Below are 72,089 nucleotides of genomic sequence, written 5' to 3' on the forward strand. Positions count from 1 at the left end.
CCAGGCAGATGGCATAGCCGCGGTGCCTTGTGTTGTCATGCACATAATCTGATTTTCTGAAATGACCTCGAGACACCAATTTGCTCTGCTCAATATCAGGTGTGCTGTGAGGAGCCCCGTCTCTAGGGAACGTTCGCACCAGTTTTCAGCGCTTCTCATCTGTGGGCTAATGGACAGCACTCTCATTGGAAATGGCACTGTTTGCTCTTCCAACGGGAAGAGATTGTTAAAATGCTGGTAGCTTGAGCAGGCAGCAGGTGTGGCAGTACATCCTGAATAGATAATTGAAAAGAAATCTTTTAGTTGTTAACTTTGGTATCCAATGACAAATAAATAATACCCTCCAGAGTTCCTACAATGCACAAGGATGAGTTTATTTATTTATTTATTTTTTAAGATTTTATTGAGGAAGGGGAACAGGACTTTATTGGGGAACAGTGTGTACTTCCAGGACTTTTTTCCAAGTCAAGTTGTTGTCTTTTCAGTCTTAGTTGTGGAGGGTGCCGTTCAGCTTCAAGACGTCCTTTCAGTCTTAGTTGTGGAGGGGGCAGCTCAGCTCCAGGTCTACTTGCCGTTGCTAGTTGCAGGGGGCACAGCTCACCATTCCTTGTGGGAGTCGAGGAATTGAACTGGCAACCTTGTAGTTGAGAGTTACTCTTCTCAGTTCCAGAGCCCGGTATCTGGTGGATGTTCCATTAACACTTGTTTGTTAAACTGAACCAAAGTTGCTTCTTGACAACATATACCTTTGCTCTCTAAATAATTTTGCAAATGTTTGTCATAAAACATAACTGAAATCTGACTGAGACATTCAGGAGGCAGCTCAGCTCAAGGTGCCATGTTCAATTTTAGTTGCAGGGGGCACTGTCCACCATCCCTTGCGGGACTCGAGAAGTTGAACCGGCAACCTTGTGGTTGAGAGCCCACTGGCCCATGTGGGAATCGAACCAGCAGCCTTTGGAGTTAGGAGCACCGAGCTACAACTGCCTGAGCCACCAGGCCGGCCCGAGTTTAATTTTTGTTTGAATGGTTGATACCCATTTTCCTTCCTTTCTCCCTCCCTTCCTTCCTCCTTTCTTTCCCTCTTTTCCAAAAAAGGCATTTGTTATTTTTCTATGTTAAAATTTGAAAAAATTACAGTAAATTTTGCAGTGGTGTACCACGACATCATTTTCTACTCAGTGAATCAGAGTACTAGTAATGACCTTGGCATTTATTTCTAGTAAACTTTCTGTGCTTCTACTGGGATAGATTGTGTGAGAAATGTGTCAATGTTTTTGTTGTTGTTGTTGTTGTTTACTCACAAAATTGAGGGAACGAGAGTCTTAAGGTTAGTGACTCAAAGACAAAGAATTTTGCAAAGTACCAGGCATTCAATTCGGAAATGCTACCAACTTTTCCAATTTGATTTTAGTACATTTCTAAATTTTGCTTTAAAAAAGTCAGATATCATGAAACTATCAGCCAAAATTACACTCTTACACCCTAAACCAAACAAATGAAGAACCTCATTTCTCTGTTTGGTTTTATATGATACTAAAATTACATATTTTATTAAACAATCAAACAATCATTTAACAGGTCAAACAATTATTTGCAGTCTTGGGAACAGGATTATTGTTGGAGTCATAATTTTTTTTTTTAATTTTTAACCCCTTGTGTTGATAATATGAAGGCAAGTTTTTTAACATCAGCAGAAACTTTCCATAGTGGGAGATGTTAAAATGCAGGAACTGAAAGACAAATATATTATGTCAGCAGTGACCTATCAGCAATAATTTTAAATTACTGGCTATATCAATGGAGGACAATATTTCTCCTGAGAACTTTGAGGTCTAGACATGCCATCATGTTTAAGGATTTTTGGGTATAGAACACTGTTTTGACTTATCACAAAATCATTCTTATTTTCTAGAAAAGAAAATTCTATGGTAACTATTGGACATTTTTAGTTGATGACGTACATGGGGAAGCACTGTTCTTTCCACATGTGGAATATAATGTTCATTTCAGGCTCTTAATTTCTGTATCCTAATGGAAAAGTGACGGCCTAGAGTATATTCAGAGGAAAAGGTTAGGATCTTGACAAATGTGCGAGGGAAAAATGTTCTCTGAGGACTGCCTGAAGAAGGACTTAGGTATTTAGCTTGGGGAAGGCAAGGCAGGGGCAACACAGGTATGTTTTCAGGGAGTGAAGGACCTGTCCTTAGCAAAATGTGCTAATCTTAGATCGCAGTTCTGAAAGACGGAATTGCCACCAAAGACTAGAATTTAGACAGAGACAGTCTTTAATTTCGTAAAAGAACGAAGTTAGTAGTTCTTAGAACTATTACAAGTAGTATGTGCTCCAACATTATGTAGTCATGGTCACGGTTACATGAATTTCTAAAATAGTAATAGGAGCCACATGACAGGGTCAGTGTCCAGAGGGTGAGAGCTTGAAGTTCCATTCTAAAGGGCTAAATTCTGTTCCTCTAGGTGAATCTCTGCACATCCTTTACTTTTGTGTACAAATATATGTTGGTATCCGTCGCTGATCCTGTGGCTTCTGGTCCAGCCTTACACTTTTCCAGGATACACTTTTTGTCAATTCCTCCGCCTCCAAAGTTGATTCTATAACCTGATTCCTCTACATACCAGAGAAGTATTTACTTTCACATTCGTAAAGTTGGGGAGAGACAAAGTTAAAGTCAACAGTTCTCCAAAAGTGTTTGAGAGGAGCATTTTCCTATTGAAAAACTAAAGCTGTCTTAAATGGTAAGTTGCACATGTGTCATCTAAAATTACATCACACCAGCCAATGGCACACTATTAAATGCATCTAAACTCCCGGCCTTTCTTTTCAGAATTTGTTTACAAAATGATTCCTAAACACAGATGGAGCCTTTTCTGCCTGCATCTATTAATTTGTGTTTTTATTTATGCACTTCTCATCTTTGTGATGTTTTGTCCTTTAGCCTGACACCAAGTCATTTTTCATGCATGTCCTGTGGAAAGGTGGCCCTTGCCCTGCAGTCAATCTCGCAAATCCCTGACACACACGCATTCATTTTTTATTGTTCTCACATGTTGCTTAACAGCCTGCGTGATTACTGCTTTACAGCACAGCAGATGGGGTTCTTGCATAGCGGTGAAACAGATGAGATGCTAAAATCGATTGTTTTATCAACAATCAGTTGCAGATAAAAATCATTTTAATGAGAGAAATTAATGGTGTTTGCAAACATGATGTTAATTAAAGAACATTGCTTAGGCATTTTTTTTTTTGCCTCTCTCTTTTTTCTGCACACAATTTTTTGTTACCCGTGACATCTTTCATTATTGACTCATGCCCCAAAGAAAAGGCGATTAAAATCTGCTTTTGTTTGATGTAGCTTTTATTGGAGAAAGAAATAGATCTTTCTGAAGCTTCCTGGTGAGATGAAAGTCTAATTATCTCCACAAATGAAAGGAAAAGCTTTAATTAGGCCTGTGCTGAATCCGCGCACTGTGAATTTGTGCATTGTGATGGATGGAGCCTGTATCTCCTTCGTGACTGCCTCTGAAATAATGAAGAAGAGGAGAGGTACCCTGCTCCCATGATTCAGCTGGCGGAGTGGAGTTGGAGGCACACCTGGGTTGTGAGCGAGTGCCCAGAGCAGCTGCCACAGGCCGTGTTTCAGTGCAGGGCACTGGGCTGTTTTACAGCCTCCCTCTGAGCTTTGATCTCTTTTCAGACAGCAGGGGTCCTAACAAATCAAGCTTTTCATGTTTCACTCAGTTTTACTCTCTTTTGCTTCACCATTCACACTCGAACTCCAAAGAGGATGGATAAAATATTGTCTTTTTCTGAAGCAATTAATAATCAGCTGCTGACATGATTGAAGTGGGTATTATGCCTTACAAGCAGTATTTTAAGACTGACTGTAGGGAGGATGCAAGGGGAAGAGATGAATTATTTATTTAACTTTTTAGTCGTTTACTGCACTGTTTATGATTTTTCTGATCATTTGTGCATGAGGCTTGCTAGGTAGGTACACTTCGGGGAAATGCGCTGAAATGTTCACCTGGGGACGAAGGGTGACAATTGCAAATTATTTTACACAGCTAATTGTCACCTGGGAGAAACTTAAAACTACCAAATATGGATGGATCCCTTATTTTAACCCACTTTTGCCCATGATGAATGTCCTTTGATCTATTTTCATATCGTCAGTCCCGTTGATGCCACAAAGGTCAGACTTCAACTTGCTCTCTCATTGCATGCTGTTAATCTATTCTTTTCAGTGAATCCAAAAGCCCTCCCGACATCAAGAATGATGATTGGGATTATTTCAAACACTTTTTGGCGAGGGTTCAAAAAGAAGTTAAGAAGGGAGAAACAACAAAATTGAGCAACAGTGTGTACAGGGAATTTGACCTCCCCCTGCCACCTGCCCTTCTTTGGTTAGGAATCCCCTCTTATGAAAGAATAATGAATTTGTTTCAAAAGAAAAAAAATTAACTCAAAAATCATAGGAGAAAACAAACTGTACAGAACATGGCACTTTCACATTCTCTAAGTGAGGGAGCAATCTCAAAGGTAACTTTTATGATCTAAAGAAAATACACTTTCGGTGAACTTCTTTACTTTATCGAGCTCAAGATGGGCGGTAAACTTGTGCGGTGAATAGAATAAGGTCAGAATAACAGAACAGTTATTGAGGTGGGGTCTGACATAGAAGTTCTGTGGGATGGAAAATTTGAGATAGATTCTTTCTTGAACAGAGTTTATCATTCTCCTCAAATGATGAAATTTATCCATAAGGCGGATGTGCAATTCCTTTCCTTTTTTTTAACACTTTTTGTAATTGTTAGATCTCTTTGTAACTCTTTGGTCCTCCTTTCTAACTAGCTTCCTCCTTATCCTCCACTAGCTGTTTTCCTCATTTAGAGAAAGCTTTACAGCCTGTGTTTCGTCACAGGGTATGATCACAGAACTGACATTCTTGCAGGTGCTGGCACCCAACAGGAGGGCCTTACTAAGGTCAGAATAAGGAATCAAAAGGTCCAAACAGAACTTGACAGCTGCCTTGCTCTCATTCCATACTGAAATGATGTCAGTTATGGTCAAAACAGTGCCTAGGGAGCAAGGAATTTACAGAAGTGCCAAGGGTGAAGGAGATCTAGAGAATGTTGTCGTGAATTAGGGAAGAACAGATGAAATCAAAGAGTTAATTCAACTGCATATGTAAGTGCCCAGACTGAGTCCTTCTCCTAAAACCAGAAGTGTATAGAAAAGGGTGGGGAGCTTTGTAAGCCTGTAATTTGTTTCAGTGGAATAAAGCATCAGAATTAGATAGTGAAATAAAAGTAAGACCAAATGTCAGAGAACAGATGCAAGCAAGCCCCCTAATTAAATGCTCACTTTCCTCCTTTCAAGCTTTATCTGCGTCAACATTCAATTTCACTCTTTAGAGCTCAGCACCATCTCCTCCATATGTGAGTTCAATAGTGATATAAATATCTTACATGGGAGCGTGTACAATGTTTATCACTCTTGAAGTGCAAATAGTGACACAGTGGTATCACAGAGCTCAGGGGACTGATGTTAGATCATGTTTACTGGTAGTTAACTTTCACAGCAGAAAATATTTTAAATTGACTTTTTTTCCACTTTTTAAAAATCAGTATAACATTTAAGGTCACTTAAAGCCAAAGTCAGGACACTGAATATTTGAAGAGGTAAGACAAATTAATGCAAGGCCCAAAAAGAAATAAAAACAGCGTTAGCCTTTTGGAGATTCCCCTACTCCCTGAGAACTATCTATAACTTTTTGCTCAGTTCACCACTAATTCTCCAGAAGAGTCAAAGTGTTTAGTAATAGTGGACTTAAAATAAACATTTTCACTAAACAAATAAATAAAATCAATTACAGATAGGTAAATTATAATTACTCAATACATGATTAATTTATTGTAAATAACCACAGGTAAACCCACAATTAAAAAAAGAAAAAGGCAAGTATTTGCAAAAACATAGATGAGCCTTGAGGGCATTATGGTAAATGAAATAAGTTAGAGGAACACAAATACTTTGTGATCTCACTTATATATGGAATCTACTAAACAAACAAACAAACAAAAAAACAATAATCAAACTCACAGAAAAAGAAATCTGATTTGTGGTTACCAGAAGCAGAGCTTGGGGGAGGGGAAACTGGAGAAAGGGGAGTCGAAATGTTCACAGGTCAAGTTATAAGTACTTGGGATGTAATGCAAACATTGTGATCGTAATTAACACTGCTGTACGGTATACTTGCAAGTTATCAAGAGAGTAGATCCTAAGAGTTCGCATCACAAGAAAAACATATTTTCTTTTTTCGGTATCCATATAAGATGATGGATGTTAACTAAAATGATTGCAGTAATCATTTTACAGTATACTCACATGAAAGTCAAATGATACACCTTAAACTTACATAGTAGTGATGCATGTCAATTATACCTTAATGAAACTGGAGTAAAATAAAAACATAAAACAAAAGATCCAGTGAATATGTAAACATTAAGAAATGAATATTAAAATTTTAAAAAGCAACTAGATAAGTAAATAAATAAGTAAATGTATGTATGTATGTATGTATATATGAACAGTTTCCAAATTCAAAAGTTTAAGTAAAATAACCCAAACGTACATATAATATACTGGAAGAAAGGACAAAAAATTTCTCTTTTTAAAGAGCTTGTTAACCCTCTCAAAAAAATGTATTTTATGAGAAGGTGAAAGGGAGAGGTGGGGGAATGCATTCGTCGCAGCCCCCACTCAGCATGCACCCTTCTGCACCACCAAAGCCTTCCCAGGCTCAGCGAGAGCAGGCAGAGATCAAGGCCTCAGAGACTCCAGGTCCCACTTTCCCCCTTTGGTCAAGTTCTCTGTGCCTTTATTTCTTTATCTAGGGAAAGGAGATTCCAAAATGCAAAATATTAACCACTATTTCAGTGTAAATTTCTTTATTGTATTGATCAAAATAGTCGTTGCTTTTATGACTTCAGCTGAGTAGGTGCTGTGACACTGTCCTGTCTATGAAGATTGTTTCCTAAACAGAGGTGCTGCTTTCTCTTTGATTCTAAGATGAGAGGTAACCAGTGAATGCAAGGCATTGTCAGAAGAACCAAGCTGGGGGAAGTGGGGAGTCAGGAGCTCTGATGAGGAGGACTTTGGGCAGCCTGTAGGTCAAAAATACCAGGGGATGTTCTCCAGTAGTGGGAGAGAAATACCAAACGAAAAACTAGAATGTGACAGAGACAAAATTGGCCTACACTCCACTACTGCCCAGACCTATGCTAAGTAGTAACTCGTGTGCCTCTAAGAGTCTGCTTTGGAGTACCAAATATCACACCCGGTTCAAAACCCTGCAATGAACCCTCCATTCACTTTCAGATGAAGTTCAAAGTCTTCAGCACAATTCTATAGTGTCACCTGTGCACAGTCTGTCTCTTGTTCATCCATTGTCTGTATTGCTTACTGCTCGCCGTGTTGAAGCCAATGTCCCAGCCATCCCAAACTTCTTGACGTACATGGCTGCCCCTGCCTGGCTTCCTCCTCCAGGTTGCCAGCCTGAGCCTACTCTCCCCTACCACTTGTACTGTAGCCCTTATTCTGTACTGCTGACTTTTATTTGCCTAACTTTCCGTTTGAGAAGAATCTACCCCATTCCCTTAAGGCCAAGGACGATATCATTTTTCTCTACATTCCCAAGTCACAGTGCATTGGCTTACAGATACCAGCAGTAGAAACAGAAACTTTCTTTTTTTTTCTTAATAAGAAAATGCCACGCAAGAGTAAAGAAAGGTAGGGGATTGATATATCTTTATAACATAAAGCATGCATTTATGAATTATTATAACTCAGACCTTCATACGGTCTAGTGGTTCAGCCATAGTTTCCTCCCTTACGTTTTAAATACGAAAGTTCATTTTTTATAGGAAAAGCTCAATGCTTATAAATATCTAAATTTGACTTCTTGGCTAACCCGTGTATCACTTTCCTGTACTTCCACCTGCGTTTGAAACCAGGACATATTTCTGCTGCAGAGTCTATGAACCAGCTTATCTATTGCACTTAAAAGTGTTTTTATAGGAAACAACCAAACATTAATAATAAATAGTGAAGTACATTTTATTCTTCCATCAGGGTATTAATTTGACCTCCAGTTCCTATGTAATGCATCAGGTGCACAAGTCTAGACTCATTTAGATTAGAAATAGCCCAGAATGTGGATTAGACATATATTTATCATCTTGATTTATTAAGGAGCATCTGTAGAATGATACTAATTAAGTGTCTATGCTTTCTTTTTGAGACTATCATTGTTTTTGGAACAAGCATAAATGTAAGGAAAGGAAAAGGCAGGGTATTTGAATACATTAAATCTCTATCATAAAGGCAATGTTCTATTACATTTTCCTGCAACTTACACATCTAAAGACGACATTTCCATTGTTCACCAAATGTTGCATGCAGTAGACATTCCTCTAAAACATTTCTGTGGCATTATTTATACTGTTTTGAATCACTTAGCCAATCCAGTGGTTCCTGAGTTTCTTCAGCCTGCTAAGCTCTGTGTTTGGTTTGCAGGACTCCCATTGCCAAGTTCTCAATCATTCATATTTTTTTCCTTCATTGAAGTGATATAAGTACTCAATATGCAAGGGAAATGTAAGCATCCTATATGCTTTTAGAAATATCATTGCTCTTCAGACTTCCTGTAGAAATCATATATTCTACCTGTATCTGCTAAAAGCAGAGCAACCATAACTAAATCTTTAAAAAAATATATATTACCCAGAAGCCCTCAGAGTTTAAGGTAAATTTCTCCATTAACACTACCTAGAAAACTCAAATAAAATTAAATGCAATTTCTTTGGATTACTTTTCACAATAAAACATATCAATAAAATGAAGGAAATAGTTTCAATAAGTTTACAATACATACTTCTAGTAAAAGGCAGCAAATAGATCTTTTCATTGCAAACTTCTCACCTAGTTAAAAAAGAAATACAACAAATAACCTCAAATATTTACTTCCATACTATCCACCCAATGTAAAACACAACAACAAATGATTGAGCTGAAATAAAAATAAAAACTTCACATAATTATAAAATAGCCCAGGTTTTAGTAGGATATCCTCCCTACATTTTATCCCATTGCTTGCTTTCTTGTCCCTGTAATTTTTTTCCTACTTAAAGTTCATACTTTTTAAACATATCTTACATCTAACCTAAAAGTAGCGACATGAAGCAGGCTAGCTTTTGGTAAGTAGGTAGTTCAAGTCACAGCATTAAACAAGTTTTCTTTCCTTTTTATTTTTTTTCTTTTCCTTTTAGAGAATGCTGCCTGCTGACCTATAAAAAATAGAAAATAGTTCTTTAGCATCAACTAGGAATTTATATAAATAATTTTTAAATGGAATAAAGAAATACCACAAATACACCAGAAGTAATTCTGTCAACCCATAATAAATAATATGTCCTTCAGTTGCAATAGGAAATAAGAAATCAGTTTGGAAAACAGTAAACATTCTTACTGTTTTAAAAACTTGGCCCAGATAAGGTTCTTGAAAATAAGGGTTTCACTCTCATTTTCAAGTTAGACCATTTCCCCAGCAGAGGTGTATATTTCTGTGAAGATATACGATTTGTAATTCCGTTTTTTGAAATTGTAGTGGCAGTAAAAATATTATTATTATATATTTTTTATTAATTTAAAGCTTTGGATTCACTGACTTCCTATTACTTATTAACATCATATTAAAAATTACAGGTTTGGAGGAAATGTTGTCATATAGTTAGAGCATTTCACTGCTTTCTTCAGCTCAATCTCATCTGTACTTCAGCTATACATTGTGAAAATGTGAAATAAAATTAGTAGCAGATGGTTATATTGCTCCCCTGAATTAAAAAAGAAAAAATCTTAGACAGATTTTCTGTGTGGAATAGTTTTACATTAGAGTACGTGGCTATGCAGAAATTTGTGAAAAGGCAATGTTTTTGACATTGCATAATATGTAACCTGTCTAGACAGCAATGAGCCTGTTGAAGCAGCATGTGAAGGTGTGTTGGAGAGGAGGTGGGGGTTTCTGGCCAGATCTGATCATTCAGATTGTCCGGCATGACCACTATCGGTGGTTAGGGTGTCCTCAGCCCCATCATTATCTGTAAGAAAATCGAAAAAAGCAACAAAACAGTCTGCTTAGAAAGACTAAAGCCACACTTCAGAGTATGAATTCAAGGTAATTTACAATATTCTGGCATTTACTAGTGCAAAGCTGGCACTTGGTAGACAGTAAGGAGAGTTGAGGAATGAATGTTGAAAGGAAGTTCCAGGCAACATACTAGGCATTTTGTATATGTTATGGCACCACTTTGGAATAGACCTGTGAGACAGTTCTCGGTTATTCCCATTTTATAGATCAGGTAACTGAGGCCAAGAAGAAGGAGACAAGTGAATTATCCAAGGATGAACACCATTGATAATAAGTAATAGAACCAGGGCTGAAGTCCAACTCAGATTTTTGTGAAAACCAGCACTTGTTTCATTGTGTGACACTTTCATAAGCATAACTATATACAAACCACTGTGTATCATGTGCAGTAGGGCTCAGATATAAATGTTCAGTTCTTTTTAAAGAAAGAGTGTGTAAGAATAGAATTTTTAGCTCAAAGTGATTAGGGAGTTGCCTCTGTTCTCTCCTGGGCTGCATTTTTCTACTCACAGGGCCCACAGTCTGCCATATGTTTCTCTTTGCCCTCTCATTGCAACTGGGTTGGACCAGGCTAGAATTTCCTTTCTTGTGTTAGATTCTGTAGCACGAACAGCACGTCATTGTCCTTATGTGGTCAGTGCCCACACTTTAATCAGGAAGTTCCTGTCAGGTGTGTTTCTAGGGCCCTTCTCCAATATGATTTGAAAAGATCTGTCAGTAATAAACCAGAAACAGCCTCTCTTTAGCCCTTGTCTCTTTCCCATGTTTTCTGTTTGCTGCCTCTGTGTTCTGCCCCATCATCATAGTAAGGTCTCCACAGAAATAATGAAAAGGAGCTTCCCCACACCCAGTTTTATTGCAGTATAATAGACATATAGCAATGTTTTAGGTGTATGTGATGATTTGATATATGTATTATTGCAAAATGATCACCATAGTAAGGCTAGTTAACATCCATCACCTTTATAGTTACAAAATTTTGTTTTCTTGTGATGAGAACTCTTAACATCTACTCTCCTAACAACTTCCAAATATATATATATATTTACACACACAGTATTGTTATATACAGTATTGTTAACTATCATCACCCCACTGTGCATTACATCCTCAGAGCTTACTTATCTAATAACCAGAAGTTTGTGCCTTTTGACCACCTTCACCCATTATGCTGACCTTTCTACATCTCCCCACCCACCCCAGCAACCACCAATCTGTTCTCTGTATCTTTGAGTTGGGTTTTTTAAGATTCCACATGTGACTGAGACATACAGTTTTTGTCTTTCTCTGTCTGACTTATGTCAAGTAGTGTAATGCTCTCAAGGTCTATTAATGCTGTTGCAAATGGCAGGATTTCCTTCTTTTCTGTTGCTGAATAATATTCTATTGTGTATATATATCACAACTTCTTTATCCATTCTGTTGATGGATACTTAGGTTGTTTCCATGTCTTGGCTATTATAAATAAAGCTGTAGTGAACATAGGGATGCAGATATCTCTTTGAGATAGTGATTTAATTTCCTTTGAATAAATACCCAGAAGTAGAATTGCTGGACCATTTGGTAGTTTCTGTTTTTAATTTTTTTTTTAGTAACCTCCATACCATTTTCCATAGTGGCTGCACCAATTTACCATCCCACCAACAGGACAAGGGGTCCCTTTTATCCACATCCTCACCAGCAGTTGTTATTGCTTCTCTTATTGATAACAGCCATTCTAACAGATGTGAGGTGAGATCTCATTGTGGTTTTGATTTATATTTTCCTGATAATTAGTGATGATGAGCTATTTTTTCATGTACGTGTTGGCCATTTATATGTCTTTTGAGGGAAAAATAGTGTCTATTTATTCCCTCCATCCAGAAAAAAAAGGGGGGGGGAACTTTTAAATACACTCCCAAATTGTTCTTGGGATTGAAAACAGTTGTCTTTAGTCCCTTTTTAAAATATGAAGGCATGATACTTCTCCTGTAAAGACTGTGACATACCCCTTTTCTTGCATCTTTTTGCCCATCTCCATTTCCTTCTCACTATTTGTTTGCATATACCTTACTGAAAATGTGTTCTCATTCTTATAAAGAAAGAGTTAAAATTGAGGGAATCATTTCATAGTTAACCCTCCTGGGTTTTTTTCTACACGACTGGAGCTCCCTATTCTCCACAACCAGTGCGAATCTTGAGCTTACCAATCATCTTAAGGAGACTAATTCTGAAAATGGATGTATGCTAGAGCATATTGAGGAAACTTAATCAGGTCCCAGGCCAAAGACAAGGCCGGTTGGACACCAGGCAATGTGAACTTGAGGGTCTGTGCTATTAGACTAGAGAAAGCCTGTGTGCTCCTGGTGCTAAGGTCATAACCAACCCTCCTTAAACTGAACATGTCATCTCCCCAACTGTCTCTGAGTGTGTCCAGGTGTATTTCCAGGTGCCTTCATGCTCATAATCCTCTCTTACAAGCACGTGCTTGGCGCACCCATGTCAGGACTAGGACTAGGATGATGTGAGTGAGACACTCATCTCAGACACAGAGTTTAAGGGGTACCCAAAGAAGTCAGTAATCAACATAAATCATATCTTCATGCAATGTTTTTAAAAAAATCAAAAAAAAATACACAAAATTCATGACGAACAAAATATAAACATTTCAAATAAACAGGATCAGTGGTACTGATTTCCCCCCAAAGGCCCCCTTATGCTTTTACCATTATACTGTTGCAGATCAGGGCACACCTAACATTCCATGTCACATGGGAACAAAGACAGAGTCTGAACCGTTAGTTGTTTGGCCTCAGTCTCCAAAATAGTAATACTTATAAATATTTATGGGCTTCTTACTATATACCAGTTTATATGTATTATTTCATTTAACACCTTGAAGGAGATATCACTATGATCGTTTTTTTACAGATAAGGAAACTGAGGCCTAAACCCACTTAATATGTGACAGAGTAGGGACTGAAATATCCACAGTCTGACTCCCGAAGTCCTGCAATCAACCATTATTTTATTTTGTATTGACTCCCCATTCAACATTTTAAGCCTCCTTCTAATTCTGGGCCTATCCGCTGCTTTGTACACTCTAATGCATTCCATAACCAACATGCTACAGTTAGTTATATTCTTAAAAAATGAAACTGGATGGAAACGAGGAGACTGGAGAGAATCAAACAAATTTCTTAGTGTCAGTAAGAGATAGAGGGGAAGATAAAGTTGTCCTTGAACAAGATGATTAGGCCATTTCAACTCATGACCCATTTTTTTTTTTAAATTTCATATGGATTCATATTATCTTATTCAGTTTTTAGCATCTGGAATCATATAAATAGTTCAGTATTTCTGAATCATTCATCTTTTCTAAAGTCAGATAAAACTCCTATCAGGAAAGGAGATGCCCCCAGAGTATGGAGAATAGATACCTCCACATATACATGGAAGAGATTGTGCTAAGTATGAAAAGAGTGCCCAACAGTTAGCATTGGCCCCACAGATCAAAGCTGTACCTCTGCACAATGCTTTTGTTGCCCGTTATTACAGAAATGCTACAAGGCTCAGGATAAAAACAAAAAAGCTCTCTTTGCACACACATGTCTATTTCAGGGTTTATGCCCCTCGTACATTCCAATTGTCTTACAATTGGTTTGTTCATTTATTTTCCAATAACCGCAGTGCTGCTTCCTCTTCACAACTATTTCATAATGGTGCTGATGTCTGAACCATAGAGAAAAACCTGAATGGTTCTTACACACTATCCTGTGTACTAAATGTTCCACCACATGGGGCCTCACAAGCAATAATAGAACAATTCTCTACTTTTGTCAAACATGCCTTTTCATTTCTTTTTTTTTTTTTCAGTTTGAAGTTATACTTTGGTGTATATTTCAGATTTCACCTAAGCCACAAGCATTGAATATTTTGCCCGCTGTAATTAAGCCCTTTCCAGTACGCTCAGGTGCACTCATTCAAAGCTATCCATCACATCCAAGCGAATCAGGAGGAGGGTTTAACATGTGTTGAGTAGTAATCTCATATTTGTGTTCATCTGTTCATTAAGGGGAAAAAAATATCATCAGTTTAAAGCAACCTGGGAGTGGCAATCCTTGTCTTTAAGGCAAGTGTTGTATAATTGACCTCTTTTAGCATTTAAATTCTCAAGCCTCTAGGAAGCTTAATTTTGAACATCAAAGAGGTACCTGTGGAAGAAACTGTTCCAGACTGGTGAGTAAACAAATTAGAGTTAATAGGGTCATTAGCTTTTGTAGTAAAAATTTAGACTGGGTATCCCTCACTAACGGATGTGTAAACTGCCAGCGTGTGTGTGTGTGTGTGTGTGTGTGTGTGTGTGTGTTTTAAACCTTTTAAATATAATTAGACTTAGAATTTGACAAAATGTTATATATTCTTTCCTTAATGGCATTTCCTAGGCTTAGATAGAGCTCGGTTTTTATAATGTGAGAGTGTTTCCTAGCCACTTATAACCTGTGCTGATAAATGTATTCCTCTGTATGCCCATGAATTACAGAGTTCTATGGTTCCAGTCACACAGTGAGAACCATACTCTGCCATCGAGGGTGCCAGCTATGTAACAAAGTGCCTGGCTTCTAATTGCTCATAGCACAATATCGACAGTGATCTGTTTAAACATATTGAGTAATTCATGAAGATACAATGTGTGTGGGGGGAGAGGGGGGAGAATTAGTGAAAGAATTTGTTTTGCATTGAACCTCAAGACTGGTAAGGAAAAAAATGTGTTTAACATAGAGGGAAAACAAATATTTGCTAGCTTTAACAAAGGAGAGATGTGGCAGTTATTTAGACTGGAAATCTGCAGCTGGGCAAGCACATCCAGTGGTAAACCACCTCCTTACTGTGAAAACTTATCATACCAGCAGGATACAAGAAGAGAGAACAGCAATGGAAGTGAAAGCTAAAAGTCAAAGGAAAACGGAGTGAGACAGAGAGGACGTGGTGCTGTGTTCTAAAATGTGTGTTTGGGAGCTGCGTGATGTAACTTAATTATAAATGAAGATTTTTAAATACGTGTTTTTACTCTTTCCCTTCTGAAAATATAACTTGTTAGAGCACTGTTGTAGCTTTTCTTAGAATTGATATAGCTCAGTTTAACACTAAAATTAGTCTTCTTTAATCCCTTTTGTCTTCTGTTATTTCTGTCAAACAAAAATGCTTTGTTTCCCATTACTGCCAACCCCAAAATACACATATAAATTTAAAAATAAAAATGCTCTTGATTTTTAATATTTTTTATTTATTAAATTATTATTTAAAATTTTTTAGAGAAATCTAGCTGTTGTGTTGTGTTGGGTTCACTGTTTCTTTTCAGTGTTCACATATATCTGAAGAGGAAGAAAGAGATGTGAGTGGGAGACAGATGATTTTGTGATAGAATTAAACAGATAACTATACAAAGCAAAACAAAACAAAGATGTGTATTTTTTGGTAAGAAAACAAAAAAAGGAAATTGCTTAAGTAGCTTTGTCCAAGAAAGCAGCAAACACTTTTAGGAAACAAAAGAGTGGTAGAGATTAATAATATTATGCTTATAAGTGATTATGTTACATCATTTTATTCAGTGTTGAATTGTTCTTGCACTTAGGGATTTAAGATAGTCATTACTTTTAAAGCAATATAATGCTTTTTTGAATTTATTTTATTTTATTTTTTTTTTCCTGCATGTGGAAAGAGTGTTAGCCATTAAATTTCCTGCGTTGGTACCTCTAAGCCACAAAAGTCTACAAAATAGAAATACTATAATAAGCAGAGGCCGTTGGAGAATAAACCTCAGGGAGAGAAGTTTTAGCAAAGCTTCCGGGATTCAAACACAGAGAGTGCTGACCTGAGTCAGTTGCACATGGAGGACAGAGAACGGCTCACGTCAGAATTTCTGTGTTAGTTTCCAATATATGAGGCGATAAATACCCACATGGATCTCAGGCCCAGAGGCTGCCTAGTTACTAAAGTTCATTCTACATCTGGGTCAGAAAATGAAGCATTAAGCTTTTCGACCATATGGTGGTAACCCCCAAATCCTCTACTCTTTTCAAGCTTTGACATCCTTAGGGAGAAAAACTCTGAGGAATCATACAGGCCTTAAATTTACCACTTGTAGACAGCCTTATCATTTGACGGGGAACTGACACACCACGTTTGCACCATGCAGCACCAGCCTCCTCCCGGCAAAGCCTGGAAAAGGGAGAAAATGCTGATGTGCTTCCTTCTGCTGGATTGATGGCCTGAATTTTGGAATATTTCTAGCCACATGATACCTCTGTCACTCCTTCACCTTTGCAATTGCCAGGGGGGTACCCATGTGAGTGTGTGTGTGTGCGTGCATGGATCTATACATACATGTATCTGAAGAAGAAAGAGACGTGCGCGAAAGAGACTATTTTGTGATAGGATTGTATCTATACACAAGTAACTATATATAAAGCAAAACAAAAACAAAACAAAAACCCAAATTTTTTTGTTAAGAAAATGACAAGTGAAATTGCTTAAGTATCTATGTCCAAGAAAGCAGCACACGTTTTTAGGAAACAAAAGAGCGGTACAGATTAAAATGATCAACCATTAAAGAGAAAGAAAACTGTTTTTTAAACAGATGGAGCATTCTCTGTCAATATTCACCTAATGAAAATTATCATATTGATAACATGGGCCACTCCAAATGCAGGTGCAGACTTGTCAGACAATGTTGAATAGTAACCAGTTTCATGACCCCAGAAGTTTCAAGCATCTGTGTGTTTTACCTGAATTAATCTGTGGAGCATACATGAAAAGTCAATCATCAGTCATCATTAATTATCTGTGCAAGTGATGTCTGCACGGTCTCACTCTTTAGTCTTCATTAACATGTAGGAGAGGCAAAATCCCAGAGGGCATGCCACATGTGTATCTGTCTTGCACATTTGTCTCTCCAGAACACTCAACCGCTCAGAGAAAAATAGCTCTCCTCAATGGGAATCCAATACTACCAGGGTTTTTGTCTCTGAATGCTTCAGATTAAATCAAAAGGCTCAATCGGAGCAGTCATAGATGGGCCAAGGCAAGATTCAGCTCTTTACAGCTGAGACTCTGGGGCTGTGTCACTTAAGTACCTTTTTGGCAGCACTTGATCTTGTCCTGTACGACTCACTGCGGCTTGCCTCCATGCATCCTGAAGGAGCACAACACCTCATCTGCTCCAGATGTGTTTCTCTTACTCTTTGTTCTGAGCTGCTATAAGCAAAAATAAGAATGCCGTTAGCTTTAGGAGTACAGTTCAGTGATCAGGCATCTACACCATCCCTGAAAACATAACATATGTAGTCGCAAGAAGTGGAGTACAGCATTAGGAATAGAGACGTTGACGATGTAATGGCTGTGTGCGATGTCAGAGGGGTAGCAGATTGGGGGCGGGGGGTTATCACTTTGTGAGGGGTATAAATGATAAATGTCTATTACATTGTTTTGTACACCTGAAACTAAGAAGAAAAAAGAATGCCGTTAGCTTCTTTTAGTACTTATTAAACATATAAGCTTTGTAAGTGCTGTCTGGTTCATCAAATGTGCTTGCAGTGGGGCTACTTGAGAGAGTTTACTTGTATAGGGGCAGGTAACACGTGAAGCTATTTTGATGAGCCGTGCAATGAATGACAGATTTTATGCAGAAGTTTCCCATTTTGCTTTGTGTCATTTCCTCTACTGAAGGATATTCATGCCAATGGCCTGTGTAATAGTAACTCAGTGACAAAAGATTTTATAGGGTACAGCACCATCCTTAAACATTGGAACCCTTTGGACTATCTCTGTGGCTAAACTAGTCTCTAACTAAATTAGAGGCTGCACAGTCCCTTCCTCAACGTTTGACAGCTTTACTTGCAGCTTGCCCCCATCATTCCGTGTCAGTCATTAGTAAGCAAGTATGAAATGGCCCATTTGATGCCACAACTGCTGGAGAAACTTGAGGAGTTAATGTGGGGAGAGTGTATTGCTCAGGCTAGGTGCTATTTCCAAGGAAAATATATTGTTATACCTAAAATATCAGCATTTCATAATTGATACAAATTCACATCAAGGAGAGGGCCTTGCAAAATCCTAACAGTGTTCTTTAAAAACCTTGAAGATATTTTGTGCTTATACACATAGCCCAAGAATGAGATTACATTTATTATCTGCTCTCAAGCTTTTAAAATATTCTGACATGATTAGAGTAATCTTGGGAAAATTATTCTGTTGCACCCTGATTAGTCGAGCTAATCTTCCAGAAAGAGCCTCCAACCTTTTCTCTAAACATCTTTTTTTTTAAAAGATGGTAATTATTAGAAAAACTATTGCAGTATATCTTTCATTAGTGACAGAAACATGAAGACTCAATATTTCTTGTAGCACTGAACTGATATCAGAAAGCCAGTAAATTTGGAGAAATAGATAAGTAAATTTAGAATCTGTTCTTCTGTCTGGATTGTTGTGGTCTCAGATGACAGTACAGAAGTGGTTTTCAGAACTCTTTTCCAAGGGGTAAGATGCAGACTGAAGTGAGATGGGAGAGAGGGCCAGGGAGAGTAAAAGGCCCAGAAATAAGAACTCAGTTCTGATTCAGTTGCAAATGCTTTCTTATTGACAAATCCGTCCACTCCCTTAGAAAATGGGATTTTACATTCTCTGTGCATTATTCTTCTTCAGCTAATTCTGGAACTTAGTTTGCCTATTCCCAAATGTCCTTGGCCCACCATTGCTATGATAATTTGGTAAACTGGCATCCAAATATGTTCCTGAAAGCAAGCTGTCACTCAGAGGAAGGTATGATGTTCTTCCATGGATCAGATGTCTTCACAGATGTGCCCTGTGCATCACAAAGTAGTTTTAACCTTCAAAAGTATCAGCGGCCTTTGGTGTACTTAGAGTAAGGCTACATACAATATCATCCTGCAGGATTCAAAGAGTAACATACAAGAGCTCAATCATCTCTGAAGAGCTTTCATTTGACAAAAAGGGAAAAGGAAACAGGTCTTTGTTGGTTTCCCCCCCTTTTTTTTTTTTAAGAAACAAAAGGCCATTCTATTCCCTCTTCCTCTTTCTTCTCCATAATTGCACTCCCAGAATTCTACAAGGTTTTTGCTGTAGAAGACAAAGGTCACTAGCTTCTTTGTCATCCACAAAACACTAACCTTCTTAAAATCATGCAATTTTTTCTTTATAAAGATTCACCTGTGAAAATGGGGGGAGGGGCAGAGAACAGTATTTACAGTCATTCCCATGGTTTTATTGGTTTTATGGATTTTTTTTTAAATATATCTACACATATGAGCCTAAATGGGACCGTGACTCACCAAATATGTCAAATAAATTGGTGGCTCATTTCTTATTGGATTTATTAATGGAAAAATTTCCATACAAGACAAACATCTTTAACAAATATGAAGGGTGCCAAAAAATGTATACACTTTTTAAGAAAGAAAAAACTGTATTAAAATGGTAATACTCAATATATACCGATAGCAAAAGTGGCATGAAAGTCATGTGTATACATTTTGTTGGCACCCCTGGTACATATGCTGTTAGAATTGAAAGAGAGAGTTAAAAAGAAGCAGATATAAACTCAGCATTCCTGTTCTCTTTGGGACAAAGGCATAGGTCTGCAGTCAGCTGTAGTATATGCCCTGATTGAACTATGAGTAAAGAGGCTATTTGCTTAATCAGTTCCTAGCAGGGTTTATGCATTAAATTTACTTTTACAAAATCCAAAAGTCATTCTTATCCATATCTCTCAGTTTGACTGATTAATTATCTATGGTTTCCCAGCACATAGCATGATCACAGCAATGTTCTTGGAGATATAATCATCAAAGAGCATCCCTTGGTTAGGGTAGTACATGAGAAGAGCATAAATAATGAAACAGTACAGGGGCCATTAATTCGTTCTGTTTTGTTTTCAATGCTTGGAGGATGGTTTACTAGGTAGGGGGTATATAGAGTAGATAGGAAGTGTGTGGGGGTGGGGGAGGAAGAAAAGGAGGGGCTGTGTAGCAGAATTTCATACTGTTCCTTTCAGCCAGTCCTTCTCTTTGGACCACGAGCCCTAAAGCTCTGGCAAGCCTTGAGGGTTTAAAAGTTCTCCTATTGGCTTACCAAGCTTTGGGCATTCCTCAGGCACATAACTCTCATTTGGAGCCAAATTTGTATTTCTCTAATATCAGATGATTAGAAGAAATCGTTTGCCTATAACTTATATGCTTTACAATTTAGCTCATTGTTTAATCCAGATTTTTAAGCAGTTTTTCTAATGCAAAAGTGTAACATGTTATTGCTCATTGAGAATGCAGAAGGATAAAGGGCAAAAATCAAAGCTTGCAAAACATACATGCCCCTGACCGTTGATGGGGTTGTAGAGCTTCCAGCTGAGTTCGCTTGGTGGACCGCTGTTGTCCATGGTTCTTCTTACGCACTCACTCATATTACATAAAATTTATGTCAAGAAATTGTGACGGTTTGATTCTTTGTAGTATCTTTTTGCCTATTTACCTTTCCCCCTGCTTTCAGTTTTTCTGTGACTTGAATGTGTTCATTGTACAAACATTTTTGTGTGGTTAACCGGCATATTGAATACTGAGCTCCTTTTCTCAAATGCAGTAGTCCAGGGCTGTGGCCTGGCAGGTATTTTTACCACATACTAATGGGGGCAGCTGGGTTAGTGCCCTCAGGCAGAGCTGAACCATGCACAAGGCCACTTTTCACATATCCCTCTGGGTAATTAAGCGGTACAGTGCTCCAGCCTGCTAAAGAAATGTCAGCCCTACTCCTGAGTTGATTTTCTTTTTTTTCCTAGTGGAGGATAGCACAATAGGTCTTGTCCAAATAATGTAAGTACAGGACTTTGGGAAAAGACATATTTTCTAGGATCTCTGCATTCCTGCTTTCCCAAACAGTCCTAAACCAACATGCTTAATAAGCAACATAACTCGAACAAGTGCAAGGAAACAAAGGATGGAGAATGGAATCTTTCATTGCAATTTTCCATTGGTATAATTTTGAATTTAAATGATCTCTCCATTTCTCTGGTTTAAATAATTGGTCCCTTCCTTCTGGTTGAAGGAAATCCTTCTTCTGACCTTCTGAGAAAATTTAATCATGTTTGCTTTATAATTTTAAAACAATCTAAAAGCACAAGGAAAAAAAAAAGGAAACCAATTTAAAAATCTCAGAAAATTGGTGAGTCAGTAATAAATACCCAAAAGGGTACAAAATGTAATATCAGCTATATATTTTTGACCCTGGCGAATCCATGTTTGACAGGTACAGCAGTGTAGTTTTGTTTTGTGTGTGTATGTGTGTGTGTGTGTGTGTTTTTTTTCCCCTCTAGGGGAAAATTCCATTTCCCTGGATGTGCAGGACTTATAGCCTGAAGAGATTGGGAAATTTTACAATGTAATTAAAAAGTAAAGCTCAGCCAAATGGAAGTAGGCGTTGTCCAACTACATTTATTAAAACCCTCTTCCTGTCTATCCATCTGGGGTACCACAACAGTGAGTGACACCTTGCTTTTTTGTACCCTGTGTGGGTACTTCTGAACAATGTTTTGAGATTTGTTTTGTTATAGTGTTGGTGGTGTTTGTCATTTGTAATCGAGACTTTATCACTAAGGGATTAGTTGAGAGAAATTAAACAAGGAAGATAGAGAGAACTGTTTATAGTTGAACTACATTTAATTTCCTTCTTTCTTCTTTAGAGACACGCTCTTTACATTTTCTCTCCTGTGTGTCTCTGTGTCTCTGAGTCTCTCTCCATCAGGCTCATAGTCAGTTTGTCTATCTGCCTCTTTTTCTAAGAGTAGTAAAGACATATTCATATAACTATAGTCTGGTTCTGAAATAAGCACTGAAATGAAGTCCATGGCCAAGCGCTACTTTCTTTGTGATTCCAAGGCCCCCCCTCCTGGTCCGTTAGTGACCCTTAGCTGATGCCCTTCTGCACCGAGCACTGCTGTGTGTTCACGGGCAGCTCAGCTTCTAGGTCCATGATTTCTAAAAGTTCCAAACTGCAAAATGTTTCTCTGTTTGCATAAATGTCTGTTATGTTTGGGGGGAAACTTTGAATGTGATTATCCAAGGGAAAATTTTAGAAGTGTCTGATCATGCTGTTTTTCCCGTTAATATACTTGGTTTTATCTTATCTTGGTTTTTTCTGTCATATGGGGCTAAAACGTTGAAATATTTTGTAGTTGTTTTTTTTTAATTTTTATAAAAGTATAAGAGATTGAACATTTGGAACACAGAAATATAACTATGTTATTCAGAAGTAAAGAATTAATATAAGTGATAATAGAAAATAAAATAAAATAAAAATATTAAATAATAACAAAAGCATTCAAAATTATCTTACCAAGAAAATTGCATTATGTATCATGGCACATTTGATGGCAGTCTTTTTTTTTAACGTAACATATGTACACACTCTTGGTATTTTAACCTATAAAGCAGTTTGTAGATTACCTTTCTTATCATTTAACCGTATATCATAAATACTTCAAGTTATGTTCTTCAAAAATATAATTTTAATGGCTGACCCATATTCTATTGTGACTGTACCACAATGTACTGAAAAATTATTTATTTTTGTATAGACAGGGTTATTGAGAACCTAGTATGTAAATTCTCATGCACATCTCTGATACTTTTTTTGAAAAAAAAAGTTGAATTAATTTGTCACATGAAAACAACTTGTGATTTTGAAGCTATTATTTTCACAAAACAGATAAATATTTAATATACACTATTTTTTTATATTGAACTTGTACATTTTTGGCATCTATCCTGCCTAATATGGTATTTAAAAATAAAGCCATCTAATTTCTACAAAGTACTCATTATAATAAATGATTTCCGGGCCAAGTACTGGTATACAATCATTCATCTTAATCCTGAAGAAATAACATTCTTGCCTTTATAAAAATAAACATTATAAGCTCTACCTTGAAAACTAAAACAGCATAGTGCTAGGCTTTAAGCAAAAAAAATATTACAAAAGATTTTGTGATAAGACTTCCGATCTCCTCATGTACATGTGGCTCACAAAGCCTAGGAAAATCTAAATTCCTGACTTTTGACTATGTAACAACACTGATAATAGCTAATACTTACTGAATTCTTACTAGTGTCGGGCACTGTTTGAAGTGCTTTATATGTATTAAAGCATTTGATCCTCCTAGCAATACTATGAAGTAGTTTGAATTGAATGAGAGATGAACCCCCTTTTACAAAGAAGGCAAGTGAGGCTTGGGGAGATTAAATGACTTTCCTGAAGATACCCAACAATATATAAAGGAGGTGGTATTCCAGCCCAGGAAGTCTAGCTCACAGCACTTGCACTCTTCACCACTCTGCAGTGCTACTGCCCAGTGTAAGTGTGTGTTCACATTGCAGGGCTTCTGTGCTGAGGGGCTGCTCTCTTAGAGAGAAATGACTCGGAAAGGCCTTATATTTTATAATGTAATGAAGGGCTTCTAACCACACGCACGTTTATATACGTGTGTGTGTATAAGTTTGTATATATATTTTTATTTTTTGATATAAATATATGTATATATTTGACTATATACAAGTAATGTAAATATATATTTTATATTTAGCGCTTTTATTTACATGTTCCTAAGTATGAGGAAGGCAAAGCCGGGCTTATTGAACCCATTTTACAAGTGAGAAAACAGCCCTACACCTGGGAGAGGCAGAGTGGGAATTAGAAATCAGATCTTCTGACTGTTCCTCCATTGCTCCTCTCCTTACCGTATATACATCACCAATAGAGCCTCTCTTAAAGTCTCTGAAGGCAAAAGCAGAAATTAATGAGAAATAGTAAGGACAAGGAAAAAAGATCCGCCTTTATAAATGTTTAGATCTAGAAAACAGAAGGGAATGACAGGCTGCTCTCTGAAGATGGTAGTGCAACGTTAACTGATAACAGAGAAGGGAGACCTACTCAATTCATTTTTTGCTTCCATTCTCCTAAGTAAGAAGGATTAACTTCAAACAGAAAACTGAAGGGAAATAGAAGTGGGTATTGTAAATACTAAAGGCATAAATCCTTTCGAGAAACAAGAGACTTACAACTGACAGCCAGAGATAAATATAATCACATTTGGTGGGGGAGTTATTAATCTCAGTATAGTATAAACTATTTCTAATGACACCAGATAGAAAAGCAGATGCTATTATAATTTTTCACTTGGAAATGAAAATACTGCTTACTGACCAGATAACATGAGGCTACAGCATAAAATTTACACTAAATCCATTCGCTGGCCCATTTAATCTCCCTTGTGGCCAGGGACAAACATTGGTAAGACAGCTACTTGGGGTCAGAGTTCAGTTGGCACAGTGCTAGATACATAGTAGGTACTTGAAAAATATTTGCTGAATTAAGTAGAATTGGACTGAACTCTTTGATGAGGTGTCCATGCATAGAAGTTTTCTTTCTCTGAATGACAACCTTCCTACAGGGCCTTAAGAAAAGACCAGAATTACTCAGAATTTTTCATGAAACAAAGAAAAAAATAATAATTAGAATGAGGACGTATCCAAAAACATTTTGATACCATAAAGACTTGCTCTTCTTTTAATACTCTGATCTTGGTAAATTAGAATAATAACTGTGTACAATTACATTTGAATTTATGCTCCAAATGAAAAAGTAATTTTTAAAAGTAGCATTTTAAGTGTATCGAGAAAAAAGCATATTAAACTATTATTTCTTTCTCAGTCATCATAAAAACACGCATTCTGAAATCAGGACAGCTAGATTCTTCAAAGCCCTACATATAGGGTAATAAATAAGATAAATGAATAATTGAAATTTTGCATTATATGGTACCAATAGATTAATTTTTACAGGGGAACTTATTTCCAGTAATGATCTCAGGAAGTGATCTCTCATTAGTAGCTGTCAGTGAATGGAGGAGGTGGCTAGCCTTTACTACATAAAATGAAGTGGCAGAGCTGAATTCTCACTGATTTCTCTTAAGAATCTTTCACAAGTAACTCATATCCATCCATTCTACCACCATGCTGATCCTAAAGTAGATGTTGTTGACAGAACGTTAAAAGCTTTTTTTTTCCCTCCCATTGCTATTACATAGAATTTGTGGATTCATGCAACTGTTAACGAGTTTTAAGGGTACGTTTCATGCACAACATGGAAAATAATGCATCTTTTTTTCAAATTCTGCAAAAATGTAATCCTCAAAACAGACATAAGCATAAAGATGCAGCTGATCTTTTATGGATGTTGATTCAACCACAAAAATATCGCCTATTCAAATGTTATATTCTTTGAGGAGTAAATGTGTGTGTGTGTGCACACATGTTCATGTATATGAGTGTGTTACATATTTCTAAAAACTGAACTGGTCTAAAAAGTAAGTTCATCACAAGACATATAGACGCCATCCCAGTGCTGTGTTTCACAAATTACAAGGTGGTTTCTACTACTTTCTCTCTCTCTCTCTCTCTCTCTCTCTCTCTCTCTCTCTCTCTCTCTCTCTCTCTCTCTCTTTTAATGTCAAGCCTAATTGTTTAGGTCTTCCTCTGATACCATTCCCATGACTTTCAGAGTATATCATGTGTTTTTATATAATGAATGACTATTAACATCAATTTTGATTACATTCAAAATAGCCATCAATTTCTCCCTCAATTACATGTTTAAATTTCATATGGTTATTTTCTGCCTTGAGGATTAGATAGTAATTAGAACCAGAGTGACTTTAACTTGAACTGACCCACAGAATAAAAGTGGTCTGAATTATAGAGAATAGAAATGAGGAAACAGAGATTTACAGTAGTTATCTGAGAAGAGAAAGAAGGTGGGTGCACAAGGGACTTCTAAAGACAGAAGTGCCAGAGAAAATCTCTGTCTTCCTCAATTCTTGGCTTAGTCTTGGCATTGATACACGTCACGAGACTTCTGCATACCTGTCCCACAGTCTATTTCTGCTGGTTCTGCTGGCCTCATGCTCTTTCTATTCTAAGCTTTATCTCTTTGAGAAGGGAGCACGTTAGAAGCCCCATGACATCATATTTTAAATCATAAGTTTACGTAGGGTGTGAACTGTAGCAAATAATTTATTGAGCACCCATCAGCTCCAGATGCTGTCAAAGGCTCTGGGAATACAGCAAACAAGACAACTGGGATTCTTACTTTATGGAGCTTTCAGTATAATGGGGAAGAAAGACATTAAACAAACAATTACCAACGCTAAGTGCTATAGAGGAGAAGCCCAGGCTGCTGTGGGAATATAAAATGGAAGATCTCACCAGGTGTGTGTAAATGTATAGGCATGGGATGGGGGAGGGGTGCAAGAAAGCTGCCCCCGAGGCACTGTCACTTTGGCAGAAACCTGAAGGATGAAGCAGAGTCATCAATACTGCCCCATCGGTGTTCAGTTTTCAACTCCAAAAAGTGCCATTAAGTTAGACCATGATGTACGTATGTGGCTTGTCCCTGCAGTTGAACCTCGCATGCTTTTCACGACTGTCCGCTGGTGCCTCTGACAATGAGTATGGGTTAGCTAGCTGATTGGCAGAATTAGGTGGGCAAGTGTTGGGTGGAGTGGGTATTACAGAGTGAAGAACATTATGATCTTGAGCTAAGAAAGAAAAATGATATTATTGTAGAAGTAGAGAGTGGCTGGAAAAGAAAGCAAGGGACTCAATGGCTAAGTTTCGTACACAATCTTAAGGATTTATCATTTTTCCCTGAAAGAAATGGAAAGCACTTTATATTAATGAAATGCATTTAGACTGTTACTCAGAATTAAAATCTAATTTCAGAGGGGCAAAATTGGATGTGGTAACTAGGATTTAGACTTTTCCAGCAGTTAAGATGAGAGCTGATTTTGGATAAGATTATGACGGTGGAAAGTTGCAGTCATATTTAGAAAGTAAAACGTATAGCTCTGGCGGGAGGCAAGAAATAGGGACAAATCAAGAATGACAGTGAGATTCCTGGCTTGAAGTTGATTAATTGTACCGTAGCCTGAAATAAAGCATAATGGTGGTTAATTTTTAACATGTTGAGTTTTTGGTGCTAATGGGACATGCAAATGAAAATGTTAAATAGGAAATTATATTTGGTTGTGGAGGGAAGAAGAGAGACCTTGGTTGGAGATATAAATTTTGAAATAGAATACCCTGAGTATATTCAAGTATCAAGACTTTTTGAGTGTAGCTCTATTAACAAAAGTAAAGGGGTTAGAAATGGATGCTATTAAATACTTCCAAACTTTATGAAGCCACCTAAGTGGAGAGGAAACTTCGATTTTATATTCTGGTAGCTTTTTTATTTTATTTTATTTTATTTTTTTATTACAAGAATGATTATGAATGACAGTGTTCTGAGTGGTCTGATTTTTAAACCTATCTCTTATGCTATAATTTATTTAATTTATAGAATACAATTTGTTTCCAGTATTTTATGATACATTTGGAGAGCAGTCTGTAAAAATACCTCTACATCTTTGATTATTTCCTTAAAATTATTTTTAGGAGTTATAAGTGTTTGTTAAAGGCTTTGCTGTATTTCCAAAGTCATCTCCATAACATTTTACTAATTAAAACTACTAGCAACATTTCACAAACATGTGAAGAAAAGACTTTTCAGCCCACAGTTTTATAGGAGAGGATTTGTGACATGTGTTTAGACGAGAGGTAATCTCTCCTGATAAAGTTCCTTTACTCATGGAGAACTCAAGAGTTATCAGAGCAGAGCTCTGAGGGGAAAAGATATGACATCATAAAACTTGCTCTGGATTCTAAAGGGATGGAATAAATCTGGCCCTTAGATTCAGTCCAGCACATTGGGTCAAAAACGAGAAGTATTTCAGGCTAGTGGACTTGCTCAGGATTAAAGAATTTGCATGCCCCTGGCTTATTTTATAACAGTATCCCTGCCTCCAGCTCCCAACTGTATTGGGGACACAGGATTCTGATTTTGAAAAAAAATGAATATCACAAATTATAAAACAAAAAGTTCACCTATGCATTCATGCATGGATACTTTTCCATCGGTGTGATGGGATGATTGGTCTCCCTCTGGGGAATGAAGGCCTTTGGAAACAGAAGGCCAATATTCTCCTTTATATTCTCAATATCAACTGGTGTTCCTATACCTTCCCTTGGTCCCTTAGACTGTCTTGTTTTCTAGTTAAGAGGCCCCCTAGAGGAGAGGGAGCAGCCTCAAAACATGTTTCCTGACATAGAAAATTCCTTTGGGGTCTCCCTCCTTCCCCATATTTGTCTTCTCCAACTAGCTCCTCAACACTAGGCACTAGACAGCCTTAAACTACTGCCAAATCCACAGTGCATTTCTGAAATATTGTCAAAACATTTTGTTTGCATGTTTATCCCGCTGCCTTTAATCTTTTTAAAAGTCTTCCATTAATTTTCCAGGTATAGACAAACCTTCCCTCAGACTTACTCTTTCTCATTTTTCACCTCCATTGCAAACTCTTTCTTGGGTCTGGCGTAAACTCCCATTTTGAGTTCTCGGTTATCACTTACAACTGTAACCACTGTTTTCATCTTTGATAGAAATAAAAACCTGTGTTAAAATTCAGTTGGGTCACAGAGGATCTAGTGAACACTCCAGATCATTCTGGGAGTCTCACAAACACTATAAAAAACTAAATGGTTAATTATAACTTAGAAACAATATTGCATACATGACACAGATGTTTAAAAAGGGTTACACTCAGGGTGTTTGGAGTTATAAGGAACGTATTCTCTGAATTGTTGTACACCTTAAACAAGGAGATTTGAACTGCTTGTTTGAAGAGGTCAAACATATTTACCAGCCAATTGTTAAGCCTGATGATGAAGATAACATTTTTAAACTAAGATTTTGTTTTGTTTTGTTGTGTTGTGTTTTGTTTTACTTCCTTCACCGGTCATATGGTCTTTATAGCAGATGGTGACTTCCCCTAAAGTCTTCTTTCCCCAAAAACATTTCCTTCCTGTCTCCATATTTTTTAACTTGGTTGTTCGTGAAATGTGCTGCCTTCCCCTTCCCTTGAGTAATGGCAAAGTGTCAATTAGCTTGAGTGTTTAGCCTAAGTGTCAATTTCTCAGGAAAGTTTTCCAAAATGTCTAGAGTGGAAAGTATTTCTTGAGCTACATCCCAAAGTACCTGGGAATTCATTCATTTTATTTCCATGCAGATTATTTTAGACCAGAACCTCTGTGTGTAAATAATTGTCCTCCACTATTGTTTTCCCACCTTGCTCTGTTGAGTCCCTCTTCAGTATATGAATGATAGCCTAGGCAGGCCCCATAAGTGTCTAGACATTCAAGGCACTAAAACTTAGACGAGTCTTCCCTGAAACTTCCCATCTTTGATCTCATACAAAATTCCCCTCATCTCTTTTATGGGCTCCGGCTCTTCCTGGAGATGAGGGTAGAAGGGAGAGTGACCCTTCCTTTATGCAGCAGCCACAGCTTTAACACTCTCTTCGTGGTGGTCCATTCGGCCTCTCTGGCTTACCCTAAGTGGCTACCCATGTCTTTTGTGTGACATGACTTCAAATGCTAGCTCTCTCATGCGATACATATTTGGAGGTCTTAATTGGCCAGGGACAAACTCCTGGCTGCACAGCCCCAGATGTCTTGGCTCTGTTTCCACCTCTTCTCTCAGCTTAGCTGTCAGTAGTGGACAGTGTTTCACCTACTGCCTCTTGTTTCTTAGGCTTCCTGACCCACCAGTTGACCTTCTTGGGAGCTGGGGACAGTTATGTTCAATATCAACTAAGCTTTGCTGTGTGCATACCAGGGATTCACATAGCCATGCTACCCCACCAACTATTGGGCAAGCAGCCCTCTTCCCGCCCACCACCCTCTGATTCTCCTGTCCTCTGTTCAGATATGCTCAAAGGCCAGTTAACGTCACAGCCAAGCTGTTCTCTGTCTCCTAGACTCTTGCATTAGCCTTCTAACTCACCTCTGACTGCCACCCTTACCCCCTACACTCTATTATCACAAAATAAGCAGAGCAATCTTGTGATAATGGGACATAGACCACATCACTACTGTGCTCAATCACCTGAAATGGCTGCTTCCCATCTCATTCCAAGTAAGACAGATTCTTTGCAAAGCCTCACAGGACCAGAGGATTCAACTTTACCAATTCTGAAACCGAATCTACCCCACTTTGCGCCAGCCACGTTGATTTCAGTGCGTCCCAAGCACAGGAAGCATGCCCGGCCCAGACCCACGCACTTTCTGATATCTCCATCTACCCCATGCTGTCCTAGCACCTGCATAGCTCAGACCTCCTGCCTTAGACTCTGCTGAATGTCGTCTTATCAGAGAAGCCTTCCGCAGTCACCACATTCAGTGTCAATCCCCTCTTCCCTTCACCTTGCTTTGTTTTTCTTTTTAACAGTTATCACCATTTGACTATAAGTGTTTCTTTTCCAACTCTATACACCACACACACATCGACGTATAACCATACAAGCATATAAAAAATAAGCTTCATGCGTGAGTCAGGGACTTTGTTCATCTTAATATCTTTAGTGCTTAGGGCATTACCCGGCAGGTACATAATAGTTCTTCAATAAATATTTAGTTTTAATAAATCAATAAAGAAGTCAACTAGTTACTAATTAATCAGTAAAGCTAATGCCTAAATATATACCAAACCAGAAAATGGAAGGCCTGTACTTCATGTACAAGTCACGTGAACGTCCACCTGACTTATCCCTCACCTTCCTCCACTGGGGAGGGAAAGAAAAACCTTTTCCTTGAGCCCTGCATTCCCCACAGGCAAAGGACTCTCCCCCGCCCCACCTTCTTTCCTCCCAACCTCTCCTTATAAACAGTCAGATGAGTTGGTAACACAGGTTTGTCAGCCTCTTATTAAACCCCAGGGAAGGGAGAAGTCTGACTCTAATTGTTGGCTCCTCCTAGACCTATTTTTAAAATGAGGGGTATTTACCCCTATAGTTCTCAACTTTGGATGCTAGCCATATTTACAGAATAAAAGAAAAAATTCCATTCAACATCTTATCACAAACTTATAACCACTTGTAGTATGCCACACTGCCCCCCCCTACTAGATAATATGAAATGTAGGATTAAAAAAAAAGTCTTACTTGTTTGCTACTGAATCCCATGTGCCTAGCTTAGATGCCAGTTATTATTATTTTTTTTTTCCATTTTAAAGTCACTGCTGCCTTTCGATGGTCTCTTCACTTTTTGTTCCTGTATGAGGGGTAATTGCAATGCTCAGCAATTATGAAGGTCAGAAATGATTTATATATCCTGAGCAAGCTACTCCCTTCCTCCTCATCTTAAGTGACAAATTCTGCCCAAACTCTCTGAGGTGACATTACTGCAGTGCCTCCCAGGAAAGAACATTCAAAAATTTTATCACTATAGATTTCCTATTCAAAAAATATATACATGAGAGTCAGAAATATTGTTACAGCAAATAAAAAAAAAAAGCATTTTATCTATGGCACTCTCAACTGCTATTTGGGTGACAGGCAGTTCTAATAAAAAACTGCTAAATTAGAAATAAATTTTTATCATTCCAATGAGGAAGTGGTCAATTTCTTTATTTCTGCCATGTCATTAGTTCCATAGACACTTGGACCATTCAATAATTTGATTCTTCTAGGACACTTCATAGCATTAGTAGTTAATACATCTTTGAAATAGCTTTCTGTTATTCTGTTCTACTGATAGGTTCTAGTGCATAGAATTATTCAATAAAAGATGTCTTTACAAAGTAGGCACATGGATTTTTTTTTCCATTGGATTAAAAAAGGGTAGTGTTTCCTGAAAGTATTGAGTTCATTTGCAATAAGAAATATGGAATGAGGAAATAGGAAGGGACCCTGGTGAACCCTGCTCTGTGTTACATATTGCCTCATAAAACCTTAATTGGAGCTTCATCAACTTATTAACTCCAGATAGGTCAACGGGTACTGATAAAGACTTCCCTTTAACAAGTAAAGAGAATTGTTTTTAAAGGTAGTAAAACTTTATATGTTTATATCTGTCTTTCTAAAGTTAGTTCAAAGTCTTTTATAAACCTCACTTTCCTCCAAAAAAGGTAGAGAAAGGTGACCTTTTCCAAAATACTGTGACATAGCAAGATTAGGCTTTGATTAAGAAATGGAGTCTACAACAAAATTAGAAATCACTTTCAAGTTTCCTGACTTCTCGTTCAATGACCAAGTCAGAATTTTATCTTGTCATTGTGACTACAGTTTACAGAATTTGGCCAAGTATTTTCTGAGAAACTTCTACATGAGACATTCTGTCACTACATATGCATGATAATTTACAAGTGTCAAACTGGAAGAGAAGAAATTGCTGAGCATCCGGTCCTTGTAAAAATATGAACAAGTCAGTAAATTTCACTAATTAAGCTCATTGAAGAAAGGGCCAGTCTGAATTAATAAAAAGACTGAATTATAAGATCTTATAAGTAAACTGTATTTTAAATTCAGAGTACACCAAGAGAAAATGGGATAAAAGAGGGCTAAGAGTCACGAAGCATATTTTATATTCCAAGCACTGTGTTAGCAGCTTTGCCTACAATATTTAGTAATGTGCAACCTCTGTATTATGTAGATGTCATTATCTTCATTTTAGAGTTTAAAAAACAAAGGACCAGAAAAGCTAATTGATCCCCCGAAAGTCACACAGCTAATAAGAGATGGTGCTTATAAAATCGGTCTTATACCACCTTATACAACCTTCCTACTTACAGTAAAACAAAACTAAAGTTGATTAATGCAGCCAAGATAAAACCCTATCTTTGTCTTCATTAATTTACCAATAGTGACACATTTATAATTAGATTTTTGTACATAAATGCTTAATGTAAAATTACTTAAAATATGCCTTACCTTAGGAATAGGAAATATACTCTGTATGTTTAAGGGGTTGAGGGAGGAGGCTTTGGCATTGGCAGACCTGGTAAATTTCTTGTGTCAGCCCAGGCTGTGTCATAAATAGAAGAATCAAAATGGGGGGCATAATATTTTCAACTTTATAATTGCTGGATCTTCTAAGAAATGGGCACAGATCCAGAAGAGAAAAAGTACAGAAAAGAAAGAATATTGTTAAAGATCATATTTCAAATGTTCAAATGCACTTCAATTTTATTGTCCACCATGTTTATTTTAATTACTGGATTACATTGGCCTACTTCATGTGATTAGTTTCTCGCTTATAGGAAGCATGGGGCAAATAAGCTTAAATGCTTACCCTTTTATCCAACCATTCATGTATTTAATCAAAAATCCATCTAATCAGTGCACTAGTAGGCACTGGAATATAAAGATGAACATGATAAATATTTGAATTCACAGTAAACAAGATGGGGTAGGGGAGGAGAGATGGTGGTAAATAGAGTAAAAGGCAATCACAATGTAGTGAAAGAAGAGTATGGATGGGGTGGAAGAAAGCATCAGGGGACTCTGGGGCACGTGTGTGGAGTACCTATCAGACTTAAGTTCCATAAAGGACTCCAGGAAGCAGTAACATCTAAGCTGAGTCAGAAAACTGAATATGCGTATATAGTGTATGTTGAAACCAAAGTATAATTTGAAACAGAAAGAACTTAATACATGAACTACGGCTGTTTCACCACTCAGTGTTCACCAAGGCAGAAGCTTGTATTTTCTATGTGTCTCCCTCAATCCAAATGTTCATTATATTCCTTCCTTTTCAGGGAAGAATTTGAAGTGGCTTTTCTTACCATTTGCCTTTCTTGAATCTTGACCCCCAAATAATTGTCCTAGGTCTAAATAAATCCTGAATGAACACAATAGCAGGTGAAATCTAATTGGTCTAGCTGTTTAATTATTTAGATTTAGATTATAAGAAACCAACTTCCTTCTTCTTTAAATTCAATTATTGGAGGAAAAATGAGTGGTAATTAAAATGTTTTATGTTTGACCTAATTTAGGGGATGTAGCTCTTTCATAAGGTCCCATAAATAGACTAAAATCCAACACATCCCTCCCTTTGTACTTTCTAGACCCACCAAGTAATTGTGATAGGTTGTGTTCTATGTGGGTGACTTTCTCACCACTGAATCTTCAGCAGTATGCTGTCAAATTATTTTTTAATAATTCCCTTCACCATTGGAAGAACCACCCAACTGGGGAAAATGAAAAGGAGGGAAACTGTTGATGGAATTGAACTTTCCTATATATTTTAAATAAAATTGAAATTACCCAAATATAAAATACTAAAGAATATATATATATATATATATATATATATATATATATATATATATATATATATATATATATAATATTTAAAATTAAAATTTCTTGATATGGTTATTTTTAAATTACCAATAATTAAAGCAAGATGGTTAATTGTAGGAGATGTTTCTATTCTTAAAATTAATTTTGAAAACGAAGATCTTGTTTTATAAACAACAAAGAACCCAAACAAGGACATAAGATTGTCTCTTCTTAATGAGTATTTTCATTTAGTAAAACTTAATATGCATATTCCATTGAAAAACCCATGTTAGTGACTGTAAACCTTTTTGTTGCTGTTTTTCTTTTTCATTTGAGGTGGGGGAGAAATCCTAGATCTTAGAAGAAGGAACATAATTATTGTTTGTTTGATACAGACCAAAAAAGAAAAATTTACTCTTATCTTATGTAACAATCATTCTTTTCACATCCTAGATTTCTATATCAAAAATGAAATTAGGGTAGTTGCTATATAGTATATAATGAAATTATCCTTATTTCCATAGCTGACCTAAAATATGTTGATAACATTTAAATGATAGTTGAGAGGAGAGTTTTATTTTTTTATTTACAAATACAGATTTTGAGGCATATTGTAAAATATTTATCAAATTTCATGTTTTAAATAGCAAGCACCCAGATAATACCACTTTTTAATAAAAAGCAGCCAGGGCTCCTTGAAGAAATGGCAGATTCTAGGACTGGAACTGGGAATATACAAGATGAGCCTGGACCAGAAGAGATGCTAAAAAAACAAAACTAAACTCTATGATTGGGATCTATCAAAGGGCTACAGGAACCAACTAAAAAGTCTCCAGTGGCCAAAGCTGGAACAATTTGACCAATAAAATAAAGCGGTAAAATAAAGTATTATTGGATTATAACCCAAAGTATAAAATAAGTATCCATGAGTCATACTGACCGAAGTACATGATTAAGTACACAAATAAATGAAGAGAAGAGACAAATCTGTGTATGGAGAAAAAAAAATCTAAATAATGTATGTAGTTAACCCTTTTAAGGAGATAGGACCCAATGTCCCACTCCTTAAGTGTGGGCCGTGCATAGAGTCTTTCTTCCAAAGAAAAAGAGGAATTTCACAGTGGAGATATCTAACAAACCTACCTCCAACCAGGCAATCTAGGTTAACATCAATGATCAGTGATAAGTCCTGTTAATAGCATGTACTCTTGATGTATGATGAAAATGTCCTTTCTCTCCAAAACGCATGGTTCCAATCTAGTCATGAGAAAGCCAACAGAAAAATCCCCATTGGGGGACATTCTGCAAAATACCTGACTACTATCCCACAAAGTTGTCAGTCATCAAAAATAAAGAAATCTGAAAAACTGTCACAGCCTAAGGAGACGTGATGACCGAATGTAATATGGTACCCTATATGGATGGGATCCTGGAACAACAGCAACAAAAAGGACATGAGGGGAAACTTAAGGCATCTAAATAAATTATGAACTTAAGTTAATAGGAATATATCGATCTTGGTGCATTAATTGTGACAAGTACACCAGTTACTGTGGGAAACTGAACATAAGGTGTATAGGGACTCTCTGTACTACCTTGTCACTAATTCTGTAAATCTAAAACTGTTCCAAAAACACGTTTATTTACAAATTCCTATTTGATAATACTTATAAGAGAAAAATCCATTTAAAATGTCTAAGTTGAAAACTTAAAATCTAGAACAATTGAGCAGCTATTCAAAACTCTAATTACATACAAATAGATTAAGAAACCTACTCTTCAGTTTGTTTATTACTGAATGATTTAGTCCATGATGAGTCATTGAGCTCTGTTTTAGTGTACTATTTGGCACCTCCAACTCTTAACATTATTACTGTTAAGAATATTTAACAATAATAATCAACCCCAATGCATCCTTCAGTAAAGAACTTGCTACAGCACCTGAAAGAAAGAACATAATGTCAGATATCAAAATGACCCTCCTACACCTGGCCTATTCCTCTTATTCTTAGCTACTTTCTTTCCAGGACTCCCAATTCCTGGATTGAAAATCACAGAGGTACATCATTAGAACATAGTTGCTCCAAAACAGTCAGAACCCCTGCTTCCTCCACCATGCAACATAGTTGCTTTAAAGGATTACTTTGGCTGAAGATAATTTTACCATAAGAAAGAATTTTAGGCCTCTAGTTCTAGGACAAAGTCTAGATCTCCTATCCTTATTTACCTCAATTCCAGATGAACTGTTTGCCTAGATTCACAAAATAGGAGTATGATACTTAGTGTTAAAAGGTAAGTCCTCCTGCAAAGATGCCACCTTTCATTCATTTATTAAACAACCATTTGCTGAGTATCAATGATATGACAGGCATTCTTATACAGAAGACTTAAAACCCCTCCCTTAAATTTTGGTGCAGTAAGACAAATAATAATAATGTAAAACAATAAGACATTTCATGTTATGATGGATGTCATGAAGGAAATAAAATAGAAAGTAACTTTGAGTGGAGGCTTGCTTGTAGGATGAGAACGAGATATCCAAACAACTGGGTAAATAGCATTCTAGACAGAGGGAAACAAGTGCAAAAACACAAAGATGGGGCCTCCCTTGATCTGGAGAGCAGTGAGTCAGGGAAATAATTGTCTGAGGTAAGCTTGCAGAAGCATCTAAATCCTACACAGAAAGTCTCTTAGGCCATGGTAGAGCATTTGGTTTTTATCCTGGGAGCAGTGGGAAGCCGGTAAAGGTTTTGAGTAGTAGACTTGATTTATATTTGTGAAGGAACACTGGCAGCTCTGTGAAGAATGAGTTGTAGGAGAAGTTAAGATAGCAGTGAAGAAGTTATTGCAGTTTCTCTGAAAAGAGATGGTAACTTAGATTAGGACAACAGAAGTGGGGCTGGAGAGAGGCGGATATATTTACAACGAACAGGATAGCAGACGGATTAGACGTGGTAAATGATGGAATAAAGAATAATGCCTAGGTTGTAATTTCACCTGGAAAAATTTAAATTAATTGGTTTTGCCTAGATGTTGATGACTGAATCCAATAAGAGCAGAAGAGTAGACTCATTTAAGAACACGTCTAAGATCTCCAGCCCTTGATCTCTTGCTAAAAGTCTATTCTCTTTTTATAGCAAATTTCAAACATCTCTGCAGGTTAGAATTAGGAGGAAACTCTGTTATTTTGTATAATTCATGATTCAAAAATACTAAAAGCCTCATTGACATTGAAGTATTTCAAGGGCACCACCACCCCTGCATCTCCCTATCTGTCAAACTGGATCATCCAAAGACTATCTATGCAGTATACACGCAAATCTGTTATCTACTATCAAATTTGAACAAGGCAACTGCAATATTTGATATACCTGAAGGGCTAGAACCTCAAACATTTGTTCTAGCTTATGTCTCATAAATGTATGTCCATTCTCTTTTTTTCCATTCCGCTCTACCTTTTGTCCTGAATTCCGTTCATTGGAATCTGTTCAAAGACTGGCCGTCCTCTTGCTTGAGATTTGGGCATATTGAAACATCAAGGGTGCAGAGCTTTCTGGATAAGTCTGGGGTTCTTAGCAAACACAGGAAAGAAGTGAGAGGAGCATCGTGGAAGAGGAGGAGGAGTAGAAGAACAAGAAGATACAGAAATAAGAGATAGAGATCAAGAAGGCTTTAAGACATGGATTCGGGAATTATCTGAGCAGCTTTTCGTTCAAGGTACTACTATCAAAGATTTGATTTCTCAGCCTAAAGCCCTTTCTAATTCATGTTTGAAGGATTTCTTTCTGTGTGATGACCACCTCTCTCAGTTTGACTGGGACTGTGCTTCTCTGACTTCAAAAATGCTAATCCACAACCTGCCTTTTCCCAACTAAACTCTGCCACCAGCCACCTGCTGTAGGTCAGGCCTGACAGAAAGTCGCCTACTGCCAGACCTAATAAATCCAACACACAGGTCGGCATCAATTATAAAACAGGCATTGGTATCCCAATTTTTCAGTCTGATTCTCAGGAGAAATAGAGAAATAATTTCTTGAGATAGTTTTTAGTGTTTTGGTTTTATGCTGATAAAGCACAAGTGCCAGGTTTAGCCATATTTTCATGACTATAACTATGTGTATGGTCTCTCTTAGCCAAAGGCATATCAACAAAGAAGTGCACATTATATTTTCAAATACTTATACACGTAATTACATATTCTGTTTAAATAGTAAAGAACAAATAGGATCTCATCTGCTTGAAATTTAAGTTCCAGTATGGCAAGAAAAATTATCATTCCATTCAGTCAACTGAATATTTACACGTTTTTTAAAAGTATGGTGAGACCAGAAATGAGGAACAGGTGTAGTCCATGAGGTGACTTAGTTTGTGTGTTTTTTTCAAAATAAATTGAGAGAATTAGTTCATTATTGCTTTTAGTTCTACTTCTGATACACTGGGATACCAAATAATACTTAAGAAATTGGTCAATAACCAAACGTGGTGAAATCATTTCTTACCATCATATCAAGGTAAAGGTGATATAGAGATATCTCTGCTATAATAATGAATTTGTAACTATAAATAACCACTTGCAAGAGTGTTTCATAGTTTTTCTTTTAGAAATAAATGAATTTCTCATTCATAATTGAATAGTTAAGCTAAAATGAAAATCTGAGTTTTACTTAGTAATTTAAAATATGATCTTTTGCATTAAAATACTTCAAAGTAATATCTTTTTTCTTTCAGGATTAAAAAAAAACAAACAAACTACTGTCTTATGTAACCAACTCTCAATTACCCACATTTAGAAGACACATATTGACAATTCTTCATAGACACATTTAATCCCAGTCCAATATACGCCTGCCACCCATTTCTAGGTTGTTCCCTGCTGCTGCCAATTGGCATGAGCTCAAGGAATGCAAACATATTTTAATATTAGTTCTAGCAAAGTATTAGCAGGAAGGTAAACCTCCCAGGGAACATTCACATAATGTATTTGAAAGTCAAATATAAAATTATTCTGGATTATCAGTACCGCCATAGGTTTCATTCAAACAGATAATTGAGAAGTGACTATACTACCGTGTTCTTAAACTATGTACCACACGGAGCTCATGAAAGAAAGACAGAAAAGAAAGATTTCTGAAACAAATTAAAATAAGGAAGCCAGAAGGTGCTGTGAATGCAGTGGATCTTCATAGAGAGGGAACTGGAGCTGACGAATGTTTTTACTTTTTCTTTCTCCATGAGAATATGAAGTTTTAAATGATATGCAGCTAGAAGCAGATGAAATTATAGCTCTCAGACACTTTGTAATTCTGAAACAGATATGTGATTGATTGCAAGGTGGCATCGCTGCTGGCAGTTTTTGTCGGCACATTTTGATGATACAGTTTCTTAGGTGAACTTCAAGTACATCAGTGACACACACTATGTTTTAGACATATTGAATGATTTTGAAGCTAATAATTTATGAGAGCTTTTGGAACTAGTTATTAGGTTTTAGTCAAGAGAGATTTATTTTGTTTAATCCTGGATTCCTCGCTATGTGTTCTGTTTATCTCATCTTATTTTGCTAGTAAACACATATGTAAAACTTGAATGTAGATGTATCTTCTTTATAGCAGTGCGTCATCCACCTAACGAGGTTTCTCATTTGACACATTTTCACTAGCTTGTGGTTATGTAGCCATCCTGTTTCTTTAAAAAGAGGACAGACAAAATGAGGCATCTCAAGTTGGGACTCCATCAAGGAGAAACTGAAAGATAAAATTGAATTATTTGTCCTTAATTAAGAGATTAAAGGATCATCTACCTCAGAATTTATTAAATTCCTGATATTCCTATTTCAAGTTGAGGATAATAGTAGATTTTAGAAAATGCATTGTTCTTATGAGCTTTTTAGATTTTGGAAAATGCAGTGTTCTTATTAGCCAAATCAGGAGGAAATGCTAAAGTGTTACGAGGTAAGGGCTAAATCCAAATTTCTTTTGAGTTCTTTGTGCTATGTTTTATTTTCAGAACCTGCTGAATGCTGCATATACCAAATTTTATTTAAATTAAAGAATTTTATATTAGTTTTACTTTACAACTGACTTACATTGAAATGAATTTCAGGGTGTATAAATCGATTTCATGCAATATTCTGAAATAATTTTCTACCTATATTAATTCTGCTATATTTTTATCACATTGATTTGAAGGATGAAATGTAAATATGTGTTTCTATGTTATTTTTCATGTGTCTTTAGACATTCTTTTGCATAAAGAACACCCATTGAGGAACTATATTATTCTTCAGAAAAATACACATATGCACAATGCATAAATATGGTGATGGGACATTTCTCTTCACCTTGTCCTCAGAGTACACACAGGAAACCTTCACGCATGGCCTGTTATTGCTGTGGTTTCCCTATCTGACATTTTCTCTCTAGTGGCCACTGCAAAGTTTTTATGTTCTAATGCACTGAGTCCAGGTCTCCTTCTCAGACCATGAGAGTACACGTCGGAATGGACTCTCCACTCAGATCGCCCTTTCAGGTAACTCCTGTCTTCTCTCTTCATAAAACTCGCAGGTTCCTTTTCCATCCTCATGTCTTTCGATTCTTCCAAAATGTATTACATTTTCTAAGAAATGTGTGCACATAGTACAGTTACATGGCCATCATTAAAAATTAGCAACTTTGTGATTCATTTATTAGTAAAGGCATTTCATATTTTAAGATTATTTAAATAAAAAGCTATTCTTCTGAAATGACACCTTAGACATTTTTAGATTTTTATAGATGAAGATTAGATGCACTCTTTCTTTTTCCCCCTCAAATATCCCCATCCTGCCTTCTAGCAGGATTTTTTGGGGGAGTCAGTGTGGGAGTGGGTTCTGCTGTTCTTACCACCTCTCATTGCATTTTTCCTAAACATTCTTTGTGACAGCAATATTCTTTGAGCCATCTGGACTCAAACCCTTAATCATCTGTCAGTCTTCCTTCCCCTTTGCCACCCTTATTGATGCACCCAATGTTGTCAATTTGTTCCTTCAAATCCTGTTCCAAACCATGGTTACCTTTCCATTACCAAACAGAACACCATGTTAGTACAAGACATTCTGCCCGATATGTTAAACCTCCATTCTTCATTTGAGTGTTACAATAACAAATGTATGAGTATTTTCAATCTGTTCTCTTCCTTTGTTTATCTTAAGCACACTAACAAGGCAAGTTTTATTTGTTTTGTTTGTTTTGTTTTGATTTTTTGTTGTTTGCTTGTTTGTTTTTTGATGGTTGGTTGGTTGATGGGTTTCGCTTTATTTCAAAGACAGCAAGTTAGAAGAATGGGAGAGAACAGTGATTGAGGGTGAAACAATATGGGATTTCATTCTGATTCTACATTTATTGTCTATGTGCTTCAATTCAAATCGCCTACTTCCAGAAACCTGGTCATTTTTATCTGTAAGGACATTGAATGAGTTGTTCAAAGGGCTGTCCTTTGAATTGTTGTGATCATTAAATAAGATCATATTTATATTAAGCATTAATAGAGTGCCCAACACATAGAAATTGCTTAATAAATGGTAACTCTTATCATTTAAAAATTATTGGTAGAGATACATGGTCTGATATAGCCTTCCCGAGTCACAAGTGACTGAATTATATTTGATTCATTGCACTCATTTTCTTGGAAAAAGTCTCTCTTTCTATAGATTCCTCTTGCCATTCATTTTGTGAGTCTGAAAGAACATCTAAAGATGATGCATTGTAGAATTGTTTTGAAATACCTGCCCTCAGAAAAAAGATCAGGAATAATTTTGCAACATGAATCTTTAAACACCTAAGCCATTACCCCTATATATTCCAAAAGAGGTATAAATTTACATGAGTAAGGGTAGACCTACTGACCAATGAGGGATAGCTTGAAGATGAAAAGCAAATGGAGAAGTAGTAGCTTTCTTATCATAACAGAGGAAATTAGAACTAAGATGCTAAAGAGGAAAACACAATGAGATGCAGGCCAGTTAAGTCCCAGGACCTCTACAAAAGCCTATCAATCTGAAACATCAAGTACTGTGGTTTGAAAATCTATGCAAAGCACAGTTAGGCCCCAGATTTCTCTGCACCCTTTATATCTAAGTGCCTATTCTTCCTCCACCCACAAGTGAAAGAGAATGCAGATTAGAGATCCTCTGCCTAGGAGACACCAAGTGAAGGGGACAGCAAAGTTGAATTCTTCGATGGAAAACTGAGGAGAGGATGTTGTGTTCAAAACTGCGTTCCATAAAATAAGGAATTGAATTAGATGTTCTATAAATACATTTTAAGCACTGAACTTCTCTGATTCTGGTACACCTAATACCCAAATGTAGTTTTTTTTAAAAAAAATCACACGCTTTTTTTTTTTTCTTTTAACAACTTAAAGATATAATGCGTATAATGTGTCTCGTCAGCATTTCCCATGATGACAAGAGTGCTCGGGGTTCATTTTGCACTTCTGGCTTTCCAATAAAGTGTTAGGTAACACTTCCAATTGACTAAGAAATGTGGTAACCTAAACAAAAGAAGTGCAGTGTGTGGGAGACAGTGTGTTTTAACTGAAGTCACAAAATAACAAAGTCCATAGAAGAACTACAGTGATGTTCGTAAAAATTGATTTTTTTCCCTTGACATGATATTTGAATTATAACAACATTAATATCCTGAATTTAAATAATTTTCTTTTGAAGAATTTAAATCTTTGTTTATGAAGATTTTCTAATTTGATTACAACAAACAACTAGTAGTACTTATCTGCAACATAATGATAATAATAATAATAATAATAATAATAATAATAATAACACATCATCCTGACCAAAGGTGGCATTACGTTGGCAATCAATTTCCAACATCTCAAAATTGAAGTCCTCTGTAAGGGGATTATTGAAAATCCTCTACTAAAAGAACTAAATGAGAAAACATTCTGCAACTATATTTTGGTTATTGATGACTGTAAGTGGATGATGATGAATTCTTGAGTCCATCCAAACTCATTGCTGATGTCCAGTGCATGCTCACTCTGATACATTCATATCAACTGTATATGTGCAAGGCAGGGAAACTGAAAAACTTATATTAAAATCTCACCTTAATGCTACCTTAAGGTTGCAGAATGAAGAGGATGGGTATTTAAGGAGAGACTGCTGTAAATCCCAGCCTTTGATATGTTATTAGATGGACTCCTTGGTATTTTCCTAAGCAATACTTAGTATTATCTCAATTTCAGAGACAAACACATGTAGGTTTGGGGAGACTAAATAATAGACTCCACATCGTGCAAGAAACATGACAAGTAGCGGTAGGATTTGAGTTCATATCTATCTGACACAGAAGTCCATGCTCTACCTTAACATATATATAATTTAATAATCACTGTGGTTTGCACACAATGTTCCTTCTTATGGACTCATCCCTGTGATCTTTCCCATGCTTAGAGTTGTTAAGAATCTCAGAGTCACAAGGTAATAAGTAGAGTAACTCTCTATGTGTTGATAACATAGAGTCCTGATTGATTTTATAAGATTATTGAATAGGAATGAGAAATTTTACTTTTTTTCCTGGGAAGTGGGTAATGGTGGCATGTTTCTATTCCCTCTTGACAGAAGCAGAAACACATTTTTAAGAGTAGGTATTGAGTTACCAAGACTCAATTATCACTGGATTGAGTCAGCTTGTATTTTGTTTCTGCTCTTTATTTAAAACCTAACACAAACTCCCAAGAAGATAAAAACACATCTTGAGAATGAGCATTTGTTTTTGTAGCTATAATTAATAAAATTTTGACTTGAAATATATGTTATACAATTTACAGTGGGTACACACTCAAAAACTGAAAATTCCACGCTGCACATTCACCATGATAATACTGAATGTGGGCTGGTACTTAGGGCTTCCTGGAAAATGTTTTGATCCTTTTTGATCACACTAATAATACACTATGAGGCGTTGCTCTGTGGGATGTAGTTAAATCTTATTTGAGCTTTGGAAACCACTGGCACTTTCCTGGGGGGAAATATCAGAACATTTTTATTTTTATCTCAATCACTCCAGAAAACTTCATGGAGAATAGCTTCTGTCAGTGATATAGGGCAATTGCTGTCACAAATAGTATTTGAAAAGAGATGGCCTAAATAGTCAATACCCGGTGCTCGGAAATGGTGAATAAAATGATTCTGTGGTAAATGTCTAAACTTCCCTTGAGCGGAGTTGCTGGATTTCTGTTTTTTGTTTTTCTCAAATTAGGCTGTTAATATATGTTTTTATCCATAGTCTTTCCAGCAAATATTATAACAGGATAGTTTTTTTTTAAATGTTCAAGATGAGTTTCCTGATTCTTGGTTCAAGAATCCCACAGTTATTTGTATGTGTATATATGTTACAGGTGTGTGTGTGTGTGTGTGTGTGTGTGTGTGTGTGTGAGAGAGAGAGAGAGAGACAGACAGACAGACAGACAGACAGACAAAGAATATGTTTGAATATAAAGAACTTTAATAAACTCCTTAAAAATAAAAAGAGTAATCTTATTCCTTTTCTTAACTACCAGATAATAACAAATATATTCTAGCAAATAAGGGAAACAATAAGAAGTTCTTTTTTCTTTTAATTTACTCAGAAACTCTTATGACATAAGTCATACTAGAGTTTCAAATAGTCAAATTGGTAGACTCATTCTTTGACAGAAAACTACCTTAATTTTTCCCTAGTGGAGAAGGGCATGATTAAGTATATCAAGAAGAACAGATTAAAATGCATTATGGCAAATCATCTTGCAAGCATTTCCTGTGTCATTATTGTTACTGGTATCTTTTCAATATCTCTTTTCTTTATTGTTTTGAAAATAACGGCACAATAGGAAGCTGACTTACTCATGAATGCGAAAGCTCTAATCCTGATTCAGAGTCATCATTAGTTTCTCCTGTCAGAGCTTCCTCAAAGAACTCACTAAAGTCCTGTCAGAGCTTGTAATGATTTTCTATAAACCAAAAGTTTCTATGAGTTATTATTTTTGAGAATGTACCGTATCACAGGCTGTAGCTTTAGCTTTGTGTGTTTTCTGCCTTCTTAGTCACTGGGGGAAAAAACGGACTTTATTATTATGTTCTTCTTGTTGGATAAAAATAGAAAGATTTACTGTGGAAGAGATTAAGGGAGAGAAATTGTAAGAGCAGGAGAGGAAAAGGCAGCAAAATCATTTCCTGAGAGAAAAAGAAAAAAAAGGTACTGGAAATATTCTCATATTCAAATTTGGGCTTCCCCAAACTGGCTTGTTTACAACCAGCTTGCTGGTTCATTGAATTTCGTAATTTAGGGAGCTCCACATGTGCACATCTATGCACACACACACACACACACACACACACAACACTTCCTCTTTCATGATCCAGGATAAGGCTGAAGTATGTTAATGGTACTATCCCTCATTTCCTATCTTCTCTTTCCCTAATGAATACAAATATCCCTGTGCAAAGCATGTTTGATTTTTGCTTGACTGAGACTTACTTGATTTAGGGCTTGAACCTTTTGGTTTGGAGTTATGTTGTTCCTTTCATCTTGGAAGAGACATATTTTTAATGAGTGACTTTGAGACAACTAACCTGGTCTCTATATCCTAGGTCCTACAGATCTAGAGATTTTGAAAGCACATTTAGGCTCTTCATTCTGGAAAGTCCTGTTGCTGTTTTAGTTTATAAATATATATATATATATATATATATATATATATATATATATATGTATATATATACATATATATATATTATATATATACTATGGGTGTGAAAAAATGTACACATTTTAAGAGCTGTTATCTGTGTTTTACTTTTTGAAGTTGAATTGAATTAGGATAGCGATGTATAGTATGACGTTCACTCAAAAGATGGCATTAATCAAATGAATAGTAGTATCATTCATTGTATTATAATTTTAGTACAGCTTTTTCCTTTCTTAAAATGTGCATATATTTTATTGGCACCATAGAGGATCCCCCAATAATATATACACATTTAAGAAAGGAAAAAAATGTATTAATATTGTAATACAATGAATGATACTACTATTCATTTGATTAACGCCATCTTTTGAGTGAACATCATACTACACATTGCTACCCTAAGTCAATTCAACTTCAAAAAGTAAAACATAGATAACATCTCTTAAAATGTGTACATTTTTTGCACCCCTGGTGTATATATATATATATATATATATATATACACACACACACACACACACACACACACACATATATGTATATATATATATATTTATATACGTATATACATATATATGTATATATATGTATATACGTATGTACATATATATATTGGTAAATATTGGGACTTATATATATATATCCATGTGTATATATGTTCATATATATGTAATATATAGTGTATTGTATGTAATATATATATATATATATTATATAATGTCTTATATAATGTATATAATGTACTATACAATATATATAATGAAAATTATATCCAGACAGGGTACTATGCCCTGGTAATTCAATGGTGAATGAAATAAGATATTGTCCTTGTCCCCATAGAGTTTATAGTTTAGTGGGACATGTTGTCAAGTAATTAGTGAAAGAAGAACTAAATGAAGCTGGAGAAAAAATCTTAACCCTCTTGACTGGCCGTAAACTCCTGACTTATCTCTTTATTTGGGCTCTTAGCGCTGCCCAGCAATGAAACCACACACACACAACTCTTAGATGACTATTTGATACCTTTTCCCAACGCTTCCTGCCTCCCTTTCATTCGCCTTTAGCTAATGACCTTGCTTCCCTTTTTCATCTTTTCTCCCTCATACTGCTCAAATAGGTAGAAGCTTGAAACAGTCTAGTGATTGTGTATTTGAGAGAGAAGGAAGAGAAAGATACAGTACATCAGAAAAATGGAGCCTGAACCCAGCCCAAGATCAGGAAAGGGGGAAACTTTAAATTGGTAAATATTGGGACTTAGGTAATTATTAGAGTAAAATTGAAATCACTCTAATCTGGGAATATATCACCTAAGGTTGCCTGCAAAGCTATGGGAACATGCCTGATATATCAATCATGTGAAGGGAAAGGAAATTCATGGAATCAGTTTCATGGAGAGAGTTGAGAAAGAATAAACTTGCTTCCTGCTTGTAACTTAGTTGAGCTTCTTTAATAAATCTGTTATATAGCCATGAACAATTATATGCATAACAACAGTTTAATGATGAGGAGAATAATTACAATATTGTTACTTAAGATGAGAAAACAATTATCCAGCCCATCCCGAAACTAGGAAATATCTTCCTCGTATTAAGAAAAAGTTATTGTATGATTGTAACCTGGAACCGGATATTCTGTCTATGATTGATGTCTACTTTCCATTTCTCTCAGTGAATGCTTTAAATCCTTTATGAATCCAGCCTTCCCTGAATTGTTTTGAAAAACAGTGTCTTGATGAACGCATATGAGATGCACTATAATTAATCTCAGACTTTTAGAGTAGAAAACATGCTTGTTGAAGTTACCAACATTGAACAGTCACTTCGAAGTATCAGCCTATATGGAAGGAAGTTGTCTTTAAGGAAAAAGACCAAAATGACTAATCTAGCTCAAAGGGCTTCTATCCTTGTATAGTTATTTATTATAAAATCAGTTTACTTTGATTCCGTGCTGCGTTTGTTGTTTACCTTAGCCAGATTAAATGGTGTCAGTCAAAATCCCTAAGACAGAATTTAACTGATATATTTTTATCACTTTCCATGGTAGAATATTTTTTTAAATATATGAATCTTTTTTAACATATTAGCTTTTATTAGTGTAACAGTAATAAGCATTAACACTGAGTTATTCCTGTGTGACAGGCAGACCAAGTACTTTAAATGTATTGCCACATTTAATCCTCATAATCATGGAATATATACTCACTTTACAGATGAGAAAATTAGGATTTGTAGATATTTAGATACTGGTCCAAGGTCACATAATTATTTACTGCTTGAGCTAGGATGCTAATCGATCCCTGTCTCATTCTAGAATATATTACCTTAGTCACTAAAACTTAGTTGCTTCTCATTCTAAGTGGACAGGAAAGTACTCTTCTTAAGATTCTGCTTCAACTATCTTAATTCTGATGATTGGTTTATTTAAGGCATAAGCAACATATAGAAATTTGAAATCAACTTTAAATAAAGCAACAGGTAACTATATTTAATTAATAAAACAAAATTATTCAATGTAAGCAACTTAGTTTATTTACAGTTTCAACTGAAAGTGACTTTTACTTCCAACCAGTGCTTTTCTTTGTGTATTAGTCAGGTTAAGCCAACTTTGTAACAAACAACCTTAACACCTCAATGGTCAAATGTAACACAGATTAGTTCAAGTTCTGATCGTCATTCAATACAAATGAGTCCATTCTCTGTTCCATGTTTTAATAGACATTTGCTCCTATCTTTGCCCCTACCGTCTGAGTCCTTGGAATTTTCTGTAGCCTGTACATTTGGCCAGACATTGAATTAAAAGAACATGGAGGATCAGGCTAGAAAGGACTCCATCACTTCTGCCCACATGGTATTAGCCAAAAGTCAATACTAAGACCACACTGAATTACAAGAGAGAAAGTATAATGTAGTTTGGCAGCGAGGCTGGGGAAAGACCATGGATATTGGTCTAGCTACTAGCCAATGTCTACCATGCCTTTGGAGACTTTAAGGTATACTGACAAATTTAAAAAGTATTCAGGTCAAAACAAGTTTTCAGGTTTTCATGAGCTTACTATAACCATAAGGATGACTTATCGTGAATATGTCTGTACTTGGCATGTTTTCCCTCAGCTCTGAGTTTGTAGACATTGTAATTCACACTGCTAGAAGTTAGGTAATAATCAAATAATATTTTATAAATTCATTTTGTATTTTCTTCCTTAAAATTATGGAATTTTGCATGTCTTTTATCCTTACATATATCATCAGTACCTGACAGAATATATATATATATATATATATATATATATATATATATATATATTTTTTTTTTTTTTATATTGTAGGAAGGTTATGTATGGAATTGAAGTGCCTGATGGCTGACTAATTAGGTGTTAAGTAGTTTCTAATTTGTGACATATTTACAAATTGAATACTGTTTGGCATATCAACTTTACAATGTAATTTAATTAAGATTTGACAGTAATTTATAAACTTTAATTAACATTAACAAGTATACACATACACATATTGTTGTAAAAGGTAGTTAAAAAACTAGATGTTAAGAATTAAGCTTTTTGAAATTGTTTTAAGACTTTTTTATTGTATGTTCTGGACACTTTTCTATCACAACTGATTTTTAATATGCATTTCTAGCAAAAGGCATTACTTAGAATATAAAGATAGCCAATGTAAATACATCTGCTACTTCCTTTGTTTTTCCACCCTCACTTCAATTCTTTATTCTCATGGATTATTTATCCTGAAGTGTTGATGCATTTTTGATAAAATTAATCTGTTATTCTTTTCTCAATGGGTCATTACCATGAGATTTCATAACATTTTTCATTTGTTCTTCTTTGAAATTTTGCATTGTCTTCATTTTTTAGCTGAGACTTTATAACTTGCAAGCCTCTCAAGTGCATAGTATACCAAATTCTGTATAATGAGAAAATATAACCTTTTTTACCCTGTGAAAGCTCTCCAAAACTCTTTGATTTCATATAATGTAACTTTTTTCCCCTTCACCCTTGATGTAAAATTTCTTGTTCCTAATGATAGTTTATTCATATCATAGTTGTGGCTTTGTAAACTTGACTATAGTGTTAAAAATTTGACATTCTGGACTCTTTTCCCATTAACCCTCTTAGTGGAAATTTAAAATACATGTGACCAAAAGAATAATATTGGGGAAAAAATACTGTCATGTTCTGCACAGAATATTATAACCACATAGTATTATTTGCTCAATGAATAAATAAGAATGACGAAGAGCTACTTTATAAATCTTTTTATCGTTTCTACTGTGTGTTCAGAAAACAAGATCAATAGGCCAACATGTCAGTTTTCAGAAGATGATAGCTATAACCCTTTCATAGTCACTTAAGGCCATTCCTTCTTTGTGACTGCATTATACATGCCATCAGATTGAAAGTAATAGGCTCCTTTTCGGCTTTTATGAATAAAGCTCTGCTTAAATATAAGAGAAATTACATCCTGAAAATATATTAGAATTTTTTAAGTAATTAAAACGTTTTGAAGTTACTCCATAAAAATTGAATGTGGTGGGAACAAATACACCTCCGTAAATATTTAGATTAAAATTAAAACTTGGAAATCAAAATTAAAACCAAGATTCTCACTGGATTTGCAGAAGTACAGACATAAGAGAGTGAAGTAACTTTCAGCTTCTGTTGAAGCTTACATGGTGGTTTGCATATTTCTCCAGTGATCGCTGTCACCAGTGTCCTTATCCAAATGAGAGATTGTGAATTTGTTCTGTTTAACGGTTTCTGAAGCAATTGGTAGATGTGACCCTCCAGAGATTTTGAAGGGATTTGATTTGTGAGGGCCTAAGTGCTATTGAGAAAGTCCTGGTATTGAAAGAGTGTATGAGAAAATCTATATGGGAGATCAATTCCACAAGTACTTTGTAAAAGCATCAGACAAAAGTCTCACTTGACACAGAATATAGAAGTTTTATGCCAAAAATTTGTCAACACACTTGATCTTGCGGACAAAAATATAGATTTGAATCTATAGAGTGTGAGGTGCTGTCAAAGCACTGATCACTCCACAATTGAGTTCCCTAATAAATTCCAATAGGCTTGAAAGACCCACCACTGATATGATTCCTGAACATGAATAAGTGGTTCATCTACAGCTCTGCTAAGGTATTTGGATGATGACATGGGTAATAAATTAGTATATGAACTATTCAGTACAGGTTTATAAACTGTTAGCCAATTGCTTGTGAATATTCTTATTCATAAACCATCCTATAATCCAAGCAGACAGTTCTCTGTCAGTCTAAACGGATGCATGTAGGGTATAATAGGTGTGGCTGAGAGGACCCTGGTAGATTATTAGTGATGGCAGCATTGCTTAGGTTATAAGCATATACAATTTATCAATAGTCGGTTTTCTGCGAAGAACATGGAAATACCTGGCAATTCTCCAAATGCACAGGAGAGCAGGTCTATACAGCTGATTGCAATGTGGTGTGGGTCAGGCAGAAGATATTTAGGTTAATTAAATTTTATGGTTAATAGATACTTTACATGTGTGGACAATTTTGAAGGAATTAAAAGACAACAAAACCCAATTTATGCAAAAAAAATATTCTAACCATGGCTTAAAATAATTTCAAAAGTATGTCGGGAACATACAAAACCTCAGAGATACAATTCTGAAACTTTACTATTATTTTCCTGTAAAATATTGTGCTGTTTACTAGAGTTTTTCTGGAGGATGACACACTGAGCCATCCAAACGCTATTAACCTTCTACCTTTGAGATTTCAGAGAGTAGAAGTGAAGGTTTTACTTAAAGGATATGATTAGCTTTTCAAATTAAAGAAATAATCCACAATCCCGATAAAAATGGACAAGCAAATTCTTCCTAGAGAGTAATTGGCATAATTTTTCACTAATGATGACGGGAAAAACGTAAGGATTTAAAATTTGTTTCTTCAGATTCAGATCACCTACTGCATATTCAATGATTTAAACCTGAGATGAGGAAAAAAGTGTTATTTTCTTAAATAGTCCAATAGGAAGTATGTATATAACAATCCAGAATGGCAAATTGATCTAATATGTTTTCTGACCTATTTTAAATTGTGGCTTGTATTTTTCTATAAGATTTTACGTACGTAGTAGAACAGAATGGTGATTAAAAGTTTTCTAGATTCTGAAAACCTCAGTTCAAATGCCAACTCTGCCAATTACTCTTTTTGTGACTATGGGCAATATAATTAAATCTCTTCCACACTCCATATCCTCATTCAAAAAATTGTGATAATATTTACCCTTTATCATTGTGAAAATTAAATGAATTAGTACCATGTAAAACATTTAGAACAGTTTCAGGCATATGCTAAGTTCTCAGCAAATAATAGCTATTATTCATATATTTAACATGACTATCTTTATATTGATTCCTAAGTGGCAACTTTATGCCCATGCCATTCTGTTTCATGACTCTGTGCATTTGCACCTGCTGTTTTCTCCAGTTGAGAGCCCCTTCTCAATAGTCTACTAACCAACCTTCTGCTACATCTTCAAGATGCAACTCTCGACTCTTGGTTAAGCTTTCTCTAACTCATACAGTGTTTTCACTGTCTCCTCTGGGCCTGCATTTTACCTCACAGAATACTCTATTATTTTTAATGTAACTTTGTATTTGAAATGTGTGTTTACGTACCCATCTCTTCCACTGGACAGTGAGCGTCTTGTGGACAATGAACCTAATATCACATATAGGAGGCATTTAATAATGCATGCTTCCTTCCTTGCTGAGACGGTTGGACAAATGTTATGCCCACAAATTTAATTAACTTCAAGATTTTGAATCTTAAAAAAATTTAAGTTTTAAATGCTGTGGTTTGCATTTTAAAGGATAACAACAGTATGTCGTATCATTCTTTTTCAATGAGATGGTATTTCAATGGGTTGTTATTTCCTTTGTTTTATTTTTATTTTTAAAGTTATATGTACACATGGGGGAAATTCAAGCACTGTACAAGGATAAACAGTGAAAGGTACTGCATCTTCATCCATGTACCAACCTCCAATCCTTCTTTCCCACAAATATACTCTCCATGTTCAGGCTTGTGTATGTGAGTGTTTGTGTCTGCCACAGACAGCTTCATATGCAAATGAGGATACAGAGAATATATTATGTGTTACCTTTTTTGTTCTTGTTTACCATGTAAGTTGGAACTTTTCCATATCAGCAGCACAGTAGATTTTCCTTACTTTGTTCACATCTGTATAATACGATGTTTCCCCCAAAATAAGACCTAACCGGACTATCAGCTCTAATGAGTCTTTGGAGCAAAAATTAACATAAGACCCGGTCTTGTATTACTATAATATAAGACTGGGTCTTATATAACATTAGACTGGTTCTTATATTATTTTTTGCTCCAAAAGACTCATTAGAGCCGATGGTTCGGCTAGGTCTAATTTTCAGGGAAACACGAAATTTGTGTGTGTGTGTGTGTGTGTGTGTGTGTGTGTTTTTCTTTTTTTTTTTTTTCTTTTTTTATTGTATGAGGGTCCATTCCACAGAGTGAAGTTCCCTTGATGGCCTGTGGGGAAGGCACTGCTCTTTCCACCCTGACTGCTTAGCTCAGGAGCTTCCACATAGACGTCAGCTCTTTTCCTACTCTAATTGCAGGGGAAAGGGAAAATGATGAGGAGACATCGTTCAAAGGTTCAGTATGTACAGTAACAAGGGAGGGAGGAGAAACGCTATGACTTCTCATAAGTTAATAACTTTTAGCCCTTAATATAAACAAAATCAAATAATGTGTTTTTACGTGATTTGTAAATGTACATTTCAAAGAAATATTTAGCTATATGCTGAAGGAACCCAAAACTTTCTTGAATGTGATGTTAAAATAACATTGGGATTCCTCTGGCATTCTTTTGTGTGAGTAGTTAGATTTTTCTTTTCTGATCACAAAATTTGAACATATGGAAAGCAAAAGCAAAAAAAAAAAAAAAGAATGTTAAAGATAGTTAATAATGTCACTAGCAGGGATAACAATTATTAAATTATAAATTGCCACTTCACTTAATAGAATATCATGAATACTCTCTATGGCATTAAATTGAAAAAAAAGAATTTTACATCCAAGACATATGCTGTGATTCACTTAGGCAATTTCTATACAACCAGTTTGAAAAACCATTGTACTTTTTATTTCTATTTTGCTATTATCAATAACACTGATATCGGTATGTGGAATGTATTTGTCATTTTTTTGTTGATTACTTTATATTGTGTATAGACTGTGTATACACATTTTAAATATCATATATTTAAAATATTTTCCCCAGTTTTATGTTACTTTATTTGTTTATTTGCTTTGTATACAGAATATTTAAATTTTTCTGCAATCCAATATAGAAACCTTGCCTTTTTAGGCTTTTTTACTTTATGTTTCTGTTTAAAAGGTTTTCCTACTGATAGCTACTGAGTCTTAGTTTTACAATTACATGTAGTCAGAAAAATACAAAATTTTAATTTCTCTTAATTTTATGTCTACGTTTATCTTTTTTAATACAATACATTAGCAAGAGAATAGAATACACTGGTATAACAATGAGCACCCAAAGTACCATTGCTCAAAAGTGAGAGAAATCAATGCTTTCTCTCATAATATTCTAGATGTAGACCAGTGATCTAAAAACAGGTAAGCAATACGATATATTCAGTCTTCCAGGAACCTATGGATTTTCCATCATGTTGCTTCTCCACCTCAATTTTTCCCCCCTTACCTGAAGAATCAAAGCTGGCTCACCAGCAACACAGCTACTTTTCATTCTGTGGGAAGGAGAAAGGGATGGAAGAAAAGGAAATCACTTTTTTTTTTTTTTTTGACTGAGGCCATCCGGTAGTTATATACAATACATTTGTTATTTTAAAAAATTTTTATTGGGGAATATTGGGAAACAGTGTGTTTTTCTAGGGCATATCAGCTCCAAGTCTTTGTCCTGCAATCTAGTTGAGGAGGGTGCAGCTCACTGTCCCATGTGGGAATCAAAATTATAACCCTGTTGTTCAGAGCTCAGGCTCTAACCAACTGAGCCATCCGGCCATCTCACAATAACTTTGTTCTTGATATTTAGGCTGGGGCTATGTGCTAGGGCTGCCATAACAAAGTACCACCAACTGGTGGCTTCAACAACAGAAATTTATTGTCTCACAGATTTGGAGGCTAGAAGTCTGAGATCAAGGTGGTGGCAGGGTTGGTTCCTTCTGAGGGCTATAAGGAATAATAATCCGTTCCAAGCCTCTCCTCCAACTTCTGATGGTTTGCTGGCAATCCATGGCATTCCTTGGTGTATAGAAGCGTCAACCTGATTTCTGCCTTCATCTTTACATGGTGTTCTCCCTGTGTGCCTGTTTCTGTGCCCAAATTTCACCTTTTTATAAGGACACCAGTCTTATCCGATGAGGGCCCACCCTAAGGACCCCGTCTTACCTAATGAATTGTATTTGGAAATTATATTTCCAAATAATGTCACATTTTGAGGTACTGGGGTTACCATGTAAATCTGAGGGGTTTACAATTCAACCAAAAACACTTCAAAAGATAGTCTTTATCTTGGCAAAAGGAAGGTTAGAGAAATATATTCCTCTAACTTGAAGATTCCCCTGACAAGAAAATTTGAAGCCAATTATTAGTCTCATCCATTTTGCATTCATTTCAACCTAGCATTTGAAATAGAGATATAAATACATTTTTAGTCAATGCTTAAGACCAATTTCCCAATGTCATTTAATAACCCCAAATTGTCTCATGATTTGAAATACCTTCTTAGTTATATTCAAAATAAAACTAAAGCTTTTAAACACCATGTAATATAGTTCATGTCTGGTATACTCAACTATAAAATGCAATCAACATTACAGCATTATGACTATAGTTAACAGTACTGTATTATATTTGAAAGTTGCTAAGGGAATAGATTTTAAAAGTTTCATCACAAGAAAAAAATTTGCAACTATGTGAGGTGATGAATATTAACTAAACCTATTGTGGTAATCATTTCACAATACATACATATATCAAATCATTATGTTGGACACCTAAAACTATTACAATGTCATTTCTAAATTATATCACAATAAAACAAAAACTCTGAGACCAGCAATATCTGTTTACGTCCTTTATTTTCTATTCTATCCCATTGACATTTTCTAATAGTCATTGGATCTGCATAATGCTTGTATATTGTAACTTTAGAGTATAGAAAAATATTTTAAATAGTTCAGAATGGACTAAATCATTCATTATAATATAAGTAACACATATGTAAGGCTTACTAAACTCACAACTGACTTACAAACTAAACACTGTTTTTCCCTGTTTAAGGAATGAGGCACAGAGAGGTTGAGTGACTTGCTTCAAGTCACTGAGCTATTAAACAAGTAACAAAATAGCATGGACTGAAATCCAAGTGCATCCAATTTCAGGACCGTGATTTGAAACACCATGTGATGGATCTCATGTCTAGTGTGCTCAAATACAAAATGATACCAACAATATCTATTCAGAAGTTTTCCTGTTGACTAAGGTAGATATACCTATCACCCAGTATTTTGCGTGAGTTGGAATGTCAATACAAATATCAGTTTTCTCTACTACACCCTTGTTGGTGCTCAGATTAACCTGTGGTTTAAAGTGTAGAATGTCAGTGAAGGACTTCATAGGTAAACCCACTCAATCACTCTTTCTCACCTCCCATAATTTGCAAAATATTTTTCTCCCTTTAATGAAGGCACCTATTTACATAAGCCAGAGTCTCCCACCGTGTAAGGCATCAGCATTAGGCAGGTTCACCTTTAAAGTATTAATGAATCACCACTTTTTCCTCCATAATATCTCAGTGGGCAGCTTTGTGGCTTTTTGATCAAACTGTTCTCTCATTAAAGGAGCTATCAGCGGAATTCATCAGTATATGTCTAATCCAGGACGATAGCCTTTTATCCAAAGACCTCCAAATCCTCAGATATTACCACAAAAGTAATATCAATCTCATGTTTCAGCTTCTTATTTATTTGTGATTATGTCACTTTACAACAAGAGAAGGAATAGCCAGTTTGTTCTATTCACATGGTATCACTTTCTTTTTAAAGTGAGATCTCTTTGTTATCAGGCACATGTTTCCCTAACTTGCAAACTGCTGTTTCTCCCTAAAACTGTCCCATGATCTACACTGGATGGCTACTGCGGGAGAGGAAGCTGTGGATATGTAGGGCTCAGTCTCTTTTCTCCATTAGTCCGGGACACTATGCATATTGCATGTTTTCAATCTATTGTAATTGATTGAAGTTGCATGTACATATTTCAACTCAAGCATTTTAAGGAGAAACATGTTTAGAGAGTACTTTTTGCTGAATGGTTACCAACGGCAGGTCTTATGCCTAGAGAAGTTCGAAAATGCTGTAGTAAAGTGTGGCATATAGTAGGAGACCACAAAATTCTTGCTGAAGGAGTTCATTTACAATGAGACAAAATTCAATCAAAACCACACTGTTTTAAATAAAAAAGACAGGGATGGAAATTATATGTTACTACAGGCCGAGTAACATTGCCAAACTTTTCTACAGAACACTAATTTTTTCCAAGATGTTTATTGATGTTTGGCAAATAAAAAATGTGTTGTATTGAAATGATTTGGGCAAAAATTAGCTAAAAAGTTGGAAAGGATTTCTTTTGCAAGAATTTTTAGGATTTCGATATACCGTGCAGTATTTTCCTGAAATTATTAATCAAGGAAAGTGTTCCTTTCTGCAGAACATCTACTAATATGTCACAGAACATTGTTTGAGAAATATTGACATGAGGAATGCAGGAGAAATTTTGAGACAGTTAAGTGTACTTTTGCCAATGAACTTAATGTCCTCTAAATGCAGGATAGGAAAAAAGAAATATATATATATATATATATATATATTTTATTACTAAATTGAATCTCTCTCCTGGACTTCTATTCCACTTGATTGAGGAGATTTTTATCAAGTCAACTCCAGGTAAACTCAATTTCCAATTACAGTACCATCAGTTTGAGATTTTCCTCTTCCCCACCCTTTTTCAGAGTGATATCAAAGTGCTGGTGAGCTTTCGTAAGATCTTAGCATTGGGATCGGACATCTGCTTCTCATCTGGGAACTGTCCACACAGCTTCCAGCTGTGGTTTACACAGTCTCGTCTGGTTCTCAGTTGTTGTTATTCTTCTCTGAAATGTCTGCCTTTACATATGGTTCCCCCACCACATGTCCACACCTCATCCACTATAGCGTCACCTCCTCTTGACTAAAAGAACTCTTCGTGTCAGCCAGCTCTCTTTTAGCTAACCTCTGGGCCTTTCTCAAAACCATGGCAAAATTGGGTTGCCCCACCATACCATTCTAGGTCCATGGGAAATTTGGTGAGGCTACCTGAGGCCCTCACTGGCCCTAAAATCGTCCCCATGTCAACTGATACAAGGAAGTGCTTGTAAAGATGATGTCCCCCAAGGCTTCAAATAGAAAATCTCCATTCCAGCATCCCCAAACATACCTAGGCAGTGAGTAAGCCATTTTACCCTCTGCAAGGAAAGCTGGATGTTGGGGTGGGGGGGTTGGGATGTGAAGAGCTGTTAAAAGGTTCCCGCTTTAGACACCATACTCTGATTAGTAAGAGTGACTGCATATTCAGTGGTTTTTCAGCTGAGGTACTATGAGATCCTGTGGGAGCGATGCACTGTATCTAGAAGTGCATCTTTACTTCAGCACCTTTAAAAATAAATAGTAAAAATCAGGGTACTATAAGCTTTGTGCCCTTAGTACAATCTAAAAATTTAAAGTTTATAAAACAACTTTTCAAAAATATACTGGCATCTATTCTGTTAGGTGTCTCCAACAAATGTAGAAAATATATATCGACTTAGATACTTCTGGCAAAAACGAGGAGCCTGATTAACACTAATATAAGTTGTTTAATCACCACATTAGGCAGACATCATCAAATAGATAACCTTGTGAGTAAGCAATACAAGTTTCCCTAAATAATGAAAGTGAATTAAAAATGAAAATTCTGACCTTAGTGCAAAACAAACAACAAGACATAAGACATCTTATATTTCTCTGACTGCACCGCTTTACGTAGGGTTGATAATAAAGCGGGAAAGTCACAGAGCATCTTTATGAACTTGAAGTTAATAGCAACCCATACTCATACATTCAAATGGAACTATCATGTCTGGGTGTGTGTTACATACCAGGTATTTCTATATCTAAGGTTAAAATTAGTTAGGTACTGTTATTATTTGTTTTGTAGATAAGGAGACTTATCTATAAAAGGAGGTTCATAAAGGTTAAATAACTTGTCCAGGGTCATAAAATTCTGAGGTGATGGAGCTTATATCTACATCTGTCAACAAAGCCTATCGCTCCTTCAGCCAACTTCCTTATCAGAGACATGTATTCTCCAAGAGATAAAAGGGAAGAGATATAGAAATACAAACACGCACACACACACACACACACACACACACATGCACACTCGCACACACAACCACACACACACACACACACACACACACACACACACCACAACAGAAACTAAAAACTGTATTGCGGTTCTCAACATCTGAGTAAAGAAATTATCAAGCATCTTTAGTCTTTCTCATTCCTTTTTGCAATTGATAGGTTTCAAGGCATATGTTTTACCCACATGGAAGGGTTAACGGTGATCATTTGTGTGTCTACTACTGTTTTCATGTTTGTCTTCTCAGGCTCTGAGCACCGTCATGTCTTACCTTGTCATCTCAAGACCAGTGTGACACTCCCCATCCCCACCCAACTTCTCAGGGAATTCTGGCATTTAAGGACTTGTCCTCCCCGCTAAAATTTCCATTTGCTGACCTGTTTCTCTGGCAATGGATCCCTCATAGAATATCTCATAGTTTATTCAGTCTTTTGAAGCAGCTGGCTTAATAAAGTGTCCCTTGTAGGAAAATAGACCCCACATCCCTGCTTTCCAAGCTATCACAGATCTCACCATTTACAAGAGCAGGCTTTGTCCCATTACACAAACAGCATGTCCTTGTCTTGTTAAGTCATCTGTAGAGATGTAGCCCTTTAGAGGATAAGAAGAATGAGAAATCATCTCCCCGAGGGAGGGATTGTTGTTTCTTCTATCCCTTGATGTAGTCCAAAGCCTGGAACAGTGCCTGAACATATTTGGCACTGAACTGTATTTGTTGGATGCAGTAATAGAAGATAGAAAAGTAATAAAAGTGAGTTTTCCCGGCTGCCTGGCTCTTCCTCATTTTGCCGTCTGGTCCTCCAAGGTGAAGCCATGATGTGAATGCAGTTCACCAAATCCTTGTTGAAGATTTTTGTTGAGTTCGAGTTTGGCCCTTGTGAATATGCGAATTCAAACCTGACTCATTATCCATATTGTAAGTTCTGTTTCTGCTACTCTGCAACTCATTGAACTGTTTGTATTTTAGTGTGTACATTTGTATTTCTATAGGTGGATGGGATAGGACATCAGAGGTGTACACTCTCTGTGATGGTAAGATTCACTCCGCTTGGCACATTTACCCAGCTGAGGTTAATTACCCTCTTCTCACTGGATTTCTATCCTACATGCTAGAATATGCCGGAGTTTTCACTGATGAATATATAACCTGTTAAGTCTCTAAAAGGTATGCTAACTCTATAAAAGTTTTGCATGTTCCGAAGAGTAAATCTTTTGATATTTTTTATTGTTTGGACTTTAGCCAGCCAATGAAATTATTTCAGGTCTCAGGATCCTTTTTCATCCTGCCACTAGATGTCAGGAAGAATAAGAGTCAGCCTGCATCTACATTTATCAGTAAAGATACACATTCCAGAACTATGTTTTTTCAGTTTTTTTCAGAACTGATATTCATTTATTCAGTACATACTTATGGAGCACCTACTATGGGTCAGCCACAGTTTCAGTCATTCAGGATATATAGAGAGTTACAGACCTAAATAATGGTGGAATGAGGTGGTGCAGACAGATAAGAAGAGAGTAGAAAACAGAAAGAGGGTAAGAAAAAACCAAAAGGAGGCTTCTGATGGGCAGTGGTAGGTAAAGCAGAGAAGAGTAGAGAGCTCCCTAAGCAGATGACACAAGGGGACAGTGTGAGTTGGGGTCCTCTCTGAAGCAGACACCGAAGACAAGATAAAGTCTTCAAGAGATTTACTGGGGAAATCACCCATGAAGGAAAAAGGAGACAGAGCCTAAGAAGGTGAAGATAGCTTTCAGATGGTCCTGAAGTTCTGCCCCTGAGACATAGAAAGGGAAGGCAGGAGCACTGAGTAACGAGTGTCTTACTTTATAGTGCTCCTCTGGGGGTCAGACTAATACAGGATTTCAGCCAAAGTCTAGTGTCTTTCAGACATCGGCCTACATCAGCACCCTGTTGTACTGGCTGTGAGTGTCTTTGGATTTATGCATGAAAGAGGTAGTGGATTGAGGGGGACAACAGTTGGTGCTGGTCAGTTATGTTTGTTTCAGCAGGATATATATCTGAGTGGTGCATTTTCATTGTGACCTCAGAATTTAGAAAGTAAGAAGAAGGAATGCAGAAAGGGAAGGGACTGGAGAGGAACACACACTGAGTAAACCATCACTGAGTCAGTGAACAGCACTGACTCATAGGCATTCATTAAGTGCTATTGAATTTTTAAATTATGTTTTGGAAAATTTTTGTTTTTGATCCTCAGTGAATAGAACTCTATATTCTTGAACAGTATTTAAAATAATAAAATGAACAAATCATCTGCTCCCTGTAATATCAACTTCTATTGTTATTAGATATAACTTGCAAAGTATTTCGTTCCATATGAAATTTTTATTAAATTTATGACATCACAGACATGCTGATAATTCTAGTTTCTTGTTATACATAGTATAGTTGTCTTTTCTTTCGGAGATAAAAAAAGAAAAAAGGGAATATACATATATATTTGATGACCATGATCTGAGTGTTTATGGTACATATTGCTCAAAGAAGAAGCAGGCATTTTTACAGAGTTAGATAACTATAAGATAACAGAGTTTATCTTATAGTATTTCATCCTTAGAGGTGCTGCAGGAGCACACAAACTGGAGACAAATCATCGTTCTGATAAACTATGAAATTTAACAAGTTTCCCATCACTTTTTCTACTCAGAAACTTCTATCAGCTTTAGAGATTTGGTTTAGCAATTCCTAAAGTTTGAATGCTTGAGTAAAACTTGTCTAAAACAAAAGAACTAAACAAATGGACTGAGAGTCTCATGAGAAACAACCCATAGAGATTTTCAGTGTCCCTACAGTGGCTCTTCACAAAATCACAAAAGGATATGATTATTTTTAATGTATTACTACTTTTTTTTCTTTTGGGAAACATATTAAAACTAAGAAGGTATATAAAATATAATAAAACAAAGCTTCCAAAGCAAAGTATGTCTATATTCAGTTAGGAAGAGAAAACAATGTTGTAAAAATGTGATTCCCTTACCACTCTAATAAACGCAATATACTCCTTACATACTTCTTAAAGAAATAGGAATCTTTATCTTAATTTATATAGTCAGATGACTAATCATTACTTTTTTATTTTAGTAGAAAATTATTCTGATATAAAACTGTAAATTCTTGCTAATACAATATGAATTCTTAAAAGTATGAAATACAGCAAAACATTTAAGATAATAAACCAAAGTGAATTGTCATCTGGCAGAGACCTCTTTCTTTCTCTCTCTCTCCCTCCTGTTCCGTTTGCTTTACAGCATGAAGAACAAGAAATGTACTGCCAAAATTTGAACCCAATAAAAGACTCAGGTTATGTTATAAAACACTTTAATTTGAAAAAGATGCATGTTTAGTGCTTCAATATATTTTCATCTTTGAAAGTATACAAGCATTAAAACTTATTCTTTATCTACTCCTCTGCTTGCTGAGTAAGCCCCATTCCTGGTACAAGTATATGCTTCAAAATGAACCTGCCCCAAATATCTTCAATTTTTCAAATTGGTGTAATTCAAAGAAATGTTCTTTCAGAAGCAGGGAAAAAAACCCTTCAAGATATCATATGGCTATAGTTTGCCCATATGAGAAACTCAGAGACGTGTTCATAAATCCTGCAGAAATTGAGGACTCAGAGGCTATTAATAAAATTGAAACTCCTCGAAGATTTAATACCATGTTTCCCTGAAAATAAAATTTAGCTAGACAATCAGCTCTAATGCATCTTTTGGAGCAAAATTAATATAAGACCCGGTGTTGTATTATATTATATTATATTATATTATATTATATTATATTATATTATATTATATGTATTATATTATATTACATTACATTATATTATATTATATTATATTATATTATATTATATTATATTATATTATATTATAGACCCTGTCCTATATAATATAATATAGGACCTGGTCTTATATTAAATTTTGCTTCAAAAGATGCATTAGAACTGATTGTCCATATAGGTCTTATTTTGGGAGAAACACGGTATTGTGAAACACACAGTCAGTAATTCCTCAGCTATCTCTGATACCTGCTTTTATGCTTCTGTTGAGTTGAGAAAAAGTTCTTTTGAAGTTCCTGCTCAGTGAGTTTTCTTGAGGTCTTGGAGATAAAGAAAACAAAAAATATCTTAACCTCCACATAAATGTTCTCTCATTTATTTGAATATGATGATTGAGTCAGAAGTAAATAAGTTCAATAAAGTTCATAGTAAACAAACTCCACCTAAAGAGGTAAAATGAGAAACCACCAGAGAAATAAAAATCGTTGCTTCCCTTTATTAAAATTGGAATTATTTTGTTTTTAAATATAACATCATTATGTAGAGCTTATAGCAACTTAGAATTGGAGCAGGAGAACGTAGGCATGATTTAAATCAAGACCTTCATTTTTTAAAAGTGAAAATGTACTAGAGAAGGTAAGCTACTAGACTAAATGTCAAGTGGCAACAGAATTTAGAGATTAGGTAATTAATTATGAAGATGCCAATATATTAATAAGATTTCCAGGGGATTCTACATCCAGTTTTGTTGTTCAACTATTTACAATGTTACTATTTTAGAATTGAAAGGATTTTTGGTAATTTTTATTATAGAAGCAATCCATGCAAATGATTTTCTTTAAACGCTTGCAATGCAAGAATACGTAAAATGTAAAGCAAAATTCTTGACCATCCCCTTCCCCCTAATTCTACTCCCCACAGGTCATTAGGAGTACAAGTTTCTAATTACTCTGTAGCTATTATATTTCGTCATGTATTTATGTTTTTCTTTAATTGATGAAAGTTAGAAAGAATCTATTGACATCCAATAAAAATTTTAGAATTTAATTAATCAATTCTACTTTCTGATTTACTAATTACATTCATATTCTTTGTATTTATATTGTAATTGATTATTCCATGTTCTATCTACAAGGTTGATTTCAAATAAAATAAAGAGCATTTACAATTCTGTGATGTCTTTTTTTTTTTTTGGCTATAAAACTGAATAGAATAATTGGATCCATAAAATATATGGTGTAATCCTAAGTCTTTCCAATAGTACCACTTAAAAAAATGTTATGCGGCATCCCAGTATGTCTGGTATTATCTTTCTAGATTTTCTGAGTCATTCTCAATTATACAGTTACTATGAAATCAATCATGTTGCCTCCTTTCTTAGGAAAAAAAAGGTTTTATATATATTTCATGTAGGTTGAATGGTGTGTAACCTTTCTGAATTGTTGCTCTTATACTTCATTTGATAATTGAGCTATCTATAAAATTATAAAAAATTCCTCTTTTCTTTAGAATTTCTTTAGAATTTGAAAATATGGCCCTATTATGTTGTTATTATTATTATTATTATTATTGTTATTATTGTTTTTAACACATCTGTTCCCTTTTAACAGTAGGATGGCAGATTGTGGCTAAACTATCATTCTGTAATAGAAACTGCTACTTATTCAACAAAATCTGCTTCTCTTGCCCAGGAACATACAGATAGATTGCATTTCCCAGGCTTCTTTGCCTTAGGCCAGGTATCAATAGCAGAATCAAATATATTGCAATAATCAAATATATTGCAAACATATTGCAAATAATATTGCAAATAGCAATATATTTCTTTTAGCGTCTAAGTCTTTTATAAATTACCTGTGGTCTCTCCACACAGTCTTTCCTTTCAACCAGCTGGACGACACATGCCAGAGCCACAAGATGGAAGGATTCTGGTTCCTTGAATCACTGTGTGAAGGAAAGCCACCCAAATTGCTATATTAAGCACATGGGAAATAAACATAGAATTATAAGGTCTAAGTAAATTTTTACAGCAGCAACTATTTTTCTTTTTCTCTCTGGGTTTTTCAGTTTCCTTTTTGTCCTTGGAGTTCTGCAGTTTCATGAGGATGTGTCTAGGTTTGAGAGTTTTTCATGTATCATTCTCAGAACATGGTGGGTCATTTAAATCTTTGAAAGTAACACTTCTGCTATTCTTTCCCTACATTTTCTTTTACAATATTATTTCTATTCTTCCCTTCTAGAACTCCTATCAGGTAAATGTTGAATGTCTTAAAACTTGCCTCTATCCCTCTATACTTTCTCTAATATCCTATACCACTTTGTCTTTTTGCTGTACGATTGATAGACTGACCATAGTAGTGCCCCTTATCCACAGTTTCACTTTCTGTAGTTTCAGGATTGTGGTCCAAAAATACCAAATGGAAATTCCAGAAATAAACAATCCATAAATTTTAAATGGCACGCCGATCTGAGTAGAGCAATGGGATATCATGAGACCAGCTCCATCCAGCCCAAGATGTGACTCATCCCTTTACCCAGTCTCTCCATACTGTAGATACTGCCCGTTCATTAGTCACTGACTAGCCATCATAGTTATCAGATGGACTGCTGAGGTATCACAGTGTTTGTGAGTTCAAGTAACCCTTATTTTACTTCATAATGGCCCGAACATGCAAGAGTAGTGATGCCGGCAGTTTAGATGTGCCAAAGAGAAGCCGTGAAGTGCTTGCTATTTATCATCAGAAGGTCGATAGTAGCCTAACACTAATCACAATTCTTGCGTCATCCACCTCCTTTCATCTTATCACATAGTCATTTTATCCTCTCACATCATCACAAGAAGAAGGGTGAGTAGAGTACAGTAAGATATAATATTTTGAGAGAGATCACAGTCATATAACTTTTATCACAGTATATTGTTATAATTGTTCTATTTTATTATTAGTTATTGATGATAATCTCTTACTGTGCCAAGTTTATAAATTAAGCTTTATTATAGATATGTATGTACAGGAACAAAATAGTATATATAGGGTTCAGCACTATCTGAGGTTTCACAGTCATCCACTGTGGTCTTGGAACGTCTCCTCTGTAGATAAGAGGGAACGACTGCTTCTCAGCTTTGTCTTTCAGATCTCCAACAAAGCCATTGACTGTGTATTTTATTAAATTCACTGTCCATTTTGGTGCAAGGGAGGGAGTGTGACAACATTGTTAATATCCAAGACCTCCACCTATTCTACTTTTTTATAGATTTATGATTTATTTTTAATGAATGTACTCACCTCTAGAATGTATTGAAGAATTCCACTTTTTTTTTGCCTTTTTTTGTTTTTTTTTAAGTGTCTCTTCAGTTCCCAGAAATACTTCTTTTCTCTAATGGAAGTTTTTCTCTTTTTTCATACTCCATTCTTTCAGGTTTTTCTCAAGATTCTGGCAACACTTCATTGTTTTTTTACACGGCTGTTAGAGAACAAAATAAGTTGGAGTTTCCTACAGGTTGAGGTCTATTTCCCCCACAAGCCTGTACATAGAAAGTGGGGTGTGATTCTTGGTCATTGGGTATGTCATCAGGCTTCCATGTTTGGAAGGTGATGGGGAGCAAGCAGGAGTGTCAGGCCTAGGGACCTTGTCAGCAACAAAAACAAGGAAAGCCATTCTCAGGATTGAGTCATTTGGTACATTTTACTTTATGCAACATGTTTTTTCTTTTGTCCTCTGCCCTCTGAGCCTAAGTTGGAAGTCCAGCTTTACTTGAAGTCTCCACAGCTTCTCCCTACGGTCTAAACTCTCTGGTAGGCTTGTTTCCTAAGCTGTTCACTTCCCTTCCTGAGAGAAGAATCCTTAGGGTTAACTGACAGCAGATGCAGCAGCTGCGAGTCCAAATTCTAGGAAGAGAAGGAAGAGTGGTAAGGATCTGTCTCTTGTGCTTGAGTCACTGGTTGTCCTGCCCATTCAGGGAGCCATTCTCTCATGCCCCGCAGGAGAGGGAGAAGGGCATGGCCCTCGGGGTCAGCCTGTCAGCACCGAGACTGGATTCTGCCACATACCACAGATGTGACCTTCACAAGTTATTCATCTCCTGTTCATCTATAAAGTGGATAATCAGAGAATCTACATCAAAGGACTGCAATGTGAAGGAAACTGATTAATACACGTTGTATTCGTTTGCTAGGGCTACCATAATAAAATATCATAGACCGGGTGGCTTAAACAGCAGAATTTTAACATCTTACCGTTCTGCAAGCTAGAAATCCAAGATCAAAGTGTCAGAGGCCTTCTTCTGAGGCCTCTCTCCTTGTCTTGTAGGCAGTCACCTTTTCTCTGTTTCCTCACATGCCTATATCTGAATTGTCTGTGTCTTAATCTCCTCTTCTTATAAGGATACCAGTCAGGCTGGATCAGGACCCCCCCGCCCCATGAGACCTTGTTTTACCTTAATCACTTCTTTTTTCTTCACATATCCTTCACCCCCATCCCCTCTGGCAACCATTAGCATGATCTCTGTATCTATGGGTCTATTTCTGTTTTTGTTGTTGTTATTTATTCATTTGTTTTGTGTGTTATTTTAGATTCCACATATAAGTGAAACCATACAGTGTTTGTATTTCTCTGATTATTTCACTTAGCACAGTGTCCTCTAGGTCTATCCAAGTTGTTGCAGAAAGGCAACTTTTATTCCTTTTTTATTGCTGAGTAATATTCCATTGTACATATGTACCATATCTTTAGCCACTAATCTATTGGGGGACACCTAGGTTGCTTTGTATCTTGACTATTTCAAATAATGCTGCAGTGAACATAGGTGTACATATATATTTTTGAATGAGTGTTTTCGTTTTCTATGGATACATAACCAGAAGTGATATTGCTGGGTCATATGTCAGTTCTATGTTTAATATTTGAGGAATTTCCATCCTGTTTTCCATAGTGGCTGTATCAATTTGCCAGACCAACAACAGAGTACAAGTGTTCCCTTTTCTCCAGATCCTCACCAGCACTTGTTATATGTTTTTGTTTGTTTGTTTGTTTGCCTTTTTTTAATGATAACCATTCTGACAGGTGTGAGGTGGTATCTCATTATGGTTTTAATTTGCATTTCCCTGATGATTACCTTAATTACATCTTTAAAGACCTTATCACCAAATCCAGTCACATTCTGAGATACCTAGGGTTAGGACTTCAACATATGGATGTGGGGAGGATATAATTTTTGAATTACAGAAATCCTAGGGTTAACATTCTACTTTTGCCCCAGAATATTCTTTGATATGTTATTCCTCCTGAGAAAATATTGGAAAATCTAGAATATTTCCAAACGTTTCTAACTTTTATATACAGATAATATTCTTTGTGGAATTAAGCAGGCAGGCAATAGGCTGGGAAGGTTGAATGTATTTATTTTTAACTTCTGGAGAAACTATGATAAGACATGGGTTTTTCTATACCAAATCGGTCACTTTGAATTTTGAAATGTAATTTCTTTTTTCAAATCTTCACAGTAACTTTTAACTCAGCATCTTTTTCCAGAAACACACAGATGGCCACATAATAGTAGCCTTCATATTTAAAAAAGGTTTGAGGCTAAGTGGAATCCCTACACCAGTTTTTCTGAGTTGCTTTTTCCTATAGGTCACCACCATGAAGAAGAGCCTTGGTCTGTCAAATGGAAGAGTTTTCTTGTTTTCTATTTAATCTCCTGCGTACTTGGGTTAAGGTAAAGGTTCTCAAGAACATTTTCCATGACTGAGTGCCTTTCCAGCAGGACAAAGAAGTTGCCAGTAGAAATACTCATAAGCTTAGAGGGAGTACACACTGGTGGCTTCTCACTGTTTATAGGCTGTCCACACAGCTAGAACTCCTCTACTCACTGTCCCTAACCCTGTATGGAGAGGATGAAGCTCCTCTCCACACAAAGAGAGAGAGAGAGAGAGAGAGAGAGAGAGAGAGAGAGAGAGAGAGAGAGGGAGAGAGGTAGGGGGAGAGAGAGAGAGAGAGAGAGAGAGAGAGAGAGAGAGAGAGAGAGAGAGGAGAGTCTCTCTGTGTTAAGTATTATTCTTTCACCGAGGGCCCTCAAAAATCAATATTTTAAATAAAACAACTGCTAGCAATAGCTCAGATAGGAGCATGAGGGCCCCCAGCTCCTGACTCTGGTTAAGATTATCAGATTGTTTTTTCTAAGGAGAGGAGAAAGAGGAAACATAGGAGTCCAGGACCCTCTGGGACAAGAGAATCTTAGGGTAATGAGAGAGAGAGAGAGAGAGAGAGAGAGAGAGAGAGAGAGAGAGAGAGAGAAGAAGAAGAAGAAGGAGGAGGAGGAGGAGGAGGAGGAGGAGGAGGAGGAGGAGGAGGAGGAGAAGGAGGAGGAGGACGATGAGGACGAGGACAAGAGAGAGGGAGATGTTTCACTTTCATCATTTGCCCTGTGCAATGGCAGAATAAAGAAGAAATATGGCTCAGAATTTATCCTGGCAGGAAAAAATTCAGACTTGGTACCCCTCTTAATGAACTCTAGATTCTTACTGAATCTGGTGGTCCTGTAGTTTCAGAATTTTTCAGAGTTGAGGAATGAAGAGGCTTTGCTGTGTCATCCATTCAGGGGACAGAAAGTGGTTACATAAACAGGAAGAACTATCCAATAACTGCATTGCCTTATATTATTCTGTTTTCATTGAAAGCCCAGGACATACAACCAGGGACCTACTAATAATTTTTCCCATGCTTCTCAGCCCAAGGCAAATAGGAGAAATAGTACACATGGCAGAGAAATAGCACACATGGCAGAGAAAGGGAAGTGTAGCCCCAGGAACATAAGAGAAGAATGAGCAGCTACCAGCAAGAAAAGCCAAGTTGGTTCTTCATGTATCCTACTTCCCCTACTGTCTTGCTTTTAGCAGTCATTTGTGAGAAACATCACAGCAGACCAGGCTTTTCTCAAACTCTCAAAATATCACTGCATTTATTAAAAATTTAAGAAAACAAATCATTAGCTACTTTGTTGTGTCTGTGGAAAGATACTCTACTTGTTTTGTCTGTTGTGAACTTCTTCCATCGTGTTTGCCCCTTGCAAATCATGCTCTGCCTTACATTTACTCTTGTCAAGCAATTAATTCTCAGTGAGCGCCGGCTCATGTTGCAAGCACATATGTTTGGTTTTGAAATAAAGTTGTTAATGGAGAAATGTATTCCTTGTGCCTGGTTTCACAAGCTCATGATGGCAGGTACCATCATGTTTTCCGGGTACTGGTGACTGTTTTTCTTTGCACAGGGCACTGGCCTGTCTCTCAGATTCACAGCTGTTGTACATGCTTTGCATTTAGAAAAAGAAAAGGGAGTAGAGTGCGGGGAAATCGTTTGTGATTGTTGTGTGAACCAGAACTAGCTTATTGTCTCCTACTCTGTCTCTGGAATGAGTCCTAATTGCCTGATAGTGATGCATTTCATTAAAATGAACTAGAGTCCATGCAGGTACTCGTGGTCTGGGTCAATCCAGACAATGTCATTGTGACTTTAAACAATGAATAGAGAGCACCTCGGTCAGATGAGTGAAGCAAAAACTCCTTTGCTGTCAGTGGTGAGAGCAGCAGCCCAGCATCATTGAAAGAGACCACACAAGGATTTGCCCTAGTCCCACTGGTGGCCACAGCCTTCAGATTCTAAAAAGGAAAACTACCAGCTCTTTTGGTACAGTCATTGATCTTAAAGTAGGGAAGATTTTGTTAATTCACCTTTGAGGAAAGATGAACTATTCATACTAAATAACTATTCATACTAAATATACTGTTTCCCAAGAAATGTAAACTATGTTATTATTTATCATTAACTACATATATACATATGTATATATGTATACATATATACATATAACTACATCTAACTACATCTAACTACATATACACATAGACCTATAGACACACACATACACACGCACACATGCACACGGGATATTCAAGTAATAGTTGGCAGTGGTTACACCTGGCAAATGGGACTAAGAAAGAGGTGGGAGATTTTTACTTTCTGTTTTATACTGTGGGAAGAGAGTCCCTGAGAGCAGTTTCCAGGCTCTAGGCCTCCCGTGGGGAGGTGCCTGCTCGGGTAGTGAATGACCAAACACTGTGATTGGTTGGCCATCAGCTGTAACCGGTTAACCAATTGGCTACTGATGTAACGGTGAGGCTGCGCTGATTGATTGGTAGGTTGGCAGGCGGAGAAGTGAATGGCGGACTGCAGATCGTGTGGCTGCTACTACGTGTGTCTCCAACAGCCATGAGAGAGAATATAGTGGTATGACTCCCCTATCTATGGCTCCATGAGTGTTCCTTTTTGGCCTCACCATGTCCTGCGTTCTTATGTGGGGAGCAGGACCAGAGCCCCGCAGGCCGCCCCGCATGACAATACCCTTCTGTAATGTTATTTTATTTTTTTTAATTTGTGCAGGTATTACTCTTGTAATAAATGGAAACCAGTAATAGCTATGACATTTCTCTTCTAACATCCATATTTTTAAAATGATCTATGCTATCAAAGTTGTACTATATCAGAATATTCTGG

This window comes from Rhinolophus hipposideros (assembly GCF_964194185.1).
Source record: "Rhinolophus hipposideros genome assembly, chromosome: 4".
Taxonomy (NCBI): Eukaryota; Metazoa; Chordata; class Mammalia; order Chiroptera; family Rhinolophidae; genus Rhinolophus; species Rhinolophus hipposideros.